Raw genomic sequence first — 57,773 nt, 5'->3', positions numbered from 1 at the left:
TAAAAAAAAAAAAAAACCAGCACAGCCATGCTTGAACCACCATCCACAGTAATACATATCTTCTATTTTCTTTGGCAGCTTCCTGGTTACTGAAATCATCTAAAACAAAGTGAACCATTTGATGGCTTGCTCAAGACTAGTTCAAAATATCCATAGAATGTGCAACAACCAATGGATCCACTGGGGTATAAGGTAACAAGGTGCAAGTTAATTTGGACAAGGCAAAGACCAATATTGACCAGGCTTGAAGCAGTAAGAAAATATTTGACTACCTTTTGGTAATGGGAAGTAGCCTGTGCAACAAACATGCAGCAGAATGTATACCTGACATCTAGACCCCACTTTTCTGTCTATTGCAGGTAATATGGAAGAATCACTATATAAAAATATTGTGACAGAGTACAGTGAGTGGTACTGGGAATAAAAGCTGTGAATTCAAAAATAGTTACCATTGGAAGAAGAAAGAAAACATGGGTAAGGCATGCATCTAAACAAGCTAGCAGAGACCAAGGAGGGGAAAGTGAAAGAAGCAGAAACGTGCTATCAGGAGCTGAGGAAAAACATATCAATGAGAACACATATGTCCATAAGTGAAGATCTAATAGTCCCTCCCTTAACTGCTAATAATAATATTGAGACCTGCTTTTCTCCTCTGCTGGAACCATCCTGGAGAAACTGAAGTTCTGGACCACTGCCATTGATGAAGATACATCGACAATATTGCATCTTCTATTTAAGGAATTCAGGTATTAGCTTCTGTTATAATATCTACCATCACGACCTTGGATAACCATTACACCTTCAGTGCATCATTACTCTCTAACATTTCACATCAGCGCATCCTTGCTGTCCAACACTCGCAATTATATGTCTGCAGATCACTGTTAGGTATGTTGGCGATCCACATGCTTTGGGACAGAAGCCTTTGACGTCTCAGTAGCTTCAATATATTCATAATACAGGTGAATTTCCTCTCCATATTCCATTGCGTATTTCAGGAAACCAGTGCCAATTAGAAAATAGTTCATTAAGTGTCCTGCCATTATGTCATTTTCTTTTTAAATTTCTGTCGTAGTGATGGTGTTGCATTGTAGGTGATGGCCCTTATCCAAATTCCAGTTCCATTAGTGTTGCAACTTATAAGTGCTAAACATTATCCTTCAGGCGGTCTAGGTATACGCCTTTTTTCTGAACAATCAAGCACCCATAGTGACTAAAGATGACTTTCAGAGGAGGGGAAAAAACAGAGTAGCAGAATTTATTGAAAGGCGTAATTTTATATTTTTTTTGGCCTTGGGTGAATAAACTAATATTACTAAGACCCAAAAGGAGAAGAAGGCACAATAGCCTATAACCTACTAGAGGGCTGCAAAGGAGAGCCGAAACCCCAGGCTACAACAATGAGACTGTTCCTTGAGGTGTCCATATACGATATGCAGACATGTAACTGAAAGTGTTAAAACAGTAACAACACACTGGTGGGAAGCCACTTGAATATTGAAGGTGGGATCTGTCTGAACCCTTCAAGTTTCCAGATTGTCATAGTTTATGGCAGGATGATACCAGGATACAGAACTAGTCTCTGATGTCAGACAATAACACAATAACATGTTAAATACATTAGTGAAGAAATAGACACAAGTATATAAAAATTCACCTTACTTCCTTCTGAAGCTCAGACGCTTGAAGATACAGTTCACCTCTAACAGCATATTGGGCATTCTTCACATTTTCCACTGAGTAACTAGATAAATTGTGCCACCAATATAAACAAAGCACTTTCAGAGTGAAATACTGACTTAATTCATAACCTGAAAATGTTTTTGAACCATGGCCATTCGTGGACTGGCCCAGCTACTGCACCTGCCATAAATCCCTCCCAACTCCACAAGAAATGGAGGATGGATGGAAACATGGGCATTATTTTTGTTCCATTTGAAAAAACTCAGTGATGTTTATCTCTCACAAAAAAATTTACCCCCAGGGAGAGTACAGATCTTGCCATTGCCATTATCCTAGTTTGACTCGGATAAAACATACGGTGTTCCTTTAGCAGTCGTTGGTCCTCCGTTAATGCTTTTGGTAGTATTCCTAATAAAGCTGTTACAGCAACCAGTGATAATCGAGACGAATTGTTCTTTTCCATAGATAACCAAGATAAGATGTATCACATATTCAATAACATGTGAATCACTCCGATACTGAAAGCATGTATAAAGAACACAACACAACATGGCCATGAAGAACCATAAGAATTTTAGGTAGGCCGGTAGAACCAGAACACTAATAATCACAGATAAATGTATTGGAATTAAATAGGAAAATAATGCAACCTCTATCAGTTGAGCTACTCCGACAGAAACCCGCAATTTCTAAAAACATAACCTAATCAGAGAATTCAAATGATTAAGCGAGACCTGCAGAAAAAAGTGGATGCTCACGTCGATTGCCGATGCAAACTGCAACATTCTTCACTAAATTTCAAAAGAAGAGATGATTCACTAAAAGTTACCATGAGCTTAATTCGCATCTGATTGTTGAACGTTGTAACCTCCTGAAATTCCGTCAACGAGCACTGGGCAGATGCGCACAGCAGCACATATCTTTCATGTATTACCGAGTATCGTTTTTCCGTTCTGGACGTCACCAAACGCTCTCAATTGGTTTCAAAAAAAAAAATCCACTTCATAATTTTGAAAGTTCCGACCTTCGAGTCGGTCCAAATTGCTTATCACCTTCCCATGGGCTCATGTGGGATTCAACGAGGAACGTCTCCGACAATTTTTTTTTTTTTTTTTTTTTTTGGTATGAAGTTAATCCATTCAAGCAAGGAGAAGTACTTTAAGTGTGTACCTAAAATGGCGATGTGCTAGGTTTATACATATTTTAGGTAATTACTTTGACCATGTGATCAATCTCTTTAACACTTGTTGATCGTCAAATTTAGGGTATCCCTTGTGTGGTGGTTGTTGAGTCCGACTTTGTCTCCTTAGAACAATTCAAACTCCTTGATTCCACCAATGTCCTCATCCAAGTTGTTAGGGAAGTTAATTATAACTCTACCGGCGCACATTGTTTGGCATGCACGGCTAAGTCATTTAGGATGTCTATGGGTCGACCATAGTCTAGCCAGTCTGGTTCATCATTGGTCGACCTTGTTGTTCTATTAGAGGTTCTCCATATCACTAAGAATGGTTTAGCTTTTTTGAAAGCATCAAATAGCATTCTATCCACATGAGCATGGACACTTCTTATTAGTGAATTTTCAATGCTACTCCTTGAGTTACCCTAAAATTATATCACCCCATGAGTTATAAAGTGTTAAAATGAACATCAAATAATAGCAATTCAAAAAAGAAACAAAACAAAAGTACACGGAAATTTAACTTGTTCACACACCCACGACGAAGAGGAAGAGCTTTTCACTATATGGAATAAGTATAGAAAGATATCACATACCAATAGGTAATAATGGCGTTACAAGAACTTTCAACCGAAAATCTAAAATCTCTCAATGGTATGGTAGGTAAACATAAAATACAAATATATCGACTCCAATCAGGTAAATGGGTCAACCCGTTGGGTTGGGTAATATCGTAGCCCCTGCATCCCCTCCATAAATAGAGATCAATTGTCGGCTCTAGGCTTTGACCTATCGGCCTAGGCCATTCGCTTCCACCACAACTATAAAAAAAACGGGTCATTCAAGTCACTTACCGAAATATGTTGGTAAAGATCCATCTTTTGAGATCGGGTCAAAACATAACGTCTAGTTTATCTATCTGATCCTCCGGAGGATGAAAATATATTAGAAATTCCATAGTCAAGTATTTATGCAAGTACATTTTTTTTTTTTTTTCTGGTTATTATTTATGCAAGTCAGTTAAGCATCTAAAAAGCACAATAATCATCTTGAACGAAAAAACTCTATGCTTAACTAGTTTTTCGAAGTCAAGTATAATAATTTAGGTCAAAACATAACATCTAGTTTATCAAATAGATCCTCTAGAGTGTGAAAACATGTCAAAGACATTCTTGCCATTATAAAGAAATCTTAATCAAGTACTAATGCAAGCAAGTAATTGAGTATAACAGTGTTAACAATAAGGGATTTAGCTGATAAATTGAATAACTCATGGGTATAGCATTAACAGTAGAGGTGAGGCCACAAATTTCCCATTTTATTATGTGAGCTACACTTTCTCCTCCGAGTCATTGTCACTAAAATATGAGTTGATCCACAAACAAAATTATTATTCGTTTTTTCAGCAATTATACATCGAGTATTTAAAGACCCTACAAATCAATCATGGCATCTAATATATGTTCTCTAATGTTTTAAAACTATTCAAATATTTTATTTTGTTGATTTTTGTTTTTCCTTTTTGTCTTTTTTTGTAATTAGTGTTGATGGCACTATTCATATTTTAAAACGAAATTTGACCAGACGAATTAATCAAAACCCAAATAATTTTTTATTATAAGTATCATCAAATAACCAAAATGAATAACTTCTTATTAACTTTTTTTTTTTTTTTTTTTGGTAAAACATCTTAGTTTGCTAAATTGAACTCGTGCATGACTTTCTCTTGCGAAGAAAAGCCAAGCCCAGCCCAAATCCCACTAACACCAATTGACTCCTTCGCAGAGATAAAATAAAATTTTCTGGCTGTCCTTTCGGGGACTTAAAGGCCTCTTGATTAATGCGATGATTAAACTCATAAGCTTTGTCGCTAGTGCTTCAATTAGGGAATTAGTGAGTGAAATGCTTATTTAATTATTCATTAGTACCCACTCGTCTTTTGATTAGGCTTGTTATTCAATTAACGTTTTAGGTGTGTTACCTTCAACTAGGCTCGCAGTTTAGCTTGAAAGAGATAGGAGGGGTCAGAATATTGCATGTTTGGTGGCAACCAATTATATGATAGAAGCCTACCTAATTATGATTTTAATACTTTGTTAGTGATAATTAATATAGTGTCTTATTGGATAAATCTTAATTGAAGCAGTGTCGTAAAATGTACGTTCAATATCAAAGGGGTTGGTTCAATTGGCAAAACACAGTATAAGATCAATAATTCGAATCTTTTGGGGTTAAAAATGAATATTATTTCATAAAACATAGTTTCTTGATATTATGTTATGTGGGATATCATTAGTAATACTAGAATCACTTTTCCTTGCTTTGTCAACTAGACAGCATCATTTATTCATTTACACGTTAAGCACTTAAACACCACTCTTTAATCTTTATTAACACTGGTGTTTTCATATGTATCAATACTTCAAAACTAAAGTTTGCTAGAATCAAATTTTTAATGACCTAAGTGGGGAATATATCATAATGACTGAACAAGCTCTAAAGTCCATATTCCAAAATTATAACTTTTTTTCTTAAGACACTTTGACCCCAAAAAAAAAGAAGACACGTTAATAAGAGAACATAATACATGGCTTTAACCCAAAAAAAAAAAAAAAAAAAAAAAAAAAATCTATATGACTAAGTATTTGATTTGCTTATGTAAACCTTACAGTACCATTTCATATTTTGAGTATCTCATCCAAAAACTAAACCTTTTGGAGTGAAATTCTATTTACGAAGTATTCCCTACTCTAAACATTTTATTAGGAAAATCACACCTCATTATCTTAGATAAATAAGATAATCAATTTGATAACCCTTAAAGTCCAATAAACATAATTTAACTGATAAAAGAAAAAGAAAAAAAAAAGAAAAATTCATCAGTAAAAACATGAGAGATGTTGAATGTTTGTAGAATAATCTAACCGAAAAAACCTTATTAGGATAGCCAATTATCTTTTAACTGTATCAAAAACAAATTTTACCGACTAATTGGTAAATAAATTTTATATTTTATGATTTAATCACTTATCAAGTTTAGGGCCTGTTTGGTTACTTGAATCCAGAGATTTCAAATCTCTGGATTCACAAATGGAATTTTACCGTTTGATTGTGGAATCCCAGATTCTGAAATCTGGTTCCCTTCCCGGATTTGTAGATTTTGGGTCGGTAAATCCTTTCTCCTCCTATTAAACTTAAACATTTGCTATAATTCAATAAATATTTTTTAAGATAAATCTACAATTTCATTCAAAAGTCAGCTAACCAACGTTAATTTTATGACCATGACTCGGTTTTGGTATATATTTGAATATCTGTTTTTGAAATCTACAAATCAGTCCAACGGCCCATTAATACTTGTTCATTTTACCACGTGACCCATATCTGTGTTGATTCTTGGAAAATATCTCATGAACAATCCATCACGCTCAAATGTTCCAATTTAATAAATTATTTGATTATAATTTACATATTATTCTAAATTTTTTATATTCCTAAAGAAAAATACTATTTTGTCCAATTCTTAGTTAGGAAAGCCATATCCATCACTAATACGACATATTTGCCAAATTCCACTCGATGGATTCGGGAACTTTGTACTTAGAATTCCCCAAAAATTTCACTTTTTTGCTGCGTATCAATAAAATGTTATTTACCAAAAACAAATAATAAATAATAATAAAACAAAATTATATATTATAATCTTGCATATTATTGGATGGTAGTTAATTAATGATGACGTGAGGCGACAAGGCTCTTTACCAACGAGGCAACGAAAGAGCGGCATAAAGAACAAAAAATGAACAGATGATAAGCTGCTTCGCGCTCTACCCTATCCTTTTTTATGCGACATCTTGGATTTGATATTAAAAAGTCAAATCTCTTATACCGACACATTTTGGAGACCTGAAAGTGGATCAAATCAACAACGTCCAATCATAAGCATATCTCTAGTCTCAACTTGGATAGCATGGCGGATCAATTGACCGAAAGTAGTTCACCGACCTAATATTCTTCACCGTCGGATCAGTTCACTGTTTTGTCCTTTGGTGGGCCCATCGATGAAACTTAAAAGCACCATTCATATTTTCAAGTCAACTGTTGCAAGATTCCCAACTTCCCCTACGCAAGCCTCTAACGTCATGGACCGAAAGTGGAATTACACTTTCACCCCTCTTCCTCCCCATAAAGGGACTGGTCTTAAATGTCAAGTTACAAAGTTGCCCTTGTAGATATGCTTTTTGTAATATTTGGTCAGGGAGCTGGCTGGGGATCAACCGGCCAACTCAACCTCTTAACCACGAATCGAGTCATTAACTTAAACCCTTAAACCGGATTTAAGTTTTATCATGGTTGACGCGGTAAGATAACTTAGCATTTTAGAGTTTTTTTTTTTTGGTAAAGAGTAATTTAGAGAATTACATGACTCACAAAAAAAAAAAAAAAAAACTTAAATTTTCATGGGAAGCAAACATAGCCAAATGATGATAATATTTGTCTATATGTAGTGGAAATTTAGTTTCTCTCTCCTGCAAGTTAGTTCTCAATTATAAACATGCAAAAAGAGAGACAGGAATGGAGATACTATATTAAAAAAATCTATAATTCTGATAGGCTTCTTCACCTGTTTAATTTTATATGTATATTTCTTTGTATTTTATTTATTTTGATCATTATTATTGACAATTTAACTGAGAGTTGACCATGACTTTTGCCATACAAAGACTTGATGATTAGTATAGTTAGACGTAACAAAAATGTTTTTCAATAAGAAGAAGCAACGTCAGACAATAAGAGATTGGGGGGGGGGGGCAAGGAGAGGAATCAATACAAGTAACATACACAGTTGTAGCATCACCCTCTTGATAGTCACATATGATTTTATTAGAATTTAATCATACGACTTAAATTGTACCATAATAGTGTAAGCTGAATTGCTACTATTTATATTCACTTTGAAAGAAGACTTAAATCCAATAATATGATTCAAATTACATTAAAATTGTTTTGACTGAACTATTATATTTATACATTAAACAAGTTATGTAAATTCTTATAAGAGTCAATACAATGATATTTTTCCTTCTCATTAGACACAACATTTTCTATTTTTATGCCGGTAGTGTGACCATATTGCGACACCTTTATTGGTGCTTTCCACTAAATAAACTTGGTATTTTGACTTTTTCATTAAGATTTGACCATAATTTTTTGTATTATACAATAATACAAAACCTATAATGAAACTTACATAGGAACGAGCCTTAGTAGATTGTATATAAGGTTAAATTTATAAATACTTAATTTTATGCGTCCAAAAATATGGACCAAACCATCCACACTCAAACCGAAAACGGACCAAACCATTCACACCCAAACCGAGAACGGACCAAACCATTCCCATCCAAACTAAGGGCTGTTTTGTCACGCGTGAAAGGTGAGGCTCAGTCGCTCAGATAATCATTTTGGATATAAAGGGCGGTCGGTTTTCAAAACGAGAGTTACAATGCCACGCTACTTTAGTTTCCGGAATTTTGAATTTCTTTTTCCGCTCGTCTCCTCGTTGTTCAATCTTTATGCTTTATGATAAACTGAGAATTCCATGTCGAACTTGGAGCAACTCAGCATCATATGGTTTTCCAAGCTTTTGGTGTATCGATTCTTGACTTCCTTCCAAATCGAACTGATGGTGCCGTGAGCTATTCTTCTGAAATGGTAAGAAGTTCTCTTTTAGTAGAGAAAGTAGAAATTCCAGGATTAGACGGTTTTGTTATACTAAGCTATCTTGATCTCTTTAATCAATTTTATTTTACCTCCGCGGGTTGTCTTTTGCAAGGGAAGGATTATGAGGAGGAATTGGTTTTATTTTTCGCTTTAAATCACACTAAGCTTGAATTCTCGCTGTAGATTCGAAGAAGTCAAGTTTCGTGAACATATTCTGATGCTAAGATTGCTGGAGTATCCAATCCTCTCTGTGGTCTATGATTCATCCCTCTCCTGGCCAAGAGTATAATCTACACTCCTCCGGACTGAATAGATTTTAGAACGTTCTTGTTAACTGTATGATGAGAACGAAGGCATTTCCACTGTAATGATATCACCAAGCATGAAAGCTTTGAAGATTAACATAGCCGATAGCTTCCCAAAGTAGAGGATTGTTCGATAATTCCCGAGTAGAAATTTCTGATGCTATTTTCCACCATGGATTCTCAGAACCATAAGCTAGACCAAACAAGAAGTTTACCTGTGTTAGAACACAGCAGTTCTCCCATTAATGGGACCTCAGATGATGACGTGGATAATTCTTCTATATCCCCTGTTGTGTTTGTGGGTTCTGAATGTGGAAAAGTCTTACCTATGGATTTGGAGATCGAAGAAGGAAGCATTTCAAGTTGTAAGCGACTGAAATTAATGGCTCCAGCTCAACAAGTAAGTGGTTCGTAGATTAGTACTCTGGTTTCCTCTTATATTTATGTGCATGAATTAAATCAGGAACAACACAATTCTTCAGATTCTTTGTGTTTGATTTTTCTATTGAGATCTGTTTTGGTTTGGATTCTTCTGATGGTTACTTTGTTTGGTCAGTGTGTATATCTGAGCGTTCCAGAGAACTCGAGTCCATTGGGATTGACTTTGAGGAAAACCCCATCCTTCCTGGATCTCATAGAATCCAGACTGTCCAATTCAAACCTTCCATGCCCAGAATACAAGAAAGAGAAGAATGCAGATGCTGATGCCCAAGCCCATCACATAAATGGGAAGTTGAAAGCTTCTAATTTCTCTGCGTCTCTCCTGCGAATTGGCTCATGGGTGGTAATCATATGGATTTCTTTGCTGAATTCGTGTATGCTATTTCATAGAATCTGGATAACATGTTCTGCAGATAGGCCACCTTTTTATGTCTACAGTTCATTGTTTGTCTTTGCAAAAAGGAGATCAAGATGTGGTTAATTTAAATGCTCTCACTGAGGCTCTATTTGGTTGTAACTTGCATGTAACGGGAGTAAATAAGGAACTGAAATGATTTTTTAAAAAAGAAAATGGAAAGTTTTTTATTGTGTGTCTAAAAGTATCACAAAAAAGTAACTTCTCGAGTGAAATCCATTTTCTCCTTTTGAGATCAAAGGAATTTGGCTGGAGAGAAAAGTATAACTTCTTACACACACAAACACATATAAAATAATTTAATCTCCCTTCACTTCATTTCACTTCAAACCAGATGGATCTCAAATGAAATTTTACTTCTTTTCTTCCGAGACATCATAAACAAATGTTTGCATCTCTCAATTACTGTTTCAAGTTTCAATTATACTCTGGCATAAAACTTCTTTTACCAGTTGTATATGGATGCAATTTTAATGCAGAAAACCTCACGATATGAAGGAGAATTAGTTGTGAAGTTTTACTATGCAAAGAGGAAGCTGGTATGGGAGGTTCTAGAAGGTGGGCTGAAGAGCAAAATAGAAGTGCCATGGTCTGATATATCATCACTCAAAGCATCTTGCACTACCATACCACAGACCCTTGAAATTGAGGTATTTAAATGAAGCAATAGATGGTGGTCAAGACTTAAATTTCTCTCAGATAATAGACACTTCATCTTTTGTGTTGACTTTAATGCTGTTCTAGCTTCCAACTTAAAAATATTAAATTTACTGCTATATTAACTAGTTCTGTTATTTGTCAAAGAGGTTTACAGAATGAACTTTTTGATAGCTCTTCAATTTGCAGTTAACGAGGATGCCACATTTCTTTCGGGAGAAAAATCCACAGCCTAGAAAGCATACTCAATGGAAAGCAACAATGGATTTTACTGGTGGACATGCATCGACCTTCCGGTAATCCCCTATGTTATTGGTAAGGGAATGGTGAATTGGGTAATAATAAAAAGGAAGCTCATTGGGTAGTTATAAAAACTCAGGAATACTTGATTTCTTTGGTCCAATGGCGCTGAATTTATTCATATAAAAGGAAGAATTTCCCCTCTTTTGAAGTTCTTTCAAAAGCATCAATCAGCCAAAGTGTAAGCTGAATTTGCTGGCTGTACTGAAACTTGAAACTAAATTCTTTATAGTTGACAGGATAACTGTAGTTGGTTACTGCAACTGAAATTAGTACACAAATTTCAATGTGGTTTTGAGGAATAAAGTTGTTTATTGTGAAACATGTATCTCTGAATGCTTAGAATGGAATTTAACTAAGTAATGCTCATAGAAGTCACAATTAATAGGTTCAGCACTTCTGGTTTGAGTGATTACTTGGTGGCTTTTCAAGTTACAAGCCAATCATGACATAAGCCTATGCATTGAGGGAAGTCTGAATGACTTTCTTTAGCATGTCTTTAATAAAAGCAGGGGGAATTTTGGGTCCCTGGAACAGTCCAAAAATTATTTTCTGTAGAAAAGTGAAGATCCATTCAAGTCCATACAAGCAATATCATGATAGCCTATTAGCAACACTACGTAGAAATTATGAAACAGGGGAATGTCTTGAGTGATCAACTCGTATAATCCTCAACCCCCCCCCCTCCCCTCACCACCTACCATTTTTGTATTATATCTCACTCCTCTTCTTATTTTGTCCTAGGAGGCATTTCTTGCAATTCCCCCAAGGAACCCTGCAGAAGCACTATGAGAAGCTTTTACAGTTGGATGACAGACTGTTTTCTATCAGCAAGAAACCTTATCCGTCCTCGGATTCCCTAGTATTTGGGACAGAGAATCTAGGATACCAGAATCCAGACAACCACGGCCTGTTCTGGATCGAGGAACAATGTTCTGATCAACCAAAGCAACTGCCTGAGTCAGGGATGAGTGATGACAGCTCAGAGAAGTTCTATGGTTTCGCACTCTCAAAGGCAGCAGTTCATGGGCAATATAATAATCTTGACAATTTTGCTTCTGCTTCTGAAACAAGTTCAGCCAGATCAGGTTCTCTTCCTTATCTGAAGTTTCTTCTCATGGTTGTTAATAACACTGGCCAGTAAGGAGCTGGCAACCTAGAGAGCTGTTTAGGCGTAAAATGTTGCTTATTTCCTTCTTAGGGTTTGATATCTAATTGATCAGCTTCCAACTCCCAACATACAAGCCACCCATGGCCCAGCACATAGTCCACGAACCACTTTGCAAGCATTGCCAGCTGTAGTAGCATTATGGTGTATATTCATATTTTTGTAGTTTTCATTAAATAGTTTGTGCAAATATATGCTTGGATCATTATGAGATGACTGAGGAAATTCACAATTTGCCTGTGTCTTTAATGCTTCAAAGGTTAATTAACCACAAACTAGTTTCTGAAAGTAGGTTGAAAGTAGATGCCTGTGTAAATTACAGAGGAAACTTTTGTTAACACATGGTTGGGTTGATGATGGCCATTCCAGCCTATTCAAACCACAATAGTGCCTTGACACCTTTTCCTGCAGAACCTATTTTCATCTCTATATAAGACTCATCAAATTTCACTGGGATATTGTAAGCAAATGCAACTACTGATAACAATTTACAACCTTATGTTTGCAGGAGCTGGGAACAGTTGTGTAGATCATATGACTCCAGTCTTAGCAGGGAACTTCATTCCTAGTCTGTTAGTGTCATTGCCACCAGCCGTAACTAATTTTGGCGTGCCAAGCTTGGGCCAGTGCCTGCAGTATAATGAGAAAGTGGCACATGAAGTGGTAACAACAGGATTGTTGAGCTACAACTTCAGAAGTTCAGGTCTACATCGAGGTAAACTTAATCCAATACTCAACATTGGCTCCACAGTTGACTTGAACTCAGCTTGCTGGATCTCTGAGATTCAAACCAACAAAAGTCTATTTGGTTTGCCGCTGGAAAGTGATCATACAAGTAAGATAGACATGAGCTTTACTAGTGGCTTCTTTTGTGATGTACCTAAAGAAATTCCCAGCAACTGTCCTGGATTGTTGCTAGGTATATCCGCACCGGATCAGTATCCTGATTTTGTAGAAGAGGATCAAGAAGCACCAGATGAAATGGGGGACATGGTTGGCTGGGGACCATAGACAAAGATAAGTAGATTTGTTAAGGATTCCACAAGCATTGCAGATTGTATCTCTGTTTTTTTTTCCTTCTCTTTCTCTCTCTCTCTCCTTGCTTCAAATGTAAATACCAAATTGAAAAGTTCAGAAAACAATGATCATGATAGTAAAAATTCAATAATACCTTTTTTTTTTTCTTCTTTTCTCTTTCCGGCTAGAAACAATTGGTTTGATATTTCTGACTGTTACCATGTTAGCCTCGTTGGAAGCATATAGAAGACCCATTGATTTAAAAACCTGAACCCGTGAACCGGATCGGCCAAATCTGGCAATTCAGATTGGATTAGTGGAGGCTGATCCAGATCTAGGATCCAGGATTAGTGCATGTAATAGCCAAATCCGTCCAATTCCAATCCGATTCGAACAGATGAAATGGAATCGGGCTGGAATTAACCGATCCAGACCCGATTGCTTTTTATAAAACCCTAAATTACGATATGGTGAAGTCATAACATATTAACATCCCCCACGTGATCATTACATTGAGCTTTCAAATGTATTCCCGCCAACATCCAAGTACCAAAACGTCGATTCCGCGCCAAAGAAAATCAGGAAAGGAAGGTAAAATACACAAATCTAAACCCCTAGCTCAAACCCTTCATCTCAGGATTTGTTTCTACCGCTGCAGATGGAGCGTCGTCATAGTTCGTCTTTGTTCCACGATCTCGAAGCGAGACAACTTAATGGAATCAGAGGTGCTATTTTCTTCCTCATCCATCACGAATTCACCTGAATCTACACTCAAAGTCTAATATGTTTGTTTTCGTTTTGGATGTTTTCAGTTCGGAAACGGCCTTATATCGATAATCTGTCGTCAGATTCCAGTTATTCCGGTGCGGGAGTAGTGTCAATCGAGCATAACGGTTCTGTAAACCCCCCTTTGGCTTTATCATTCTGCAAGGTATCACACTGACAGATTCTAGTTCATCTGGTAGATTTTTGGGGTCTTTCACTCTATAACGTTCGTTTCGCTCATTTTGCAGTCCAATAGGTATTCTCATCTTCTTGCTGTCTCCGATGAAGATGGATATGTTAGCTTTTATGATTCTCGTAGGAAGCTTCCTTCGTTCACCTCTTGCCGAGAGAATGCAGGTTCACCTCCCTCTGTTGATTACTTTACTTTTATTTCCAATTTTTTCAGTATTTGAAGTTACGAAATCTGCTACATGGGTTTCAGATGAAGCCAGGATCTGCGATTGGATAGCTCACAGCAATGCGATCTTTGACATATGTTGGATCAAGGTGAACTTTTAACCGTTTCATTCGATTCCTTCATTTTATGTTTTCTTTTTATCTTGAAAGAGGAACACATTCTCTGTTTGCTGATTTACTAATCAAGGATATCGTCATTTTTACTTGGTAATTCTTCTAAATCGTGCTATTGCATTGTCTCCTCTTCACACAATTGTTATGATTAGGTCGACGCATCCTCGTCATAATTGAAATTTTAGTTTTCAACCCTTTCGCTGAGTAGAGAACCTGTTGAAAGAAATTTTATTCTTTTGCTTGGCCAACTCCACTTTTTATTCATTTTCTGGACAAATTGGACGTGTCCAAATTATGATTCTTGGGGATTGCGGTTTCTATTTCTCACTGATTATTCTATTGTGTCTTGCAGGAAAATTGCCTCCTGACAGCTTCAGGCGATCAATCTGTAAGTTAGTCTTAAACCTTGTCATTTGCTACTACGAGTATCCATATAATGTTTATTAGGCGAAACCCCTCAGTTAATATTTTGCTAAGCAATATCTTTAGACTGAGGAGCTCATTCTCTTCTAGTCCATTACCTTGTACGTTTGTTGGTTGCACTGTTTTGGTGATTGTCTCAACCGGAGTCTAACTAGAATTATGGTGTGTTGTTCTGGGGTAAGGAACTGAGGCTTTAGCCCATCCACTGGATGTATTTGAGTTCAGATGGAGAGTCTTGTCTGGTATTGTGAATTTTATTGGACTTGACTTGATTACTAGATGATATTGGCAGTCCCTGCACATGCTATCCACTTAATGTGCTTCTTCTTGAAGATGCACTTAACTTCGGGTCCAACTTGAATTGTCAAATAAAGAAGTTGTTCTGCTTGACGAATTTAATATATCCTACTCACTCTCATTGCTATGCTAGTACAGAACTACATGAAGAGAAAACTATATACTGTAGCTGTCATTTGACCTGAGCAGAGTCCGTTTTAAGCAAATATACGGGGCTCTCTGATGGGTAAAGTTATAGGATGCAGAAACAAGAAAGTGTCACTCTTAATTTCTTAACATGGCATATTGACGGGGGACATAATAGAGAGGTAAGAAGGTTAAAGAAGATAGGGGGAAGAAGAGGAAATATGAGAAAAATCAGTCTTGAAGAAGGGGAAGAAGAAGAAGAAGAAGAGAAGATGAGAGAGAGAGAGAAGGGGAGGGGGTTGCAAATGTACAAAGGTAAATCTTAGGTCAAGTTTTTTTTCTATTTTTTTCCCAATAGTCTGATTACAAGCTTTTAAATAATAAAAGAACATACTCCAATAAGAAACAACTATACTGGGAAGTTTAGCAACTTAAAACTAACTAAAACGGATCCCACATGATGAGCAAACATTTAGCGGATAATTTTTTGAAGTATTTTCCTCAAATCAGTTGTCTGCTTGGCAATTAAATTCCTCAAAAATAGACCAAAAGATTCATGCGATTGCAACTCCATCTCAAATTGTGCTGCTTCACATATGTTACATTAGTTGCAGATAAATTGATTCTGAACAAATATATGGGGCTTTTTGACAGGTAAAGTTGTGGGATGCAGAAACTAGGGAGTGTCTTAATGTCTTGACAGGGCACACTGGAAGTGTGAAGTCACTGTGTTCTCACCCATCTAGCCCTGGTATGCCTCCCCAACACTCTTCTTCCTTAGATACTAGAATTATCATTATCCAGACTCTCTGATCTACTTGAAAATACTTACTTTCTTCAACAAAACAGATCTTATTGTGTCTGGTTCACGAGATGGATCTTTTGCTCTTTGGGACTTAAGATGTAATCCAAGCTCCAAAAATAAACATGGGGAATCCTTCTTAAAGTAAGGTTCCTACAATGACTTGCTACTTCAATTTCTTGTTCTGAATGAACAAAGTTCTATATTCTTCATTTCCAGTGCTAATTTAGATAACTTTTTCTTTGTAGCCCAACTGCAGTTGTTGAAGGGGCCCATGCTTCTACTCAAGTAAAACGGGTCAGGAAGCGCAAGGTGTGTCAATTACCAAAGGTTTTTATTTTGAGTAAATAATTTGAAAATCTTCTTCTGGTTTACTGATATTTCAGTTTCCTCAGGCTGCTTCCACGAGTATTACATCTGTTCTGTATCTCAAAGATGAGATTTCCATTGCTAGTGCTGGAGCAGTTGACAGGTTCATCCAAAGCTTTTGCACAAACTCCCCTGCATCAAGTTTTTAGTTGATCAATGTAACCACTTAATTTGCATTGGGATTTCATATTGGTTATTGCTTATTCCTATTTTTGATTAATTTCAGTGTGGTGAAATTCTGGGACACCCGAAACCTTAAAACACCGATTGCTGAAACACATCCTCATCCCAAGCAATCAATTAAAAAGGTAATGCTCGTGCTTCTCTAACATGCAATTACACATGTTGCCTATGCTTTTCTCATTGAAGTTATTTTTGTTGAATATATACCATGCAACTTGTGTTTAGAATGATAAATGTAACATTTAATTTAATCTTGAAACCTAGGCTTGCTGTAGTGGTTTGACTTGTTTAAACTTTGATGAAAATAATTTGATAGCATAAGAATTCAAGATCTTCCCAGGTGGGTTTCAAATATCCTATGCATATAGGAGCTTTTTCAATGTTGAATTCTATCTATAGAATTCATAAAAGTGTCATCAATGCCTTCTTGGATCTATAATAACGACTGCATATGAATGTGATTGAAAAAATTTCAAATTGTGTGACAATTTCTTTGTGCTTGACCATTTTGTTATCCCCTTTAGGATGGAAGCTTTCATGGGATATCGTGCCTGTCTCAAGATGCAAATGGCGTGTTCTTGTCTGCATCATGCATGGATAGCAGGTACTTTGTGGGCATCTGGTGCTTCCTTCACCTACAAGTTATGCTAGCTATCATGGGGCATGATGCTCAGATAAGATTAAAATATTAATTAAGTGATAGTCTAAAGAAGGGTGCCCTTTCTGTTTTGCCAGAATTTACCTTTACAATGTGCTTCAGCTTGATAAGGGTCCGGTGAGAACATTCTCTGGAAGCCGGATTGAGTCATTTTATGTCAAGGTAAACATTCAGAGTGGTAACTGGAAACAAAATATTGCACTACTGCATTGTATAAAGATTTCTTCCTTTGTTTCTTAAGTGCTGATTCATATAACTGCAGTCAGCAATTAGCCCAGATGCAGTTCACATACTAGGTGGCTCTACTGATGGAAATGCTTACATATGGCAGGTTATTATTTGGACATTTAAGGATAACTAGTGTTACATTTTTCTATCTGTCCTCTTCTGGAATAATTTACAAAATTTGTGTTCAAGCAGGTGGACAAGCCTCAAGTAGGTCCAATAACATTGAGTGGCCATGATGGAGAAGTTACAGCTGTTGATTGGTACATATCTGAAACGATAAGTAGTGATGATCTCAAGTATTATCTTCTGATAGTGCTATTTATGTATGATCTTCAATTTCATTGCAGGTGCCAATCTGAGGTTGGGAAGTTAGCAACTGCATCAGATGATTTCACGGTAATTATACCTGATAATGTATCATGCAGAAAAGAATATATCAATTTTCAGTTAACCACAACAGTGAAGCATTTTTTATTTGTTTCTAGTGACATCTCTATTCTTAATTTTACTGGTTTTTCTGTTTGCTGTTAAAGCGTAGTTGAATCGATTATCCCTTTCGGTAAAAGCTTTTGGTTAGTCCCAGCATCTGCACCTAAAAAATGTTGCTTAAGAGAATCCCTATTTTCTCAACTGTCTGACTTAGCCTTAAAAAACGCATAATCACAAATTAAGACAGCATCTGCCGGGGAAAAGGTGTTAACGATTGTGTAAGGATGGTCCAGCATGGTTCAATCCCTTGTAAAACTCATACACTGATTGTTGTTCCAAATATCACCTGATGCTGTATATAAGGGTCTATGGCTCTGTGTTCTTCTATACACCACTGGTTGCCCTATCCTCAGACTGGGTGGAATTGACACTAATTCTAACTGGGAACCACTAAGGGGATCCTCCAGTTAGGATGTTTGCCATGCCTTCTTTCAATAGGAGATTTACTAATATTACGTGTACTGCATCTCCTACATTTGAATATCTACCAATATGTTCTCTGATCACAACTATATTTCTTACTGTTTTTTACTTTATAGGTTCGAATCTGGAACTTCCAGAATTATGGTGGCTTTAGTTCAAGTTCGCCATCATCAATACGAAGGAGAGTAACAGCAATCCCTAGCATGGAAGTCAGAAAACTTTTTATGGATGAAGAGACAGTGGGTTTAACAAAAGCTGCATGTACCTCTGGTCCTTCAGAGGAAACTTCTATTAAATGTTCATCACCTGAGCATATTAAAATGCCTGAAATCCGTACACCTGAATCTACCAAAAAGCTTTCATTTAGTTCCTTGTTCAAGGAAGGGTCGGAATTGGAGAAGACTCCAGAAGCTTCATCAAGAAGTCCATCTTCTGTTCTGAATCCACCTTCCTCGCTGAAGAGAAGAACCATCCGTGATTATTTTGTGCCAGTCTCATGAGACTTTAGAGATGTGATTGTGATGATTCTCAAACCATACAGCAGATACTCCAGTTTTGGCCTGCATATCTATTTAAGAGCAGGAAGTAATATATCCGAATAATTAGAGGTTTGTCTCCTTTTCTTTTCTTCCTCGCCTTGGTTGTATTATTTGAACTTACGTTTTATTTGGATGGTAACTTATACTGTTCTATTTATTTTTCAGGGCAATATTTTGATGTACAGGGGAGGGGGGTTATTTGATTATAAATAGAAATTCCTTAAATGTATCTTTGATTCTTATAAATGGTAGTTTAGTATTTGAATGTCTCTTTCCTTTGGCCTTTATGATTATGGTCTCCCTATTTTTTGTATTTTGGGGTTGGGTGTGGGGTTGGCCAACTCCGAAGGTTCTGTTGTTTCAAGTTTGGATAACCTTGATTGGATCAACTGTATCTATTTGGATGCAAAGCCAAGGACTAGACAATTCCTTATAATTGCAGCAAGGGATAACATCTTACTTAAGCATTGATCTAGTATTCTGTCGCCATCAGAGCTGTAAATTTCAGAGTAGAAGTATTCTGCTTATAAGCTTCCAAATTTTCTGTTCATTCTAAACACCCCCCACCCCAACCCCCCCAAAAAAAAAAGAAAAAAAAAAAAGAGAAAAAGATATTCAACTGATTTCATTTTCTTGGTAAAGATGATATAGGTGGGTTCCATTGAGTTGGGTTGAAGTGTCATCACTGCAGTGGAGTACCTTAAGGTTCTAAGGTTTGTCCTCTAATATGATTTTGATCAAATGCTGTCTTTGATCATGAAAGCATAATGAAGTTCTGGAACGCAATGCATAGCTTAAGAGTTGTTCATAACAGAATGTGTATATTTTTTAGGTTTCAGTTCCTGGATTTCAAATGTGACGGTAGCTTGTGCTTGGTAAGGTGTTGTATCCCTATTCTCCTTGGTAGCTCAAGGGTTTTGTTCTTCGCAGGTTGGAGTTTCTGTGGGAATAAAACTTTTGCCAGTTTACTAAACTAGGGTTAAGGTTTACCTCACGGTTTAAGGCGTGATATAAAACATCATGCCTTAAGTTAAATGCTCGGTTTTTGTTTTCGTAATTTCAGATGTGGGTTTGGGTTACCAAAAAAATTTCAGATGTATGAGATGATGGCACGTCTTGTCTTATAATCCAATTGCCCAAGAAACCTTAAACCATGGAATGAATGTAAATATAAATAAATTTTATTTTACATATTTTGAATTTTAATTTTTCTAAAATTTTACATTAAAAATCCAAAATTGTGAAAAATCCTGAGTTTTGTGGTCCCTCGTAATTCAAGCTTTGTCAATCCAAAAGGTGGGACGTTGTCCTTTTCTTATTTTTAAACCAATTTTATAGTAATTTTTACTTTTGATATTTAGACCGTTATATGGAACACAAAAAATTTATACAAATAAATATAAAGAACTTTAGAGTTTGCCAATCAAAGAGCTGGTGCGTGAGTCATGGTTTCTAACTTTTTCTCCAATAAATTACAGTTTGATCCTGTATCTCATCATAATAATGACCTGAATCTCAAAAGTGACATGACAATTGGCAGGTTATAACGATTTGCCACATGGCAAGTTGTGACAACTCTAAGCATCATTAGCGAAGCCGCGGAGGTTTGATTTCCGACGTTCATCTGGCACAAAATCGATCGTCTGCAATTCGTAATCGTGATCGTCTTCAATTTCAAAACCCTAAGTCCCTCATCGCTCCGTGTCAAACCTGCAGATATTCGATCCCCCAAGGGAAAGAAGCAATTAGTTTGAGAACTCTCTTAAATGTAGTACGGATTCTGTCTCTGAAACTGATCACTTCCACATCTTTCAGAATTCCTCTGTTGTTTGAATGGCAGCAACTGCCGCTATGGATTCGCCTCCGAAGATTTCGAAGGTCTGCATTTTCTAATGCCATGAAATGAGGGAACTTCCTCTGAGAGTTGCTAGCTGCTGCATCCGATGAAAATTGAACTTCTTGGTATCACACGGAGGTATGTTCTTTCACTTAGATTTGTAGGAAACGCGTCAAAATATTTTTTGCTTTTCATTTTACGAGTCATATCTGGAAGTTTCCTTTTAGTTGGAGTGATCTGTGGTACTCGAGAGGCTCATGATTATTGGATTTTACTCCTGGCATTAAGCACTACTGTGTTTGATTTTATTGCAGTCCATATCTTCTAGAAGTTGTGTTGGTTATAGATGATGGCTCTAAAAGTTCTCTTTCGTGTTCTAGTCTCAGAAGAGGCAGAACTGTAACCTTCTTGTAGTGCAGTTGTTTCTTCACACCTGTTCACTGCTGCCACTTTATAAGATGCCTGAGCCACTTGAAAATTATGATTGTGATTCTCAAGGCAAATTAGATAGTGAACTACCTCTGCATTGATATTATTGAGCCGTCTTCCATGGTTGTACATGTGAGTCCTATTATTATGTGGTTCTATTATTGATGACCAAGTGAATAAATAAGAGGGCACATAAATTCCTTATTTACTTTAGAAAATTTCCATATTTATAGATAATACAGATTGTTGTGCGCATTCTAATTCATGTTATGTAATCAAATACTTTAGGAAATTTGAAGATGGATTCCCAACTTATTCACTTGGTGTTATTTTTGAGCAACTGTCAGTAATATATGCATTGCCAAAGATGTATACCTCATCATATAGAGTAGTTCTTCTGCTTTTTCCTATGGGAACTTCTTAATGTATGGAGGAAGAAGGAGATATTGCAACAGCATTTACTCTTGCTAGGATCTTCTCAAATATACAATTTCAAGGGGTGAGCCAACTAGTTTGGTGATTTATGATATCCATGCCTTGCAGCCTGCAGGTGGAACTAAATGTGCCACAGCAAAATTTATTCTCTACCAGCTACTAGTATATTATTAAGGCATCAACTTTTGTGTCCTAAATTCTATTTCCAGCATTCTGTTCAAGATATGGATCAAACTTACACTTGCCTTCACTTAATTTTTACTTGGTGATAACATCTTACCTTGCTTCGAGAGTGGTGTGCCTTTGCTTAAGAGTAGACTTCAGAAGCTTCCAGACTCTGACAATGTAGGATGCTTTGTCTCTGTATATTCAATTGCGAATTGACAAGATGTTGACTCATCTACTTAATTGGTATCCCATATAAAAATCAATCATATGGTGTATGCTTGTGCTTGGTGTGGAAGAATGGAGAATGTATAACTACTCTGTCTAGTTGCAAGAGAAATAAAGGAAAGGGAAGTGAAATCAAATCAGTACTAAAATGGTAATTTTTGTTTTCATCATCTCACATCATGCTACTTCAGCTCAATGATAAATGAAGTGAGAATTGGTGGTTGATATTGCACAAAGAATTAAAATAGAATGGATGAGTGAAGAGGAAGCTCCTAAGTGGCAATGATGCGTGGAGCTGACTGTTGGGTAGTAAAGATTAACATATAGATAAACTTAGTGTAGCTAAGATGAAGAAGTTGAGGAGTGGTAAAACTAGAACAGATAAAATAAAGTGAACATATTGGAGTTGATATAAGAGTAACCCCAATTCAAGATAAGCTGTGAGAAAGTTGTTGGAGTTGGCAACAGTGTGTGTAACAGATGTGTCCAGATGCTGCAGGACTGAGGAACAAATGGGTTTTGATCGGAGGGTGCACCAGTGGACCTAAAGTGATTCTAGAAGAAGTTGGGAGGAACCTGATTTCACTTCCCTTCACTTAACTTGTAACTTGTAACCAGGCAAAACCTAAAAGGGGGAAAAATTGATTTCAACACCTTTTTTTGATTCTTTTCATGGTATGTGGTTCCTTCATGCTTTGCAATAAAGATAGCATTGCTCTTTTCCTAGTAATTTTGTTTCATGAAGATCTTAATCTGATTGGACTTTACAAAGCATAACTATTTTGGGAGGTAAGCTGGGGAACAGGGTAGAGATACTGGTGCAAGGTGAAAGCAGAATCACTGATTTTTTGGTCAGAATGGTAGCCAGCCACCAACTTCAGTGCCTGCTTGTTCTTTTATATTCTTTGACCCAAACTATATACTTCTGGGGACTTCTCTGGTGTGATAAGCCATTTCCTCCTGTCTCAGTCACACCAGTCTCATCCTTTCTTTGTATTTATTCAGAATGTGGTTCTAGTAATTCTTAAGCCAAGTTGAGTTTCACATACACAATTTCATAGAAGGTGCTGGTTCAAATTTTTTGGTTGACGAGTAATGAACCATTTGTAACCATAGGATCATCATATTCTTATGTCCTTAATGTCAAGTAATGAAATTCATCTATTGTCTTTTTATTGAAGCTTACTTTATTCCTTTTTTCAGATATCTATTGCTTTTCCTGATGATAGTGCACAGAAGTGTTTCAATAAGCAGCTGCAGCGTTTCCCTACAGTAATTTTCCTTACCTTACAAAGGGGTGAGACTGAAACTGATTCCAGTGATATTCATGGGTGTTCCCCATGTCAATATTGATGTGTGCGTCTGTGCATCAAAAGAACACCACATACAGCCATACAGGTCATGGAAGTCGGATAATGAGTAAACCTAATTTTCTCTGACAAACTGATGCGTCCCATAATACCCATCTAAGCTAGTTGTCGATATAAATGAATTCTAACATGGATGGATTCAGGTGTTTGTTTGATAGTCCTGTGCAAGAAGTAGGCATGTTGCCTTAGGATATGTATCTCCCTCCCCCAGCCCACTAGGTAAGCCAGTGGCTAGTTTTGTTTGAGTATCTCTGGTAAAAACTGGATGATGTTCCTTGCCATTCCCATGGATTACAAGTGTAGTGCACTGACATTTTTAACTGTTCCCGATCATAGATCAAAAGTTGTGATTAAAACATCGGATTTAGAAATTACAAGAAGCTCCAAATTGTTGACATCTGCACCTCAAATCTTTCCACCACATCCTTGTGCTTTTGTTAATCTCAAAATTGTTCCTATTTAGTAGGTTGATATGTCATCGTTACCTATTACATTTGAGTTTCTTGACTAGCTATGTATTCCCAAGTTGACACTTGACAGATCGTCTGCGCCGAAGTTCGGCAAGGCAGCTAAAGAATTGTGCCCCTTAAAAAAAGGAGATCCCAAAGACCGTCATGTTGTGATCATTGATGATCTATTACAATCTTTTTTTTTGGTAACCATGATCTATTACAATCAAGTGGTACTCTTATTAAATATCAGGTACAAACTTCTCAAACAAGGCATTTTACTTTTTCATTTTGTTTCTTTAGTTTAAATACAAAATATGTTTCAGTGGCAGAAATGAAAATCTGTTAAGATTTTCTAGTAAGGAAAATGAAAAGAGAAAGCTTTTCTTCACGTGTCTTTTTTGGGGTAAAGAGATTTCTTCAGATGTCAACAATTTATTCCTAGGATTTCTGTTGGGATTTTCTGGGTTCACCTAGCTTCTGTTGAGAAAATGAAAAGAGAGTATTTTTTTTACGTCTTTCTTTCTTCTTCTTCTTTTTTTCTGTATGTGTTTTTTTTGGGCAAGAAATTTCTTAAGATGTCAACAATTTATTCCCAGGATTTCTGCTGGGATTTTTTGTATCTGGTGGTTCACCTAGCTCCGGTTTATTGTAGCTATCTACTTATCTTCGGGAGAAAATCTTCTCCTCTAGGCTTTCTCTTAGGCATTATAGTAATCAGTTATTGTTGATACCGCTACTTATGGTATAGAAACTCCAATTTTTTATTCAACGCTATACCAAAACAACATTTGATTGTCAAGGTGACAGGGAGATATTAGACGATAGAGGGCAACGAAAATTAAGGTGCCACCTAGCAAGGCAACAAGGTGAGACCAAATCCCCTTGGTCCGTAAATGAGCCTATGCTTCATGCAGACGCTTTGACAGCAAAACACTTTTAAGAGGGCCATTATGATATTTTCTTTAGTTCATAAGTGTGTGTTTGCCCAAAAAAAAGAATAAGAAGTTCATGGGTATGCAACGTGATGTTTCAGGAGTAGTAGATCTATTGTGACATAAAAAAATGCAAGGAGTCACCGGCAACAATTTATAAACGGTCTAGATCTTCCAAATCACCTTCCAGATGGCATAGAAAGCCACATCACTGCAGAGGTTCTTATTGAGTAACAGAAGCTGACTGAAAGAATAAAAAGAACATGTAAATCTCAGTAAGGGTTGAATTTTCGTTCACTTCTATGTACCAAAAAGAAAAAAGAATGAATTTTAGTTCACTGAATGTGAGATCTTTAAGTAATTCAAGAGCCGCTTTAGGGCTTTGCCACTATCTATGGCCTCTCTTGCTCTCTCCAGTGCGGTGTGAACATCATCAGCACCATCACATCCCAGCAAATGGTCCACCATTCCTGCATTCAAGACGATCCGGTCATAAGCTGGTCCTCTTTCACCACGAAGTGCTGCTAACCCGAGCTCTAGATTCCTCGAAACCTACATAAAGCACAAAAGAACCATGTTGTGCTCATCTGGTCAGAAACCATATCAAGGAGCAACAGATAAAGGGAAAAAGAAATGAACTAGGCTTTAAAAACATGTTATATATTGGAAAATTATTGGCTGCACAACATGTTAACATTTTACTTGCAAGACCATTTTGTGATATAGGGAATAAAACTTCTCAGGTATTCCATTGAATCACAGGTGATCATAACTTACTGATCTGTCAGTTCTTGGAGTATCCGTGGGTTCAAAGCCATAATCTTTTGCATTAACCTCTAAATTGAAACTCTGACGTGAAACTCCTGCATACAAGAATAATGGACGGTACTAAAATGTCTTGAATTTAAGCGCCCTAAGAACTGGTTTAACCAAACTTAGAGCAACAATGAAACTTCAACCGAACACCCCCACGCCACGCCACACCAGAACAAAAGGGGAAAAAAACGCTTATAGTGACTGAAAACTTTCTAGATTCAAAGAGATGCATCCTAAACTATAGATGCAAGTTGAGGAGGGACACGCAAAAATAATAATAATGCAAAAACCCCAAGAGTGATAAAGGTAATGATTTAATCACAAACTTCCATAATCTGAACCAAAGCCACCCATCATCACTGTCCCAAGAATAAGGAAAGAGAAAAACAAAGGGAAAGGTGAAAGATTCAAACCATCAATTTCAGAAGCAGATTCCTTGCTCAATGAACGGAATCCTGAACAGTAGTTCACTGGAAGGCCTCTTGATGCACTTGCTGATCGCAGTCTTGTTGTCATTGATAGAGCACCTTCCTCGCCCTACATCAATGCCAAGGTTGATGGATGTGGAAAAAAGTTACCCTAAATGATTTTCCATGAAGACAGAAAGTAAGGAACTCTTAAGGTGAGCTCAATTCAATCCCAAGAGCATGTTGAATTGGTGGTAATAAAATTCATCTAATACCACCTTTACTTTGATTTGTATACAAGCAGCAGCAGCAACAACGGGAACATGTTTAGATCTGTTGGTACAGATAAACATGAGCAAGGATACCCACCTTCACAACTAAACCTGAATGGACTCCTCTTCTTCTCATGAGCATTAGCAACATATCTTCGTAACCTTCATGATAGAATCCAGTGACAATAGCTTCTCTCCCACTAGCCTGCAAAGAAGTGAGGACACATTACTGCATTATCAGAGCATCAGACTTTATAGTCGGTCATACAGCCAAAACAAGGCTATATTGGATCCAGGATAGTATCCTGTAACTGCATGCAACACATGTTTTCAACATATCCACAAACTCTACATATTGAAGTTTAAATATCTAAGTCACTATAGGTACTGAATATCCACGAGGACCACGACTAATAGTAGACTACTCTTAAAAACAAGATTTGGACAACTAACCCTGACAAACTGCTGGACCTTCTCAGATGTTGCTAGAGGGGGGCGCTTCTTAATGTGCTCCCTCAGCCCAATTAATGAAAACCTGCAAAAGAAACAAAGAGGTATTAGCAGGATTATCTTTTGATCTTGTTCTCATGAATATTGTCTGGATTTTGAATTGCCCAGGGTTTGTTGATATTGTGGTTTACAGCCTACTTGAGTTATGCTACTATCAACTATACATGTCTTCACCAATGGTGAATCATAATCTAGTAGAAGCATTAAAATCTTGTTTATACATAACATAAGTTAACTTCAGAGGGCTGGATCATATTTGGACAACTACCCAAGCAAGTAGCATAGTGCAAATTTCAAATATTTGCATCCCGTGTTCTCTTTCTGGACATCTTTGGTCATCTTCAGCAACACAAGATAGTAGAATGAAAACAATGCCTCATGTATATAAAATGGAGGATGAATTGAAGATGGAGCATCATCATCTTCTCATGACAATGTCTGACAATCGAAAAATATGAAACACACACCCAAAGGCTTCAAAGGCTAGTAAAAATTTCATTTCCATGTGATTTCATGATGGAAAGCAAACCTGAGAAAGTGATGTTTTTTATGGGACCAAATGGTATTAAGTATGAAATCTGCACTATTTCATACATGATGGGAAGCAAGCAACAGGTATTAGCATCAATGTCTTGCTTGTTGATGTGCTACACCAATGAAGAATTATAACATGTTAAGCCACATTGGTGTTGGAAGCTGAATAGTTTTCTAAAACCAACAAGAAAACTTACAATATGGCAGGAGCAGGACAAGAACTTTTTTTTTTTTTTTTTGAATGGATAAATAATTATATTAAACAACAAGAAAGCAAGAATACAAAATCTTTAAGCAAAAGACCGAAAAGAAGAGCTAAGTCCCCAAGAAACAACAATAAGCTTGTTCCTTGGGGAACTTACGTCAAGTTAGTTGGCATTTACAAAAACACCAGCTTCATTATGGTGTAATTTGGAGAAATTAATGAGAAAAGTCTAAGGCTACAAGTTTACCTTGAAAAAAAAATCTTACGGCTATAAGTTGCATTACATTGTTATAATCATGCTTTGGGAACCCCTTGCTTGTCATTAATAATTTGTTTGAGACTCCAGAAAAATTTACCAATCCAAACACTGAGGATATTCATAAAGGAACCATTATAAATTTAATGCTTTAAAGATATAAGGCTTGTGGGCATGGTAATGGAAAGATGTCTTACAGAGATGGCTGTGCTTCACGTTGACTTATGTATGCAAAACCAACATCCTGATCCTGAAGAGAAGTAAAATATCCAGTCAAAAAAAAAAAAACACAGACATAAAAATCTGAAACAAGCATATATAACTATTAATGAAGTTCTAGGAAATGTAGAAGGCGAGCATGAGTGCACCTCAAGAAGTTTTTTGGCTTCCAATAGAGATAAGTGGGTATCTGCTCCCATGAACTTTAGCATTTGCTCTTCAGTTATGCCACCCTGAAAACCTTAATACCCATCATTTCAGAGGGAACCGTTCCAGATGTGGTGAAGCAAATATGACTCTTACTATGGCGATACTGGAGAATGCAAAGCATAGAAAACATATGGAAAATGTGAACTGATTAAGATGTCCTCTACAGATTCTAAAAGCACCTTAGGTGGCATCCAATCTACACCATGGAGCAGGCAAGACTCCCCATAAGATGCTCTTACTGCAGCTACAAACAATGTGCTCCTGAAGTAACGTGTGTTCCCATCATAAGGTTCACCGTAGTGAGTCAAAGATCTAACATCAGCAACTGGAGGAGGACCTGGTAGACAGAAGATGAAAAATAAGACATAATTTTTAGGTGACTAGATTTTTAAGTAATTGGAGAAATGTAAATTTTTTTTTTGATCCATTTGCTAAATATCATTGTTATCAAGGCACCGCCTAATCAACATGTTGGGTGCCTTGTCACCTTGCAGGTGACTCCTTGCATTATAGACCCTCACCCTCCTAGACACCATGATCACATTGCCACCCTGATAACTATGCTGAAAATGATTACATATCAACAACAGAGTATCAAGCAACAGTATCAATTAAGAGGGATCTGTCAGATCCATGGCTGACTCAACAAATTACGTCCCCCCCCCTCCGGCCACCAAAAAAAAAAAAAGCGCTATGCTTGAACAATTATACCATAGGCATCACCTATAACTACAATACAAGGGGAGAACGGTGCTGAAGGCTTTCAAACAAGCAGACTCTAGAGGGACAATTTTCCTATGTAGCCTCAGACCAGCAATTTTTGCTGAGATGTTATTTCAATGCCTTGATCTTAGGCTACAACCGTGTTCCACTGACCAATTTACCAAGGCGTGCCCCTTTAATTTTTCACGGTTAATATGTTTCAACATTCTTTACCTCTAAATTAAAAAGTTCAGCTCTTTAGTTCTTTCATACAGTATTATTTATGCCCTTCATTGTAACAACAGAAACCAATACCATTTATTGTGTAGCTTCTATCATCATCCAATAAATACCCCCTTTGGAGATCCAAATAAATGAATCTGAAATAACAAAGCAATTAACTTATTTCTGGCGTAGAAGAGGCTTTAAATGCCCAACTGGAGAGGTGGTGTGTTTAGAAGAGCATATGTACACAATATAGGATGCTCTTAGATGGCATAACAACCAAAAAGATGCACCTAAAGAGTTACTTCATGCTAATGAGTTAAATTTTGAGGTTTGACACCCAGCATTGACATAACTGTCTGCACAAAATATACAGAAGGCATTTTCTCTATAATAAATGCTAGGCAATGCAAGTTTTTAGGTTTCCAAAACCAGAGCACTAGAAAGGGAGTCCTCTAGATCCTAACTTATCAACAAGCATTAAACACAACATACAATCATGCACTTAAGAAAAATGCTTAACGAAAACAGATAATAAATACATGTAGTTGAAATGGTACTTCATATCACAACACACGAAAATTCCCAATCACTTCCTTGAAGAAACCATTAACTTCTCAAAGGGCTTGCAGAACAGAATTAGCTTTGCACAGAAAACAAAGAAAAGACTGAAAGCATATTACCGAGCTCATCATCAAATGCAAGACAGTATGCTTTAAGTTCACGATGTGTTTCTCTGTTCATTCGCTGACCAATCAGGAATGCCGAAAATAATGACTCGCTAGCTTGTGCAGACTCCAGATCTTCTGATCTTAACGGAAGAACATCTCTAAGAACACCTTGGACCTCTTCATATCCAAGATGACCCCCTGCCAAAACTTCCCTCAAAGCACCAGCCATCCTCATCTCAGTAGTGTTATTGCCCACATACTGTGGTCCAATTGAACTTCCCATTATCGAACCTTCAGGATCAGCGATGAAAATTACATCAGGTGGAAGAGTTCGATGCAGAAGTGGCCAGAATCTGTTCATTGCACGTCTTTCTCCTTCACTCCATTGAGTAGCTTCTGGAAAGGAATTCGCTCGTATTGTCATTGCAGCAAAAAAAGCTCCAAGTTGTGCTTTAGAAACTTGTTCTTCATCCTTGAGCTCTCCGGTTGCTATGCATACATAAATTAAATATAACAAAAAAGCATCCACGTCAAATTACTATCTGAAATTTCAGAAATCTGTCTATTAAAATTTTCAAGTTTCAACCTCAAACTAAGGATCATAAGTCGAATTCTGACGGCGAAATGAAAATTTTAAACGAGGATGCGTTTGTGATTAATTTTTTAAGGGGATTACACTCCGCTGGGATTTGAATCGGTAATCACTTCTCTTCTGACAGTTAACTACTAATCATCTATGCCTTGGTATAAAGAGAATTAAAAGGATGAGAGGAAAATGAAAAAACAGAGGAAGAAGATGCAGGAGAAGCACCTGATTTTAGAATAGTATCCAAGACCTTGTGAGCTTGTTCTTCGTCAAGCGGCCTTGTCTGCGTTGGTCCGGTACATACCCTAGCTTGAGCATCAAGCAGAGTCTGATTCGGTTTGGGGATCTTCAAATTGCGATAGGAGGAAGAGATAGTTGGATTCCGGATATCAAAATCAGATTCCGAAAATCCTAAATCATCAAAAGTCGCATGATCGAGCGCTAAATTTGCAGAAATTGTCCTCCTTGACCGAATTGAACAGCCACGTTCGTTTGAGGACAAGTAAAGAGAGATTTGATTTGGCTGGTTCGTGAAATTCCGAGTTTTATTGTAGTGATTAGAAAGGAGGGAAGAAGAAAAAGAGCAGCTAGGATTTGGATTCAGTAAAACTCTCATGGCTTCTTCGAAAGATAATTGAAGAAAGCTATAACGGAAGAAATAGTAGAACTATCAGATGAAACCAAGAACTATCAGAGGAAAGAAGAGCGGAATCATAAATTTTAAACTATAGAAAGATATATAGTATTTAATTGCTAGTTGCTACAACACTATTCTACGATTTTCCTAATTTCCTCCCGCTTCACGGTCCAGTGCCATGTGCTCTAACATTAACCGGAATTTCGGAACTGGTCGGATCGAACAAACCAATTAGGTCAGTACTTCACTTCGAATTGAACTAAACTCATCGGTTTGATATAATCCCGTTAAGCCAAATCAATATCTCAACCAGAAAAACGAAGAGGAATAGTGATTACCAATAGAATATCATAATTAAACTTGATATGGCATCAATGGGGGCACGGATAAGGATAAATGGGCCCCACGTATTAGGTGCCAAAACATCGTTCTTTTTCTCTTGAATATTCCTTTTCTTGCTTTATTTATTATAATTGGCTGAAAATGATTTGGGAATGGACTGTTGCAGGCTGGCAGCATATATTTTTTTTTATTAACCTAAAAAGGCATTTTTTTAAAAACTCTGGTAAGGAGATAATTTATTGAGGAAATCCTCAGAATATCATTGACATCTATATTAAAAATATGTCGAACCCATGGGTTTGTTGTTATTTATGGAATCTTCAGCTGAATTGAAAGAGTCATCTTAGCCTAAAGAGTTCGCCACCATATTGGCTTCTTTTAGTCTACCTTGGCACGTGCAAATTATCTCATAACTTAACGTTACATATTCAACTAGATGTCATGCAAAAGCTTGCACTAGTAGGGTTAGTAGGAGAACTTTTCAATTTTCTTGGATGAAAACACTATCTTCTCCAAGTGATACATTTGGGTGACATTGTTGGCATCTAACCTTGCCATGTGCATTATCATAACACTACAATTTCTAATTTAATAGAACCTCACCTGACCTATCTACCGTAAAGAAGTTATGCACTAGAGACCACGTAGTCTTACCTGCAAACCAACACTCCTTTAACTTTTCCCCTTGGTACTTATGTTTGAAATAGTTAAAAGGAATTTAATGAGTCTTTCAGCTTAGTAAGTGAAACCAGCCTTAAACCACATGAAGTATGTGTGCAATTGAATACATCCAAAGGTATTTTCATAGGAGTAACCCTTTCTTTTCCTTTTCCTCATTCTCTATGTTCCTACCGTAAGCCTTCCATTTAACTTAGGCTTCTATCTAAGAATGTTTCATAAAGTGTTTATATCATTTTATACTATCATTTTTATTTATGCCTACGTAACGAATCTTGTCTTGCAATTGATCCTTTCTATCTTGCAGAAATTTCCTTGTTCAATTTATGTTGAAACATATTATATCACAAGAATATGCCATTTTGATGTATCAGAACATGTCACCGTCATAAAAAACGTCTTGAACAACCAAAAAATCTCATAATCTAGGCTAGAAGAATAATATGATTTACAGATCATAGCGATCTGACTCGATAATTGATGTCCCTCTACAAGAGTTCCACTATTCTAAGTGTCGCAGTGTTTGCACTTAATATACAACTACATTTGATTCCACAAGAAAAAAACATAAATAGGTGAGTCTTCAATCCAAAAAATGTTCCTGTCTTCAGCTTCATCATATTTGAGAGTGTGAATATCATTACAGCATATTACTTGGTTGAATCTATGATTTGTCTGTAGCAAACGAGTTCGATCAACTTTCATTTCTAAGTTTGCTGTAGAAATAAACTCCATGAAAGCCTTCTCAACTGACTTGGAAAAGGGGCAGATAGTTGGATTATGACGTCATAAATCAAGTTGTTCTTATCATTTTTTCTTATCGACACCACTACTCTGTCTGGTCAAAGGTGTTTTCAACGAGTCTCCCCACTACGATACCCCATTACCCACTTGAAGAAATAAGCTCACTCAACAAGCAGAGACGAAACTGTTTCCTTGCCGTTGGTCTCTCCTCTCTCTCCCCCCACGTCGTCCTCAACGTAACTGTTTTTCACTACCTCCGCCTATTTTATAAGAATCTGCTCTCATTCCTGAATCTTACTGAACTTCCTTTGTTGTTCTGCTTCTTTGGCAATGGCTTCTCATTTAGCAACAACCAAGATTTCCAAATTCTTATTGTTCGCCACTCTTTTCCTGGCTTCTGTAGCTACCTTCTCTGTGTCTGCTTTGGTGTTCCACGTCGGTGGTACGAAGGGTTGGGTTAAACCTTCTGGAAACGAGATTCAGACCTACGTAGATTGGGCTAACAAGAACAGATTTCATGTCGGAGATTCTATCGGTAAGTCTCGGTTTCTCTTTGTTTTTACGTTCTATACTTTCTCTTTCATTCGCTGAATTATCTGAGGTTGCAGTGTTCAAGTACGAGAATGATTCTGTGCTCCAAGTAAACTACAAGGACTACAAGAACTGCGACGTTTCGGATCCGATATCCAAATTCAAGGATGGGAACACAGTGTTCAGGTTTAGTCGTTACGGCTTCTTCTACTTCATCAGCGGAGAGCCCGGGCACTGTAAATCGGGTCAGAAACTGGACATTCGGGTTATGGTTCATCCGAGAATCGAACCACCCAGTTCTGCTCCTTCTTCCTCATCTGGTTCAGGCAGCGGCGCCGGTGGTAGTGGGACAGGTGGAGGCTCTGTAGGACCGCCTACACCAAATTCTACCGTTAAACTCGCAGCTGGATCTTATTTCATGTCTGCGATTTGGGCCATGATTGTCGTTCTCTGCTATTCGTTTATGTAGGAATTTGTTCTTCGTGTCAGTTTTTTATTTGATTTCCATTATATTCTTTGTTATTTATTATTTCATGTTTATTAGTATGACCATTATTTCATGTAGTATGACCATTATTTTACAATGCTTGAGATTTTGATTTGTGATCTTTGGGGCAGTAGTAATATGCAAGAAATTGTTCTTTGGATTCGAATGGATTGGATAAAAATCGTCTTATACGATTGGAAACTAGACCGATTAGTGAAACACATTTTCTAAGTATAATACGGTTAGTTTTTAAATATCAATTTATGGTATCCAATATTTACCCAAAAAAAAAACTTTAGTTTTGAAAAGCTATTCATCATTCATATTTTTCAAATGAAATGGAACATGAGTTTTTCATTCAAGATTAATTTTGTAACTTCCTTGGATAAACACTAAATTGTGAATTTCTAATGACAAAGGGTGTTTTTTATATAAATTTAATTAGTAAAATAATTGAGAAAATGACATTAATTTTAAGAATAACAAGAGGTGGCGAAGAAAAGCGCTCTTGTTCCAGAAAAATAGAAATTTTATACGAATCCAGATCACTTGGCATATGAACGGTCGAGATCATTCTATCATCATCTGATATGAAAGAGTCGTGATGATGGATGGTGAGTCATTGGGCTAAAATATCAGACGACACCTTGCAAGTTGCAATGACCAAATTAACCTCATCTGTCACACTCACTTCCCTGCTTCTCCTTGTAACTGCCTATAAATAGCTGCCAATCAGAAACGTGAAATTGAAAACAGGCAGCGATAGCGTGAGGGGAAATGGCGGGAGCTTTATCAGTCACAGAGACTGGAAATATCTTTACCTCGTTCACCGCCATTGAAGAACACTGGGAGGTTGAGTTCTCTCGCTTCTTCAACTTCCCCTACCATCCGTCCCCTTCTCCTGTTCTGAAACCTCTCCGCAGATCCGTAATACGTGATGTTAAAGGTACTTGGCTTTCTTCATCATCAACTGTTTCTCTGGATCTCCGCACGTATCACTCGAGCCCTGAACTAATCCTTGTTGTTTCTCACCGAGAGAAAATCTATGTGAGTAGTCTTGTACGCGTTAGTATTCAAATTTCTCTACATATTTCGGCTCTTACATTGTTCTCTTCATTGAGATTAACACTCGCACGCGATAACATGGCGTATAGGTTTGCAGAGTTTACTTTTCCCCGTTTTTTGTATTAGGATAGGATTTGCTTAAATATTTACATATCTTTATGATCTTTAATTCGTTAGATTAATTAAACCTTCAAGGTTAACTCGATTGACAGCGTGTGGTGTTGATTTGTAATGCCCTTGCATCGTTTCGTGCCTGCCAGAGCTATTCGATCTTTCCATTCATATGTTCTGTATTTTTTTTTTCTGGATTTCAATAGAGTTCATTGGGATCTTTATCGGATATTTCGGTGATGAGTTCTATAAAGTTGATTGGAATTTCTACCGGATTTCAATGTTCATCATCGTTTTGCTTCTGCTTCTTCCAGAGCTGTTTGATATTTCAATTCCTATGTTTCGGTAGTTTCTTTCTGAAGCTCAACGGACTAAATCGGAATCTGTAACGATTTTCATTCCTGTAACGTGAAGATGCCCGGACTGCGCATGATACTTTTAGCCTCTGAAGATGTGCTTATATATTTAATATTTACTTAGAAAACTTAAGAGTAAAAGATTACATTGGACTCCTGTGGTGTTGTGACTCCCAAATCCGTGGATTTTCCGCAGACATATAGTTTTGCGGCGTATTTGCTATGGCTTTTTGCTCGTATTTCATCGAAATTCCAACTGTTTGTGTCTCTGTGATTGCTTCGGTCATTCGTGCTTCTTCTTTTGACAAAATTAACCTCTGATCCCGTTTTGTCACAGTTTTTGTTGTCATTCAGACTTAAGCTAAACTGTTGGTGGCTAATGTAATCAGCAGGATCATATTAAATCCAATAAATTGCGCATGTTTGTTTCCCTTTTTACTTTATTGCTCGAGAATTTTCATCTTCCTGTTATACGGAAGTTCCGGAAGGATTTTTGTTTTTTCTCAGTGTTCCATTTTGCTTATGTTTTCTTTCTTTTTAGCCTATTAGTTTTCTTTGGAGGGACGCTGCAACAACGTAGGCCCCAAAATTAATCGTCCGTTTGGTATATGATGTCACTTCGCAGAGATTGGGGTTTCTTTATTTAAGAAAATGATTTGATGCCTAAAATCACGAAAGGCATAATTGGAAGGGATGCTCAACAGAGAATACCCGAGTCTTGAATGTGTTATCATTTTTATGACTATGAGGTTTTATTTTATTCTCAGAGTTCATGACATTCTGCTTCATAATTACACTTCAACCATCAAAATTACTCTCCATTAATCTGAGCAGTCACTTTTATATAAATCAGCAGAATCCTGCATATTGCTTTTCATGTTGTTGTCCTTATTTCAGATGCACCACCTTATTTGTCATCTTCTGAGTTGCAGGAAGAACATTTCCTTTCCAATCTTCATTTCTCCTGGCCCCAGGTGTCGTGTGTCTACCAGTGCCCAACCAAGGGATGCAGAGTCGTATTTGCTAGCTATAAAGATAGCGTAGGCCAGGCAAGCTCCTAAGCTCTTTTTTAGAGTGTATCTCATCTAAGTTGGGTATGTGTATCTAAACCATATGATCTAAGCTCAGAGAAGGAATCTATATAATTTAGCTACAATTGTTCACCAAGATGTGTTACAAGTTTCATGCCTCTCAACCACCCCTGCATCCCTACCTTAAAAGGGAGGTCTTGTACCATTATTATTCTTTTAAAGGAATGGCTGAAAAAAATGGTTACTGCCTGAGTTAAGTTTCAATTGTTCGATTTAACTATTCTTTTTCTGATCTGCGGCTTAAGTTTATGATTAGAAGTTCAAGTATTGATGATCCTATTGTAGAAAAATGTGACAGTGAGAACTCTTTTTGTCAGACTAAATTTATGAATTGCTGCTGTCATGATTCATAATCTGCTTGCCTCCATTGCACATCATTTTACAGCATTATCATTCTTGGGACTTGTGATCAATAGGATGCCGTTTTTTTGGTCTTCCATCACACCGATACAAACAAGATATTCTGAGTCTAATATGCAATTTCAGTTTTCTGTTATTCACTGCGGTGGTTATTGAAAGGATGGTATGTCTTTTCCCCCTTTTTTTCCTTCTCCTGTGGGAGATGGTTAGGACAGCGTATCTTTATCCATCTTCAATATTTTATCTTTTTTGTTGATTAGAAATGCTGGGTGTATCTTTACCATCCTCAGATTCATTACTGGGTGTTTTTTTGAAGTTTTTTTTCCCATTTTTAATGCAAAAAAAGCATACAGATCATAGATGGCCAAGTTCTTAAAACTAGGATGGTTCTTTTTTGTTCTTTTTATCCAAAAGGATATTTCCATTTCAGCATCACAGCTTTTGTTCTTTTGATGCCAATCACATTGGCTCTGTAGTTGGATTTGGGAACCTCCTTGGGATAAACTTACTTTTTCCAGGTATAATAGTTTTGAATTTATTTTTGGTAAAATAGTAATTATGAATTTGGTGTTTTATTTTTATATTCTTTATTTATATGGCAAGCCCAGCTAGACTCATGTTGTTGTGGTAGTGCAGATCCAGAAATTTGCCTTGCGTTTTGTAACATCTTCTGAGGCAGAAAGATTTATAAATGTTTTAAAGGTGCAAATAGTGCAGACGTTATCATTTTCAAGAGCCACACTTTTTACCCCCTCTTAACGATATTTCTTATTTGCTTTTTTTCTTACAATTTTATTTTTCCAGGAAAAATTGAAAGAATTTATAGATATGGGGAATCTACAAAAGAACATCAAATCTGATATTTCATCTGAGGTCTCATCTTCAAGTGGATTTCAATGCAGGTACTAAGGTGTTGTGCAATTATAGAATTAACTTGTAATTTTATCTTGCTTATTGTTGTTGTTTCCATATTGTGTTTCGATTGTCAGAAAACAAGAGTCAGCAAGAGATTTATACAGGGCTGTGGATGAGATCCATGTGACTCCGGATGTTAGCTATGTTTCTCCAGGTCTTACTTATACTCCTGCGCCGCTGCCATTGGATTATAAAGCAGGACAGACCCCATGTTTACAGGAGCTAGTGCCCGTTTATAAAATTGAAAGCTTTTTACCGGCCCTGCCTCCTAGCTTCACTACTTTACTTTCCAGCTGTTGTACTGAGGCTGAAAAAGGTAGACGATTGCATGAATTGCAATGTGCCAATAATATATCCTATGTTGTCTAAGGTTTACCTTCTTCCCTAAATGAGATCATGGATATTAATGCAGTGCAACCAAAGGTACCAGCGGAAGTTGACATTATGACCCAAATCACGGTAACTTTGCAAAATCTCAGTTTTCAATATCATTTTGGATACCTAGCTAGAGTAGTACCACATCAATCATTATTCTACTGTAGTGCCTGTATTGGCTGTAGCTTGGTGAAACTTCTTGCACCTTCTTGTTTATTCTCTGCGGAGGGTGGTGGAGTGGAGGCTTAGCAGAGGAATGGTGTGGTGTGGTGCTGGTGATGACACCTCTTAGTTTAATAAGATGACACCTTTTAGACTAATATTATTCCTTACTCTTTTTCCCCCTCTCCTTCCCAGAAATGCATGTTGGACTCCTCCTTCAATGGTAAGTCAAACTCCTTACATGTCCAGAAATTCTTGGTTTTTCCCCTCTTTTCTTTAAAGGTTTGGCATTCAATATTTCACTTTTAGGTTATTAGTCTTAAAAATGTACTCATATTCCAGTTGAAAAAGCCACTATTTAGCAAATGATCAAGAAATTGTTGGCATTGCTGCGCGCCAGCGCCCTCTTATTACCCTGATGCTCAGTTTTTATTTTCTGTGCCTGCCAGATGTGCTGAATAAAGTGGAGAAATATATTAGCGAGATGGGAGGCAATTTGTCAATATAATCATATCCAACCGATAAAGGCTGTTTGACTTCAAAGTTTTGAAGGTGATATTGCTTATGACAAAGTTCAGTTCATTCTGAAGTCTTCCATGTTCTTATTTTCATTTTACATTTGAATATATAGCTTAAGAAACTCAAATATATTGCATTCACTTGGGGAGCTGTAAGGGCGAGCCAACTTTGAACAGGGCTAACCCCGCCCCTTCAATTGTGGTCACTGTTGTTTTTTAAATTTGATTTTCTGTTGAGTGCTTATAATCATTAGTCACTGGGGTGCTCGGATTTTATAGTTCCCCCCTTTGATCGCGGCATGTTTTCCATTCTTGTCAGGCTAAGATTCCTAGAAAAGCTGCACCTTTACTTCTTCTTTTTTCGGGGGCGCCGGGGGGTTAGAAAAGCTGCACTTAACGCTCAAGACTGACATTGTGAGTCTGTGACTCATTTTTATTCACTGTTATGAGCTTATGATGTTAAGGGTGTCAATCTTGAAACCAAACTGGAAAACCAGATCGAATTAAACTGATTGACCAATCCAAATCAAACCAGACTCTTATTGGTTTGGGTTGGTTGTGATTTAATTGGGTTAGGTTCAGTTTGGTTTTGCCTAATGAGGGCTGAGCACCTAATGATACCAATAACGTAGACTGAACATAAACTGAACTGAATGACAAGCCGGAATAAACACAGAAAACTATAGTACTAAACCCAATAAATAATTGACGATTACAATTGTTTAACATTATAGCTTTGGGGAGTGATGTTAGTATAATTTTACATTGTTAATTAAACTTAACAATCTTTTTGTAGTTGAAAGGAATTAAAGAAACAGTCACAATGCGAATCCAAACCATAACAAGAAGCCATTCCAGGTTGTTAACTCAAATCAAAGCCAAACTAATCCAAATTATTAGAGCAAACCTAAAACGTACAACCCTTGATGGATTGGCAACTATTCTACCACATTTTAAGTTATGTAGGGAGTCCAAATCGATACATTTGTAATCACAACTTAGTCAAGAGTGAAAATACATAGAAACAAGAGAAACTGCTTTTCCCAAAAAACAAAGAAACACAACAGAAACACAAGTATAACCCTTAAGTAATCAATTGAAAGTTTCTTTGCGTACGATGTGATATTTTGGTAGAGGTTGATCACCAAATATCGGGTCACATGTTAATTTTTTATTGTTTTTGCCCAAGAAAATAACCATAATATGCTTTCCTTGTTTTTCCTTTTGGGTGTACTTAGCATGATATTTTTTCCGTCTTTTCCCTTTTTGGTAGACTGATTGTGCTAATCTTTTTACTTTTTGTCTGGTAACCCAACTTTCATTCCACAATAGGACAAGAAAGATTGAGTTTCATCCAAGCTGTGGAAATAGCCACTCAAACCTACTTGGAAAGGAGGCTGCCTTCAGTGCCAAGAAATCAGCAACGCTGCTAGTCTCCTTGAAGAAAATAAAACCTTCAAACCCACAAATTTTTCTACCAGATATATACTTAATATCCCATACAATGCTATTAGCACAACTGGGGGCCTGTGGACTATATCCTCAATGATAAGCGGCAAACAATCAGCCTCGGCCTCAACCACTTCATACCCCCTCTGCTAGATATTGAAGTAAATCCTTCCCTTCCCATAAAGCTAGGGTTTCCCCCTTCAAAACACCTCCATAAAGGTAGCTGGATTAGATAAGCCACTAAAGGCACCCCTCTAGGGTCCTAACAATGAGGCCCAGCCCACCTTTTGAGTCCACCTTAACTGCATCAGTATTAAATTTCAGTGCAGGGTCCATAGCTTTAGTCCACTTCACCTCCTCCTTCTTACCCCTATAAGTGTTATATTTTGTCCAAGCATATACCTGAAAGTGAAAAGTTCTATATTCACACTAAATTGGATCTGGGTTCCATTTGGGAACTGAAATGGGCGAGTTTGTTTTATTACATTTTTGGTCGGATAATCAGAGGTGATCCAAATATCCAATGAGACAAATCAATGGATGAGTTCGGATAATAAATCTTAATAACACTTGCGTAAAAATGTTGAAACAAAAGAGCATAATAAATCTTTTTTCTTCAATCCCATTTAAGTATGTCAACATCACGTATCTCTTTCTTCGCAAATTGGGATAGACAGTTCTGCTTAGTCATAAGAAGAAATTTTGAAAAAATTTCCCAGAAGAGGTGAAGAGTAACGTTTTGAATTTTTTTTCTTCTGGTTCATACAACAGAAAACTGTAGAGTGAGAAGGCAAAAGATTGAACCATGAGGTCCAGATACAACGATCCTAATTTAAATAATTACTAGTTATTCCAAGGTGGACCATGCCACCATGCCTTAATGGCCTTGGGGGCAGGAGAGGAGAAGTTGGCAACTAAAGGGAGCTTTTTTGATCACGGGGTCCAAAAAGTCATTAGGCAGAAAGCCTAAAATTAAGTAGACAAACGGAGAAAGGAAACTTTTATTGCCTTCCGTTACCATCATTCCATATAAAAGAGGATAATGTCGACCGAACGCCGTCAACCGAAAATTAATCACTTAATAGTGACTTATGAGGAGATTACACGAAACCCACTAGGAACTAGGAACTAAGAAAAGTTTAATAATTTCCTGTAATGGTGGCGAGAGAGAGGTGGAAGCAAGGGACAATAAATACCACTTTCTTCTTCAATATATTATGCCCATTAAGGGGGCGGGGGGGGTGTTCTCCCGAGGGGGGGGGGGGGGGGGCCTGTTTTTTGTTTTTTTTTGTTTGGTTTTTTAATTTCCCGGTAGGGGGGGGAGGAAAAGCGCTCTTGTTCCAAGAAAACAGAAATTTTCTTCATTCATTTTAAATTAGGCTTCTATGAATCCAGATTACTTGGTGTTATAGAGTTGCCAGCTAAGCATGCCAGCTAGGAATAGTTGTTGACCACTTGACTCTTGTGTGTAATTTGTATGTGTGTACAAATACCTCTAAGATCTAATAAACCGAGATATTGTTGTTTTCTAAAACCTAACATGGTATCACGATAGCTTCTTGGGCTTGCGCCCTCAATCTGGCAGTCAACACATTTGTGTCCTATTCTAATGCAATTAGGACAAATGTTCGATGGGAGATATTCAAAGCTGAAGTAAATCACTTGTTTTTTGTTTGGTGTGATTTCAAAATGAACAGAGGTGACAAGATCCAGCTTAAGAGGAATGGCTACCCGAGCAGCAGGGGGTTATTAGAAGCCACATGACCGACTGGGTTTTCTATTTCTAGGACATGGCCAACAGTCGAGAAGAGATCCAAAAGGATATCATTTTTGTGGAGGCTCCAGTGGAGAATGGTGATCTGAACCCATAAAATGCCGTAGGAAAAGGTTGAAAGGTGAGCAGGAATAGATTGATCCCAAGGCTGAAGGAAGATAATGTGATTCTTATAGTACCAAGGTTGAGAAAATAATACCACATTTAAATCTCTGGCTCGATCGAACTTGATGATGAATTTGTTATGAGCTCCTTTGATAAGGTGAAATCCCTCGACATTGACTGATTTGGATTTCCAGCCTCCTTGGACCATCTTCTGTAGGTCAGAATAAGTGATATGAACACCATCGGGGACCCAACCAATGATAGTAAATTTGAGATCCTACTTAATCTCATTGAGTTTTTGTGAGGATAGTGATACTTTACTGATAGGGTGAACAAGGATATCGACTTTAGCTGCAAAGTCAGCAGCTAATCTCTCCGCAGTAGGATTGTTGGGGAGAAAGTGGAGGTAATCCGAATGGATGTGAGGGATGGAGGTAGAAGAAGATGCATTTGCCATGAAAACCTTATCAACAAAGGTTTTGACCACCGTTTTATCAACACGGAATGTGTAGAAGAACTGATGTAGGAGTTCTAAGTGATGAGGAGAGCAAAACCATCTTCTCCTAAAAATAGTACTAAGGAGGTACCAGCGTCGGATGAATGTGGACAACATGAGTGACCATGGAGAGATTAGATCTAAAATGCTGAGAATAGGTCATAGATGATGATGATATCCTATCGCCGTCAAGTTCAATGAAGGGTGAACGGAGGGAGAAGTTGCAGAGTCCCTGAAGGGGAAGAGTGATAGAGGGGAAGTCTTGATAGTATAGGGTCATGATGGATCATACTCTAAAAACTCATCGAGCACCACAAAGAAATATGCAAGTAAAAAACATAAGAAAACATTTCCAAGAAAATCATGCATGCACAGGGAAAGCAAAATTTAATGAAAAACAAAACATGCGAGATGAAAATAAAATGTAGGAAATAACAAACACAAAGATAAGAAAGAGGGTTGTATGCTGACCTTAATCCTTCAAATGATAAAAGAAGAGGGGGATATGTGAAAATACCAAGGAGGTAAATAGCGAGTTCCGCAGCAAGTGAATCTTGGGACTCAAAATGTCAGATCTGAATTGAAAAGGCAGAGCAATGAAGAAAAGATCGCCTTCCAAACGCCAAACTTCAAGATGAATAAGGATCAACAAGTAGATCCGGGCAGCGAAATCCAGCTCTTCGTGCTCGGGAACATAAGTTGTGGAGTAAATGCTATCCAGATCTCACAAAGTAGGTAGAGGAAGAGGAGGAAATGGATTCATATGCAAACTGTGAAGCGGGTGCTGGTTCATTTGGAAAAGCATCCTTCTTCGGGCTGGAGGCATCTAATTTGGATGGACTGCAACCGACGTTGAGGTAATTACCACCGAAAGTCCGACGTTGAGGCAATTACCACCAAGTCCACCGCCGATCACCACTACATCATTGTCTTCGGATCCAGAAGAAGAAAATTTTCTGGAGAAGAGAGAATACCTCAAAGCATCTGAGGAGTTATAGAAGTTCCTTGATGGCATATGAGCCTTTCGGCCTAGCAAAGCTCGCCATGGCCTTGTTTCCAAACCCGATTTTCTCTGGTTTCAGGCTTCTTCTTTTTTTTTGAGCTCGACCTCCCTCATCTTGCTTTGAGGGAAGATAAAAATCTGTTGTAAACTTCTTTTATCAAAAGTTTGCACATCACTTTATTGTAAATGCTTTGGCAAAAAGACAAAAATAAAGAATACTTATCATGGATCTCAGTCAATCATGTTATTGTGAGTTGTGACTTGCTTGAAAAAAAAAGACAAATAGTTATCATGAATCTCAAATAGTAACAATGGTTAATTCATTGTAAATCTATCAACTCTTTATGCAATCGTACATAAACAATAGAGAATTCATTGTGATAAAGACATTTGATCATGCACATATGTCTTTACCTTTCCTCCGGTCAAAAAGGTAATTTAAACAATTCATGATACCTGATTCTGACCTTTTGTTCTGGGTAATATAATTTCACAAAACATGCATTCAATGAATTGATCGGATCTCAAAAAACTAACCGAGTTCCCACCAAATTTCGATTATTTGGTTTTGCAACCTTAATAACTCCTCAAAATAATATTATAGAAAATAGGGAATGTACAGCATACCTTATGTTTGGATTACCAAAAAGGTAATTTGAATGCAATACTACCTCACAGAGAAACTTGCCAATCACCTCATATTTAATCATTATTCGAAGTGTTGATTTTGCATTCTTGATCTGATTTGCCTGATGGCTTTTTGATCAAGATTCCCACAGAAGCGCCAATTATTGCTAACTTCCTGGAGATAGGAATCTTATTTGCGAGAGTATTATTTGGATTGTAGTTGTAGAGTTTGACTTGGACTCTAAGAACAATTTAAAATACCTGACTTGATCGGAATCTAACCCTATATTTAAGGAGGTTGTATACGATTCAAATTGTATACGTTGCTTTGTGCCTTTATTTTACTTGTGGTTCGACCAATGTTTGATTGGTACACTTCTTCTTTGGTCGACTTAGTTAGGTGTATTATAAATTGTCCATAACAAATGGATTAAAACCCCAGTTCGAACGGAAGATCCTCTTGTAAAAAGGTTCTTAAATTCGCTCGTATCTAAATCTTTGTTTTTCTTCTTATCATCCAGTCGGGCTATTCAGTAGATGTGAATTTATAGAGCTTTTAATTTTCTTGATGGCTAGATTCATTTCTGATTCGAGTAAAAAAAGCAGAGTTTGTGTGTTCTGTAGATTCATATCTTATTCGATTAAAGTTATAAACCCTAGTTCGAACGGAAGATCTTCCTTTTTGTAAAAAAGTACTTTAATTCCCCTGTATCTAAAATTGTTTTTTCTTATCATTCGATCCTGCTGTGCTTCTCATTCAATGTTAATTGGGAATTTTACTCCTTCGTTGGTGTGTGTTTCTACAGCATTCTGAGGAGCATCTCCCCCCACGGTGTTAATCCACTAGTATTTGAGTTATGGTAGAAAGTTTCGAGATCATCAAAAAGCCCAAGCGTATTTGTCGGTAAATTCTCAGCACTTCTTCCGTAGCTATCTCCTCGATTCGATTCTGTTTCAGGGTATTGTCGTTCATTTTCTGATCTCATCGTTTTTGGTTGATTGCTCAGAGGAAGAGGAAGAGGAAGAGGAAGGAGAGGAAGAGGAGGGAGACGTCTGCATCCTAGTGAAGCCGGTGATGATGTCTTCTCCTTGGAATTTTGTAGCAGCGATGATGTTCTTATTGAGATCCTGACTCGATTGCCGCTAAAATCAATTTTCAGATTCAAATGCGTATCAAAGAGATGGCACCAGCTTATCTCCAAGGATCACTTCCGTTTTAAAGTAATTGAGAGAAACAAGATGGATCTCGGTCCCTTGTACTTCTTCCAAACCCCTGTGATGTCTGATCGTTACTCTAAAATCACTGAAGAGTACTCCAGTGGGAGACATCCTTGGAGTTTCTTGGTAGAGGCGGCGACGAATTCTGGAAATAATTATAAGTTTGGAGAGAGAGTGGAAGGGGAAGGGGAAGTGGAAGTGGACTATTCTTCTTCTTCTCCTTCAGATCATGTCATCAGCAGTAGAGGAAATAGAAATAATGGTGGTGGTGATGATTTTAGATTCTTCATCTGTTCCTCGAATGGCCTTTTACTCTGCCTTGTCAGCCACTGGATTCAGTCACCGCCTCCATGGTCGTCCCTCGATCCCGATAGCAGCATCAGCTATTGTCACCGCTACTACCAACATGTGAAGAGGTACTACATCTACAATCCCCTCACCAAGCTTGGTTACTTGCTTCCTTATTCCCCTAAGCAGACCCAGAGACATTGTAAGTCGCATACTACAATGTCGGAGTGCCAGTTTATTGGGAGAGACTGCGTAGCTCTGGTGGAGGGATCATCATCATCATCATCATCATCAGCTGATTTTATGAGGAGGAGGGTTGGATACAAAGTTGTGCGTGCAGAGGCTTCTCTATCGAATAGCAATATCATTGAGTTGGAGACTTTCTCTTCCCACACGGGGGAATGGCGCTTATCCACCGTCACCGTAACTGCTGATACTCATAAAAATTTCTCAATTTTTGCTCCATGGAATTTCAGCGTCCGAGTGATAAAAGGAGCTATTTACTGGATGGTTGGTTGTATGTGTTTTCTGTGCATCTTTGTGTATAGTCCTCCTCATGATGATGATGATGATGAGAATACTGGTGGTACCATAGAGATGATTAAAGCTCCCACTGATGGCTATGGCTATAACTTTCAGTCTGACGTTGGGGTTGGTGAGTCTGTCGACGGTCTACTCCAAGTGGCAACGGTGAACCGTTTTGCAAAAGATGGTTGTTTCATTAAGATATGGGTTTATAATCATCATCATCATCATCCACAGGAGGAAGAGATGGAGGAGGAGGAGGATTACAGCAGATGGTTACTGGTACGTCAAGTGCCACTACCAACCAAGTTTAAGTCTGTTGGTGCGTCAGATGAGCGGACACTAATTTCTTTTCATCCTCTAGATCCAAACATTCTGTTTGTCCGTGGTTGTTGTGGTTGGATCTTTGCTTGTCACCTCAACACGACTACGACTCCAATGTTAGTTGAACCATCTGTTAGGTTTAACCTTCTGCATAAATATGTTACTGTACAACCATATTTGCCCCCACCTTGGCCCATTTCTCCTTTCCCAGATGCGCATCTGTTGCCTCTGCCCTGAAAAAAATAGGAATCTATTTCAGTGACTTTAGACCCCTTCCCCTGTTTTCTCGCTGTTTCATTGCTCTTCTAAATTTATAAAGTGTATTTAAGTTAATAATAATTATTTTGGATAAGTTGTATAATCAATTCTTTTTCCATATTTTGAAGGAAACTTACAAGAAAAACTGTGCACAACAATGCACATATCTGCCAAATAATTGGCTGTGAAAACAAAGAAACTACAAATTTATTTTGAACTTTTTAAATTTAAAATCAGGTTTTAAATCTCAGTTAATTATTTAGTATAAAAGTACACTCTAGGTACGCGAAAATATTGGTCAATTACAATGAAAAATCCCCCAAATCTGCATTCGTTAGCTTCTAAAATGAGGAAAGTTTGTTCTCTGTTGTTGCTTTGATTTTTTTACCTTTTTAAATCAATCAAAGTTTTTCAAAAACTCAAGTTTCTAGCATTTGAGGGTTCTATAAAGAAATAAATTAGAAATTAGTGACCAAACAAAATTGTAAAAGTGATATTTTTTTTAAATTGAACTTGAATTAAAAAAAACAACCTTGTGCAATTTAGACTAGATTTTATAATTGTACATAACACTGCTTTGAATTTGGTAGGTATGATTTGTTTTCCTTGTAAATACCCACAGTTAATGAATTGGAGTTTTTTGGTAATCTTAATTGAATTAAGGATGCTGTCCTTAGTCGCGTATGGTTGCCGCAATTTTACGCCTCTAAAGCAGTTACTGAGCATCAACCTCCTCCGTCGTCGCACTCCAACATCGCTCTTAGTCACTCTCTCCGCTTGTCTGAGTCATTCACCGTCTTGTTCTCCGAACCCTAAAATCTTCACGGGGAATTTTCTGTTCTTGCCGATGGAGGTATTCCTCTCTTCTCTGTCTTCAACACTTTCTTCATTTACCATTGATTGACCGTTAGAAACAAACAAAGAAAAGGAAAAGCATGCTCATCTAAGCTCGTTTCACTATTTTACTTGATAATTTTTTGAAGTAAATAGGGCACAATTGAATTATATGAAAGGTTTGATTCTTATTAAGCAGCTTTTCCCTCGAAAGAAATCGTAGGCTTCGTTCGACGTTCTTCCCTCTTCCATTCGCCTTTTTTTGGGTTCTTTCTTTCCTTTCTGTTTAAATGTCTTCTATACCCTGCCAGAAGGATGGACGAAGAAATGATCACGTTCGTCATCAATCTTTTGTCCGAAAAATTGCATTTTAACTTCCTGTTGACCTGTGGAGGGCATAATTTTTTGTTAACTTCAACATTTTAATTTGTATATAAGGTTCTGTCGGGGACAAAGAAGAATGTTAATGTGCCAGGATTTTCGGCTCTTATGCGATCAAATTGAATTCCAGGGTGCTTTTCTTTGATTTGTTCATGGTTTTTTACTAGTAATGTTTTTTGCGGAGGTGAATGAAATTAATCTGCATGAATTTGTAGTTCTCCCTTTAATCAGCTTGTTCAGTTGGAGAAACACTTTGGCAACTTCGTTAATCCTTTGTTTGGTCCGTCTTTGAGAAGGTATTAGGGTCTCAAGGTACTTTTATAAGCTACATATTTGGATTTCTTCAGTGAGCCTTCTCTGTTTATCAGGATATAAAGAAGATAAGTCTCTATTACAAGGATGACAACAAGTACAGTGCAGTGACGTAGATCTGTGGGCACCAATCAGTCCCTTCCATTTAGCTGCTAAACATTTTCTGTCCTTCCTTCTCCAATTAGGGTTTCCTCTTTCAGTACTCAACTCAGTAATAAATTAAACATCATGAACGGTTACCATTCAATAGAAACAGTTACAATTTGTCAATATAATCATATATATCCAACAGATAAAGGCTAGCTGTTTGACTTCAAAGTTTTGAAGGTGATATTGCTTATGACAAAGTTCAGTTCATTCTGAAGTCTTCCATGTTCTTATTTTCATTTTACATTTGAATATATAGCTTAAGAAACTCAAATATATTGCATTGCATTCACTTGGGGAGCTGTAAGGGCAAGCTAACTTTGAACAGGGCTGCTAACCCCGCCCCTTCCTTCAATTGTGGTCACTGTTGTTTTTTAAATTTGATTTTCTGTTGAGTGCTTATGTAATGGGGTGTTCAGATTTTATCGGCCTAGTTCCACCCTTTCATCGCGTCATGTGTTTCCATTCTTGTCATGCTAAAATTCCTAGAAAAGCTGCACGTACTTGTGTTTTTTAACCAATAAGAGAGTCTGGTTTGATTTGGATTGGTCTATCCGTTTAATTCGATTTAGTTTTCCAGTTTGGTTTGCCTAATGAGCGCTGACCACCTAACCATACCAATAAAATAACGTAGACTGAAACATAAACTGAACTGAATGACAAGCCGGACTAAACACAGAAAACTATAGTACTAAAAAACCCAATAAATAATTGACAATTTGGTTTATAGCTTTGTGCCATTGTGTTGATGACAAACTTCAAGGAAATTTGTAAATCCCGCAAGTCTCTTTTGATTTCTTTGGTGGCAAGGTTTAAACGATTCGTATAAAAAAACACGTTTAAAATATTAGTATCAAAGAGTGTATGGGTCGTTCCGTATCAAGCATTGTATTGTACTATTCAATGCATTTTAGTGCAATCCAATAAAGAGATGCATCAATATCAGTTGTTTCCGATTTGGATACTAGAGGTACAAATTTGGTATTGGCAGAGCCCTAAACCCGACGGGCCGGTGGCCGAGGCGGCCGCGGCGGGACCTCCCGCGGCGCGCCCTCCTTGTTTTTCCTATCTATCCGCTTTGGCCCTTCCTTTTGTTCCGGCGTCTCTCGGTCGGGGTCGGGACTGGGATTCCTCGCGGGCTGCCAATGGTCTGGCGGCTCGGTTGGCGCCGCGTTGGCTTTGTTATTATGGGCTGGGTTGGGTTGGTGGGCCCGTGCCCCCCGCCCTGTTGCCCCTTGGCATTTCACTGTACCTTATCATGTCATGGGAATTTAATGCCTTTGTGGTTTCAATTTTTGTCGATTTGGATTTGGAATCGTCCCAAAGGCCAAAACCCAATGGACTCTCTGATTGGAAAACATGCCGATTAAAAACAACATGTAAGCGCAACCATGGACCTTGGGCTCAATAGTCCAAACCAGTTATCCCAGCAGGCCCGCTACGTTGGCCCAACTCTTTGCCCTAGGTATGCAACGCATGACGCATGATTGTGACGCTTGCAACTAGAAGAAGAAGAAGAAGAAGAAGAAGAAGAAGCATCATTAATTAGTTAATTGGGTAGAAAAAAGCATAGATGGTGATGCTTTCATATTTGAAAAATAGAGATAAAGAGAGGTAAGAGAGGTATATGATGCTTTCTTATCTCCATGGAATTAAATATTAGCTTATAAATATTATGCATTGACAGTACACAGCACCATGCATAGAACTGGAGAGCAAGCTCTACAAGAAATTGAGACCAGCTGTATGCATCATCTGCTCTTTATTTCCGATCCAAGTTATCCCATCAAGGATATCCAAATAGGAAGAGACCGATCGAAGAGACAATGACAAAGAAAAATTCCACCACCAGTGGATATGAGAACATTGAGAAGCATGGTTAGTATATCTCTGGCGACCACCAGAACTACATCATATGACCAACCAGCACCTTCATGGTCGTGGTGATCAGATCAAACATGTTTCCAACACTAGTCATCATCATCATCATCATCATGAGATTGCTCGGCCGTTGAAGGTTCATGTTTGTGTTGAAGAAGACATCGACGCTGAAGCTGATGACTTCATCAAGCAGAAGCACAAGAGGTTCCACGAGCTGAGCAGGTTGATGTCCCTGAGGATGGGGATTTGAAAAGATGGTGTACCTCTGAGGTTCTGCAGGTATATGGAGGACAACTATCTATACTTATCCTTAATTATAAATACATAAAGCTTCAATTCTAGATGTCTGTTCATTCTTGTAACATGCATGTTTGTGCACATTAAATGTGATTGGCTTTTTCCATTCCCATAAATAATGTGTTCATAATTTGAACAGAAAATTAAAATGTAATATTTGTACATGTTGGAGACATCTCTCCTTATGAACCTGTAAACGGATAGCCGAAATCCGCCTCCAAAAACATTTTTCAACATATTTTTTTGAAAGGAAAGATAATCGGATTCGAAAACCAGTACTCGATAACTGGATAATCGGAAACTGGAAATTATCCTGTTATAGTAAAGTGTTAAACACTTTTATTCTAAAAAAGGGGCTAATAATCGGATTCAAAAACCGGTAATTAATCGGTAATCGGAAATTTTTTTTAAAAAAAATGACAATCACCAATCAATAGTCGGATAGTTTATCGGATTGGATTATTATCAGATATCCGATAAAGTTTCAGATTGGAATTTGGATGCCTTCTCTAAATTTCTGCCAGATTCGAATTCGGATACTGGTGTCTCTGAGCCGAATCCGATCCCTTTTACAGGTCTTGACTCTACTCCCAGCAGACTACGTTTAAAATGTATGTATGAGTAGCATATACGTATGGGGTGTGTATTATACATATTGGAGAAAATGAATACAGAAAGTGTTAGTTATTCCTTCAAACACAAAGTTTGAATGGTGCCAAATCATGAATATTCAATTTTGGAAACCAAGTCATTAAAAATATCCAAACCCCTACCACTTCATATATTATGATAAGGTCTCTATGCAGCAGCCCACGTTTTCTCATTTTTATTTTTGGGTTGAGAATTAAAGTTTTCTTTATGACTTATCTGTGTTGCCCTTTGTTCTATTCTTTTGATCGTCGAATGAGCAATACATAGATTGGTAAAATTACAACCGCTAAAAGAAAAATTGGCAAAGACCAATGTCTGACAAAGAAACTAAAAGAAAAATTGGCAAAGACCAATGCCTGACAAAGAAACGAAGTCCAGTACATGAAGAAAACTAGGCCATCTTCTTCTTAGCCAAGACTGTTTGCTAGGCTAGTTTTTGCTTCAAATCTAAACCAAGTGGTTCACCGATTGTAATATATGTAATTGTATTGCCTAGTGAAGCCTGCGTAACACACATATACATCCCACACATGTGCAGTTGCACTGGCAGGTGTTGTCATTGACTTCCATATGCAGATGATGATGACCCCCTTATTCTTCATTGACAGTGTTGGTGTGCATATTACCCTCCTCCTCTTCATTGTTACCATGTTCTATGTGATTACCCTCCTCCTCTTCATTGTTACCTTGTTCAATGTGATTACCCTCATCTTCTTCGGCATTTGCAGCTACGTGCACAATTCTTCGACAATTCTGCCTAGGCACCCAATCGGAAGTGTATCGGTCTATTTCCTGACGTGCCCGAGTGGATCTTCGTAGAGGGATACTAAGGACCAAGCTACCTTGATTAGGAAACCTTCCTCTTCCCCGTCTTCTAGCTACATAAGGTATTCGTTCGTGTTCAGTTTCTTCATGAAGTGTGCCATGGTCTTGAAACGTAGTTTCTTCATCTTGATGATCACTAATTGGCTCTTAGTAACCTTCTTGATAGGAATCCATGTGTGTTTCTTGGCGCATATTTTGAAACCTTTCTTGATTGCCACAACTAGCTACATAAGGGATTCGTTCGTGTTCAGTTTCTTCATGACGAGTGTCATGGTCTTGAAACGTAGTTTCTTCATCTTGATGATTACCAATTGGCTCTTGGTAACCTTCTAGATAGGAATCCATGTATGTTTCTTGGTGCAACTCTTGAAATAGTTCTTGATCGCCACCACCACCATCATGGCGACGACGAATCGTATAAATTGTCTGAATGCACTTTTCAAAACCTCATGCTGCTTCAACTGCACTATCTTGCACTACCGCATCTAACAACCTTTCATACGCTGGGTTGAAAAAAGGTTGGACTCTTTCTAGTTCGAAGGGTGTTAAATTGTATTGGGTCGGGTCATAACCCGTACCCAGGTAGAGAGGGTAAAGCGGTGAAATAAGTCTATAAATTGTGGATCATTGTAAAATCCTAAAATTTAATGAAAACAGTAGCCTCCTTTCTCCCGTAGACGTAGACCTCTGGCCGAACCAAGTAATCTCCTCTTGATCCTTCTAGATCTTACATCTTCTTCATTGATTTTATATTGATTATACAATTAACATGGTATCAGAGCTTAACATGGTATCAGAGCTTAATATAGTATCAGTCAAGGTTCTTGATCTATCCCCTCTTTAGCTGTTGCTGCAATACTTTTTTCTTTCTCCCACCGGCGACTCTTCGTTTTTTCTACAAATTTGGATGCCTTCTCTAAATTTCTGTCAGATTCGAATTCGGATATTGGTGTCTCTGAGCCGAATATGATCCCTTTTACAGGTCTTGACTCTACTCCCAGCAGACTACATTTAAAATGTATGTATTAGTAGCATATACGTATGAGGTGTGTATTAATACGTATTGGAGAAAATGAATACAGAAAGTGTCTGAAATCTGAGATGCATCAATCTTTTTCCAAGTGGCTTATGTAGTTTCTCATTTTGAATAATAAAAGTATTAGTTATTCCTTCAAACACAAAGTTTGAATGGTGTCAAATCATGAATATTCAATTTTGGAAACCAAGTCATTAAAAATATCCAAACCCCTACCACTTCATATATTATGATAAGGTCTCTATGCAGCAGGCCACGTTTTCTCATTTCTATTTTTGGGTTGAGAATCAAAGTTTTCTTTATGACTTATCCGCGTTGCCCTTTGTTCTATTCTTTTGATCGTCGAATGAGCAATACATAGATTGGTAAAATTACAACCGCTAAAAGAAGAATTGGCAAAGACCAATGCCTGATAGTATGGGGTCGAGAGTTCGAATCTCCTTGAGGCTAGGCTAGGGGCGAAGCCCGGTACATATAAGATAGTTCCCCCCCAACAGTTCCAAGAGAAAAATTTAACGGGCGAAGAGGAACTTTTTCGTGAAGCAATTGCGCCGGTTTCGTGAATTGAATATCCTAAATATTGAACAAAATAAAATTCCTGGCATTGTGGTTCTAAAATTCAAATTTACTTCAAATCATTATGTGTAGTCCATGGTGAGGGATTCAATAACACTAGTGAAAAATAAGATTGTGCACATTTGTCTAAAAGGAAATGCCGGAATACAGAAAGGGTCATAAATATTCAGAGCAAATTAAAAAAATTGTCTATTTGGTATGGGTCTGGTATTTATCACTACTCCCTTTCCCAACTGAAAACTCAAAAGAAATAATTGCATGGTAAGACACTAAAGTCATAGAGGATTGAGAAAGTTGGATTGCTGTTGACAAAGAAACGAAGTCCAACACATGAAGAAAACTAGGCCAACTTCTTCTTAGCCAAGACTGTTTGCTAGGCTAGTTTTTGCTTCAAATTTGAACCAAGTGGTTCACCGATTGTAATATTTGTAATTGTATTGCCTAGTGAAGCCTGCGTAACACGCATATACATCCCACACATGTGCAGTTGCATTGGCAGGTGTTGTCATTGCCTTCCATATGCAGCTGATGACCCCCTGTTCTTGATTGCCTTCCATATGCAGTTGATGACCCCTTGTTCTTGATTGACGTGCACAATTCTTCGGCGATTCCGCCTAGGCACCCAATCGGATGTGTATCGGTCTATCTCGCGACGTGCCCGAGTGGATCGTCGTGGAGGGACGCTAAGGACCAAGCTACCACGAAACCCTCCTCGAGACCTTCCTCTTCCTCGTCTTCTAGCTACAGAAGGTGACTCTGTTTCTTCATGACGAGTGTCATGGTCTTGAAACGTAGTTTCTTCATCTTGATGATCACCCATTGGCTCTTGGTAACCTTCTTGATAGGAATCCATTTCTTGGTGCAGCTCTAGAAACCCTTCGCCACCGACAACATATGAATTGTCTGAATGCATTTCTCAAAACCTCCTGCTGCTTCAACTGCACTATATATCTTGAGAAACCGCATCTGACAACCTTTCGTACGCTGGATTGAAAAAAGGTTGGACTCTTTCTAGTTCGAAGGGCAACGGCATTAAGGCATAAAACTTTCTAATTTGGTCCGACAGAATTAAAAAGTTTCTGAAGACACCGTCGTCCATTTGGGAAAATAATTAAAGAGACAGACTATAGCTGCAGCTGGTAATGTGTGTGGAGGGAGTGTGGTACGTATCCTTATTTTATAATAATGAGATCCACGATAGAAGCTTCGAAGGAAGTACAACTGGCGCACCTATCAGTTATATATGTGATTGCATGCATATGCGTATGGAATGGCTGGTTCCTTATGACGCTTTATCCGCTCGATCTGAAATAGTTAATAATGTAATGGTTATTAACATTCTCCATATATACGTTCTCCTTGAAGATTTGTTATGAACGTAATTAAGTGAGTCTATGTACTCAAAGATATATATATATATATATATATATATATATATATATATTACTTCTACAGATAGACTTATACATCCACCAATGTACGTAAGATAAATAAATAAATAAAATTGTTTCAAATAGGTGAAAATGAGCAAATATGCTACAAAGAACATTTCTACCAAAAAGAAAAAGAAACATGAGTGAATACCTTCTTTTATATATAGAAGAAACATAATTCTTAATAAATAACATAAATTTTTTTTTTTAATTGTCCGTGGACTTTACTGTTTTGAGGTATATTTACTGTTTTAATAGTAGACATCCTTATAACATTCTAGAGCAAAGTATACACAAGAAGTGGAGAGTGCAAGCCTAATGGTATCATTTATAATCTGCGATTATTTCAATATTTCATTAAGTGCCCAAGCTTAATAGCGGAAGAAAATTTTAGCGTTATTTTGGAATTTTTAAATAAATAAAAATACACACTTATTTAACGGAGGGAGACATAGTATACAGTGGTTTAAGGTTGGATTAGATTTAAAAAAATATAGAATAGACTAAAAGCACATAATATATATATATATATATATATATATATATATATATATTATATATATATATATATATATATATATTTTTTATATATATATATATTGAATCATTACATTTTGTAATTGAAGATTTAAAAATTGTTCAACTAATTAAAATTAAATAGTATAATTTAATTCATATTGTTATAACATTAGAAATAAAAATTTACCTAAGATTTTCTTCTTATAGGTTAGTAGTATTTCAATTTCCTCCAATATGTTAATTATATTATTCAAAAAAAGATAAATGAAAAATCATTGTGTTGAATTATAACTAAATACATAGAATAACTAAATACAATAGCCGCAAACATTTTGATTATTAATGTGATTCTTGTATGATTATTTATTATCCTCAATCATGCATAATATATTTCTTAAAAAAAAATAATAATAAATAAATTTAAGAGACACCTCAAAATATTTTGCAAAATGACAAAAACAACCAAAGATGTTTTTAAAATTTTCACAATGGTACACTCCCCTTAACAAATTTCATTAAGTCATCCTTAGATAATCTCATAATTCATATATTACTATCAATCTCTTGCTACTTTACAATGTTGCCCCCAAAAAGATTGAATCATTAATTTCATCTTGTTGATTTATCTTTAATTCTTCATTTTATATTCTAAGATCTAGAACAATACAACTAAAATATATTTGTCATTTATTTTAATTAATCAATGTTTCTAATGAAAAAAAAAGAAGTCATTGCCAATTTGACATAGTTTTGGGGTATTATGCTTTTCGCCAATTATCTTGGAGTGTCCCTAAAATTTTTCCAATAAATATCATGCATAATGTATGAACAAAGTAGTGCAAAATTACTAAGAAACAATAAAAAAGAAATGATATACTCTTAAAGCGTCTCACGTGATTAGCATTTATAATAAATATCACAATTTTAAACATTTTATTGTGTTCATTTAATTCACTATTTCACATTATATAGTTCAAAATATTATTTGCCTTTCATAATACATCTAACAACCTTATAACTAATGTCATATATTAGTATTTATTATAATTGGTTTTTTTGGTTAAGAGCTGATCCAATTTAGTTTTTGACAAGTTTTATCGAATGTTCAAACTCTATAGGCAAAATATTATGAGATCTATTAGAAATTAATTACACAAATATTTGAAAACTAATAATTATATTATCATGCTATCATACTATTATCATAAAAGTATGAACTCAAGGGATACGGGATACGGCTACATTTTGTTTTTCACAAATACCCTATTCATTGATAAATGATGTCTAGACATTTAAATTCAAATTCTTGAATTAATTTTAATTCTCAATTTCTACTATTCTCATTTTTTTAAGAAATCATTAATTACTTAATATGTTATTGGATGTCTCCTTTTTTTTTTTAGAAAAACGAGATTCAAACTAATTAGATACATTTTGAATTCTAAATTATCTTCTCAGTCTCTTCAATTCTTCCACTTTTTAAATTATACCACTCTTTAAGACGTAACTAATCTTCACCCCTTGAAGTAATCTAAGTTTTGTGCCACTCCCTGCTTCCTCTCCATCATTTTATGATTTCATTAATTCATGGCAGCACAACTACCCTAAAACCTATCCATTTCAATTGTTTAATCTTTGATTATTAAATAAAAATATTTAAAGTTGTAAATTGATTTTAATGCACAATTCATTTCTTGATCGAATTTTTTGCTTTTGAGAATATTTCATGACCCAATTTAGTGGCTTAAACATAAGCATTCTGTGTTACTGTGTACTATCCTTAATGACATTGATAAGCGGCAAACAACCCCCTCTGCTAGACACTGAAGTAAATCCTTCCCTTCCCGTAAAGCTAGTAAAGCTAGGGCTTCCCCCTTCAAAACACCTCCATAAAGGTAGCTGGATTAATTAGATAAGCCTCTAAAGGCACCCCTCCCTCTAGGGTCCTAACAATGAGGCCCAGCCCAGCCCACCTTTTGAGTCCACCTTAACTGCACCAGTATTCAATTTCAGTGCAGGGCCCATAGCTTTAGTCCACTTCATATCTTCATCATCTCCTCCTTACCTCTCTCGTTTACTTGGTTCGGTTGGCTTCACTGACTGAACGGGTTATTCTGGTTAAGTGAGAGATTTGATGTTTCTTCACTCCCATTGAAGTATGTCAACGTCCCTTCTCTCTCTCTTCGCAAATTGGGATAGACAGTTCTGCTTAGTCATAAAAAGAAAATTTGAAAAAATTACCCAGAAGAGGTGAAAAG

The 57,773-nt window shown here is 37.1% G+C and overlaps 5 protein-coding genes and 1 pseudogene across 8 annotated transcripts; 5 read left to right on the top strand and 1 right to left on the bottom strand.

Annotated features, from left to right (window-relative positions):
- The first annotated feature begins 8,381 nt into the window (after positions 1-8,381).
- Positions 8,382-12,886, top strand: LOC149020685 (uncharacterized). The gene is made up of 7 exons (XM_089148899.1): positions 8,382-8,578; positions 8,771-9,292; positions 9,449-9,676; positions 10,228-10,398; positions 10,595-10,701; positions 11,450-11,793; positions 12,382-12,886. The coding sequence occupies exons 2-7, from the start codon at positions 9,050-9,052 to the stop codon at positions 12,882-12,884; spliced, it is 1,596 nt and encodes a 531-aa protein (XP_089005025.1). The 5' UTR covers positions 8,382-8,578; positions 8,771-9,049; the 3' UTR covers positions 12,885-12,886.
- Positions 12,887-13,420: 534 nt separating this feature from the next.
- LOC149020684 (Transducin/WD40 repeat-like superfamily protein) lies at positions 13,421-19,210 on the top strand. Of its 3 annotated transcripts, XM_089148902.1 has the most exons (18): positions 13,421-13,481; positions 13,549-13,615; positions 13,703-13,821; positions 13,904-14,012; positions 14,098-14,162; positions 14,539-14,574; positions 15,687-15,783; positions 15,882-15,978; positions 16,083-16,146; positions 16,230-16,306; positions 16,430-16,511; positions 16,911-16,990; positions 17,122-17,206; positions 17,307-17,375; positions 17,465-17,532; positions 17,620-17,668; positions 18,301-18,792; positions 18,889-19,210. In XM_089148902.1, exons 2-17 carry the CDS (start codon positions 13,549-13,551, stop codon positions 18,682-18,684), a joined length of 1,548 nt encoding a protein of 515 aa, XP_089005028.1. In that variant the 5' UTR covers positions 13,421-13,481; the 3' UTR covers positions 18,685-18,792; positions 18,889-19,210. The 3 variants fall into 3 exon arrangements, with proteins under 3 accessions (XP_089005028.1, XP_089005026.1, XP_089005027.1); XM_089148900.1 differs by lacking the exon at positions 13,421-13,481 and having other exon boundaries at positions 13,531-13,615; XM_089148901.1 differs by lacking the exon at positions 13,421-13,481 and having other exon boundaries at positions 13,531-13,615; positions 18,301-19,210.
- Positions 19,211-24,660: 5,450 nt separating this feature from the next.
- Positions 24,661-30,921, bottom strand: LOC149020683 (anthranilate phosphoribosyltransferase). The gene is made up of 10 exons (XM_089148898.1): positions 30,410-30,921; positions 29,611-30,087; positions 28,180-28,337; positions 27,940-28,023; positions 27,769-27,821; positions 26,520-26,601; positions 26,164-26,271; positions 25,801-25,924; positions 25,349-25,434; positions 24,661-25,123 (listed from the first exon to the last, which is right to left on the bottom strand). Exons 1-10 carry the CDS (start codon positions 30,798-30,800, stop codon positions 24,902-24,904), a joined length of 1,785 nt encoding a protein of 594 aa, XP_089005024.1. The 5' UTR covers positions 30,801-30,921; the 3' UTR covers positions 24,661-24,901.
- A 1,994-nt stretch (positions 30,922-32,915) lies between these two features.
- Positions 32,916-33,585, top strand: LOC149020682 (mavicyanin pseudogene; annotated as a pseudogene).
- Positions 33,586-34,375: 790 nt separating this feature from the next.
- LOC149020681 (poor homologous synapsis 1) lies at positions 34,376-38,826 on the top strand. Its single transcript, XM_089146974.1, has 8 exons — positions 34,376-34,650; positions 36,068-36,184; positions 37,223-37,288; positions 37,391-37,488; positions 37,576-37,817; positions 37,914-37,960; positions 38,234-38,261; positions 38,488-38,826. The coding sequence occupies exons 1-8, from the start codon at positions 34,381-34,383 to the stop codon at positions 38,544-38,546; spliced, it is 927 nt and encodes a 308-aa protein (XP_089003100.1). The 5' UTR covers positions 34,376-34,380; the 3' UTR covers positions 38,547-38,826.
- Positions 38,827-44,447: 5,621 nt separating this feature from the next.
- Positions 44,448-46,618, top strand: LOC149020680 (F-box protein At5g03970-like). Of its 2 annotated transcripts, XM_089146973.1 has the most exons (3): positions 44,448-44,480; positions 44,817-44,914; positions 45,018-46,618. In XM_089146973.1, the coding sequence occupies exons 2-3, from the start codon at positions 44,868-44,870 to the stop codon at positions 46,600-46,602; spliced, it is 1,632 nt and encodes a 543-aa protein (XP_089003099.1). In that variant the 5' UTR covers positions 44,448-44,480; positions 44,817-44,867; the 3' UTR covers positions 46,603-46,618. The 2 variants fall into 2 exon arrangements, with proteins under 2 accessions (XP_089003099.1, XP_089003098.1); XM_089146972.1 differs by having other exon boundaries at positions 44,462-44,914.
- Positions 46,619-57,773: the final 11,155 nt, after the last annotated feature.

This window comes from Hakea prostrata, chromosome 3, assembly GCF_041222555.1.
Source record: "Hakea prostrata isolate BN-2017 chromosome 3, UWA_Hpros_2, whole genome shotgun sequence".
NCBI lineage: Eukaryota > Viridiplantae > Streptophyta > Magnoliopsida > Proteales > Proteaceae > Hakea > Hakea prostrata.
This window is presented reverse-complemented; position numbering and strand designations above follow the sequence as displayed.

Bases quoted from the DNA above. Each gene is read 5' to 3' on its own strand.
- LOC149020685 (XM_089148899.1), top strand. From the start codon at position 9,050: ATGCTATTTTCCACCATGGATTCTCAGAACCATAAGCTAGACCAAACA. The intron at 9,677-10,227 runs GTAATCATATGG...ATTTTAATGCAG, and splicing joins TGCGAATTGGCTCATGGGTG to AAAACCTCACGATATGAAGG. The intron at 10,399-10,594 runs GTATTTAAATGA...TTCAATTTGCAG, and splicing joins CACAGACCCTTGAAATTGAG to TTAACGAGGATGCCACATTT.
- LOC149020684 (XM_089148902.1), top strand. From the start codon at position 13,549: ATGGAGCGTCGTCATAGTTCGTCTTTGTTCCACGATCTCGAAGCGAGA. The intron at 13,822-13,903 runs GTATCACACTGA...CTCATTTTGCAG, and splicing joins TGGCTTTATCATTCTGCAAG to TCCAATAGGTATTCTCATCT. The intron at 17,669-18,300 runs GTAATTATACCT...TTTACTTTATAG, and splicing joins CTGCATCAGATGATTTCACG to GTTCGAATCTGGAACTTCCA.
- LOC149020683 (XM_089148898.1), bottom strand. From the start codon at position 30,800: ATGAGAGTTTTACTGAATCCAAATCCTAGCTGCTCTTTTTCTTCTTCC. The intron at 26,272-26,519 runs GTTAGTTGTCCA...ACTTCTTTGCAG, and splicing joins AGGTCCAGCAGTTTGTCAGG to GCTAGTGGGAGAGAAGCTAT. The intron at 25,124-25,348 runs GTAAGTTATGAT...TGCTTTATGTAG, and splicing joins CTCCAAGAACTGACAGATCA to GTTTCGAGGAATCTAGAGCT.
- LOC149020681 (XM_089146974.1), top strand. From the start codon at position 34,381: ATGGCGGGAGCTTTATCAGTCACAGAGACTGGAAATATCTTTACCTCG. The intron at 37,289-37,390 runs GTGCAAATAGTG...TTATTTTTCCAG, and splicing joins GATTTATAAATGTTTTAAAG to GAAAAATTGAAAGAATTTAT. The intron at 37,818-37,913 runs GTAGACGATTGC...ATATTAATGCAG, and splicing joins TTGTACTGAGGCTGAAAAAG to TGCAACCAAAGGTACCAGCG.
- LOC149020680 (XM_089146973.1), top strand. From the start codon at position 44,868: ATGGTAGAAAGTTTCGAGATCATCAAAAAGCCCAAGCGTATTTGTCG. The intron at 44,915-45,017 runs GTAAATTCTCAG...TTGATTGCTCAG, and splicing joins AAGCCCAAGCGTATTTGTCG to AGGAAGAGGAAGAGGAAGAG.